A 72,089-nucleotide genomic window follows, 5' to 3' on the forward strand; every position below is an offset into this window, starting at 1 on the left:
GACTTTATCAAGCGAATACTACTTCGAATCCTGAAAGCATGTATAGTGCAGCTAACATAACTTAATACTTTAGAAATAAGATATTTAAGAAAAACACCTATGTTCCATTTGTTTTGTTCTAAGTAATAAAATAAATGATTATCATTTAGGTATCTTTTTTGATTTCCTTCCTCTTTATAACATTTCAAAGATTTGTATTTTTGTATGTATTGAAATAGCCCCAAAACTACTCGGCTGATTTCAAAATTTCACCATTAAAAAGCTGCATTATCTGTGTGTAACATAGAATATGGTTATTATTACATTTTAATTTTACGCGAAGGAAATCTCGACCATATTACATATGTTTAATAAATGTGGTGGGGTTTACATTTCCAAAGTTATTTAAATACGTAAATTAAAATAAAACGCATAAGTATTAAGATCACTCAGTCGTAGTATAAAATCAGTGGGATTGCCTTTGACTTTCATAGCAGGCTATAGATGAATGTGTCGCCCGAGAGTTTTATAGTTCGGCTCCGATAACTGGCGAACTAATCTCGTATCAAGCCCGGACGTGAGAAACACTCATAGATATCACTATCTAACTATTGAAATAACAAACTGGTATACATTTTACCAACAAAATAATAGTTTAACAGGCATTTTTATACTTACTCGTTAGTAAATGCTTAACAAACAAACGTATTATAGTTTTCAAACGCCTTTTTAGTTAGTAAGTTGTGTCGCTAGTAAATGACTAGTAGTTGGCGTTTTTAAAACGAATTCAAACAAAAAAAAACACGATGGTAATCTATTGTCTAAAGTACAGTACAAAATCTCGATGAAACAGTACACACTCTTGTCGATCACAAATGAAAAGTTAAGGATTTTTGTTTAATTTCCAATAGAAAGTAGCTTTGTATACTTTAAAATAAAATGACCTAATTTTGTCGTTCGATGTTTTTGCCGTATTCGAAGCAAAGTCTGTCCGGTCAGATGAACACTACTTCCCGCTTTATCCCGGCCGCAATCCCTAACTTAAGCGAATCGGATTTTGCGGTCGAGAGTTTGCGAAATGAAAACACTGCAAATTCTGATTGTGTATTGTAAAAACAATTCCAGTATTCGTAGCCTTATCACGTTTCCAACTAATACCAACAATGTAACAAAACTAACAAGATTATGTACGTTTAACGGAACTGAATGAAATTCTCTTTGAAATGGCGTTGAATTTTAATAAAACAATGTATTACTATACTTAATCCGTGATTTGGAGTTATGATATAGCTAAAACATTTATTTAATAATACTAAGGGCCTGTCTCACCACTGGCTGATAGAGACTCAGATAGTTTAAAAATAACGTCATTGTGATATAAGGTAACAAAACCTAACTTTTCCATCATATATTTTGTACGTTGGATTGTTACAGAAAATTTACCTAATCCATTCAAAATTGGTGAAGTTTCACTTTAATAAACGATAAGTACTTTACCTATCTACCAGATAGAGGTAATTGATACGGTATGGTAGTTAAAAAAGTGTAACGATTGTCTTTTATTTTACAGCTCCTTATATTGTTGAAAAATTAGTACCTGTGACGTCATAATGTAAACTTGTTACTAACGAGACTCTTAATGGGTCTAATTAGTGGACTCTGACCGTTCTCCTGAAGGGTCTCCGTGGCCGTTGTGTAAAATAACCGTACACAACATTACGTATACACAGCTCTCCCCTAAACTTTTTACATAATGATAATTTACTGTAAGAAGCGAGGAGGCAAAACCCTCGCGGGACTTTAAATTTCTCTCAACTGTGCACTGTCTAAAACTTATATGCGTAAAATAATAAATTATCAATTACATGAAATAAATACATGCAAGTTGCTTAGTTTAGGTAACGAATGAGTTTTCCAAACGATAAATATTAAAAATCGGCTCAATTTTACTTATATATTATACTAGTTTTCGCCCGCGACCTCGTCCGCGTGGAATTAAAAAAAAAACTAAGTAGCGTCCGTGTTCTTTCAGACTGTACTTCATATCTATTCAAAATTTCATCAAAGTCCGTTCAGCGGTTTAGGATACAAACTCTAACAAACATCCATTTTATTTATAATATTAGTAAGATTACTACTACCAAACGGTACTACTACATAGAGTATTTATCTATCGTCTACCCACATAATTTGAAACTGCAGCCAAGTTAATTTTTGATATGCTGTTTAAATGCAAATGTATCATTTTCAGTGCCAGTGTCACGGAAGCACTATAAATACTACACTAAGCTTTATTATAGGCTCCAACAATAGAGGGTCTTAGAACAATGGTATTGATAGAGAAAAATCAACCTTCATAAGAGACTTATTATACTTAAAATATCGTCCGACTTCCCATAGGTATTTACCAATGAAGTCAAAAATATAAATATTTTAATGCTAAGTAAATTAGACTAAATTATATACATGTCTATGTAGCTAAGAAAGGAACTGGCTGTCGCCCGAGAGTCCGTCTGCGTGAAATTAAAAAAAAAACTCTCTCTCTCTGTCCGGTTCGTTTCCTCATTCCTGAGGGTCGCGACCACTCTCCTTGGCACTCTCTCGAAGGGTGTTTCTCCATTCTGTGCGATTCTCTGCGACATGCATGGCGACGTCCTTTAGATCTCTTCCCCTCGATTTTGCCCGTAATAGTAAGTTTTTCTAGGTTTTCGGGAGATCGCCTAGCAACGTGACCGAAATATTCCAGCATATGGCTGAGACATACCGTGGATAGACGTTTAGTAATTTTGACTTCTTCTAATATTGAGTCGTTTCTCCTGTGTGCAGTCCACGGTATTCTCATCATTTTCCACCAGCACCACATTTCAAAAGAGTCTATGCGTCTTGAGGGTCCACGTCTCCGCTCCATAAAGAAAAATTGAGAAAACGAGCGTTTAGACCAGTTTAAAAAAAAAACTAAATTAGCCTAATTCTTCTACTAAATTATATTCTTCGCGTGTGTTCTAAATCAAAATTTCATTCTAAATTTCACCGAGATCCTCTGAGCGTTCTAGTAATATGTTGCAACAAATATCCATACATTTAACTTGTGCATTTATAAGTTTAGTAAGATTAAAATATAGTAAAAAACAAATTACTAATTTGTTAAGAATGGTCAAGTAGTGTCGGTAATACACTAGCGAGCAATATAATTGCAAAACTTCTAAACAATTTATTTTTTGAAAGATAGTATTAATATAGTATGAACGAAGAATAATCTATAGACGTGGATTATCTTATATCTAATCATTGTCTATTGTCGAAATGCGAAAGCTCTATTAATCTAAAAAAAAGAGTTTATCTATGCTTTTAATACTTGCATAGATCGCGAGTAATCTCATATCTGAAATGCCGCCAACGATTAAACTGTTAATTGGAATTTTAAGAGGATCTCCCTGATGAGATTCAATAGGATTACTGGGACGTATATTGTCTATAGTTGTAGAAAGGCAGATGTTATTTAAATACTTGGACCGGGAAGCTTGTTTACAGAGTAAAGTAATGGTGTATAATTGAATTACGGGTGACCAAACTAGTCGTCTAATTTATTTGACTAAAACTAGAAAAACATGGAATGAAATGACAAGAAGTATGAAACCTTTATCAGCTGTAGTAGAGAATTATAAAAAAAAATTATAACCCAATGTTTGTTGGTGAAACATTCTTTGGATCCTGATCAATCGAACAAATAGGTTTTAAGATTAGTCTAGATATTTATAAAACTGCTAGGATTTAAACTATAATTAATTTTGAAGCGATTCAAAACGGATCTTCGTAATATATGAAAATAGCTTTCGTCCGCGACTCCGTCCACGTGGAATTAAAAAAAACAAAAATGAATAGCTTGTGTTCTTCCACAATATCATTTATATCTATGCCGTTTATACTACATATTCTAATAAACATCCATACATCCATCCATCTAAACTTTCAGATTTATAGTATAAGTAAGAAGTAAGATGTAATAAGTAATGTAAAAATCATATATAAAACCAACCGTATACAAATTTGAGGGTATTAAATAAATCTCGCCGGCAAGTGTTGTAAGCTAAATGTTTGAACACTTGAAGTGAAGTCGCGTGGAAGGAGCGGGCACGCTGGCGTGTAGCTGCACTCGCTGCTAACAAAGTTAGTTTAGGTCCTCGGATAATATTAGCCCACACCATCCGTTTACATACTACCGGTTTTTATAGTAAGGCATTTCATAATTAGAACATGACCATGATTATGATAAAAACTTTGTACCCCGTTTTTTTAATGTAATTGTGCGAACACATAAAAGTGAAGTAAAAGCGAGCGCACTTGTTTGACTAAACTATCGCACAAATATTGTGCAATTGTTTCGTAGCCAATTCAACTGTTTAGTTGCACAACTAATAATATAATATTGTGGACATCTCTATATAAACTCATAGGAATCAAAGCAGACTAAACAGTTCTACCGTTGCAAGACCAGTTGTTATAAATAACCGAAGATTTTTAGTAATATTTCCTGTGCAGAAATAAAACGTATCTTATATAAGCCATATCATCATCATCACCTACGTCTACCACCACTATATGTTTCCACCGAGAGGCTCGAAGCTTACCCTAAGTTAGGGTGACTAGGCCATAGTCAACCACGCTGGCCCACTGCGGGTAGGTGGACAACATATCTTTGAATTGTTTCCTCGATATCTCCAGGTTGCATCACAATGTTTTTCTTCACCGTAAGAGCATCAGGTAAATTATGATCGTACGTAAAATTCGAAAAAATCGAAAATCACATTGGTACATGGCGGGATTTGAACCCAAGACCTGTAGATTACAAATCAAGTGCTTAAAACACTGAGCTACCGACGCTTTTCAACTAAAAACAAATGAAGTATAAGAACACACAAGATCTAAAGTTGATCTACTCTTTAACGTAGTAATTCCATTCCACTAGAATTTATTACGACTTACTCTTTTACATATTTCAACTTATCCCATAGTAAGCGGATCATCTAGATATTCTACTATCATTTCTTACATATCATTTTAAGAGACGATTCATGTTTGATAATAAAAAGGGAAAACTAAAAGAAAATATTTTAATGAACACATCTTTAAGGTCACCGAGTTTCAATGCGAACCAACAAAACCGTACAAAAAATTATGTATAGACCTGCTTTTATGAAAACAGTGAAGAGCTCTCTCTCTAAAATATGACTTGACACCTACATCGCAACTGGTCGACAAGTTTCATAAAATATGAGGCACATCATTATTCCTTTACTAAAATAAAGATAAAAATAAATTATGGACACTGGTATGACACTTGTTCTACATCATTTTTACGAATTATGTTATATTATAATCTTAACCCACAATTTATGTTAAGATATTCTGTAGAATCCTGACATTAGCTACATTCCTTATAAAACCAATCTTAAATATCTATTGGTAATCGATTACTTTAGTCGACAGAGATTACCTTTATCGTCTTACTTTATAACAATCATTCACGTACATTATCCTATATTTCATCATAAAACACTCGATGTCATCTTTCCAAAATCAAATCACTGCATTTTTATTGAATACTTTGGAGATTGTTATTATGCCAATATATACGAGGATAGATATAATGTCTATAATAGACTTTGAATCTTAACTATAATTGTTATTTAATATAATAAACACATAAACTTAGTAACATTTAAGTTAAAAATATATGTATATTAAGCTGCGGCTTTGTTAAGTCATGTTGAAATGGCTTACAGCTTCAATAATCTTTTAATTCTATTTAATACTGTCAACTGTGTGTACAACGTCATACTTAAAGCGATCACATCACGAACCTAACAGTAAATTTCCACTGCATAAACAGGTAGACACACATTACATCCCGCGTATTAACCTTAAAAAGTAGATAAAGCAATGTTACGGTGTTACAGTGGTCCGTCCAGGTGTTATGGCCGTGGAAACTTACGGTAAAGTCTACACACGTTTAATTTAACTATACAGTGGATCTGTAAAGTTGAACCTAAAGTGCGCAGGCAAAACAGAGAACTGTACAATTCGACCGAGAATTAAATTGTTGCTTACACATGTCAGTTTTAATTTTTCTGATTGACTGTTCAATTACCATTTTGCAATTATATTTGAATGTGTGTTGCGGGCTTTATATTATTCTGTCATCAAGGGCAGACTAGTTGAAAATTTACGTGACGTATAGACTAAATTGCTGCTCAATCATTTTTGAATATATAAAAATTTCACTAAATATAGCCCAACTGGCTAAAAACACTCTTTTTATGGTATTCGTTTCATTACATTAGCACTATTGAGATCATGTCAAAAATCATGAATATTATATTCCTTGTATTGCCATTAAGCGTGTTTTTCTAGAACTAACTGACACAGTTTAATTTGTAAAATTATACTAGATTGTCTATATCGTCCGAAGTGATCATCAGCATAATGATAAGGCGTAAGGCGAAATCTTTCTACCCCTTTTTGAGGAAGTAACGCGAACGAATGAACGATAGAGTATTAAAATTAATATGGAAAAGGCTTAAAAGCTATTATAAATAAAAAATCGAGACAGTAACCATTGAAAGTAACGTTAAAAATATAAAAGCCATTAACGTTTTTATCAAACACTTTATCACACACTTGTAAAATTGAAGAGTATTTAATTACTAAAATACAAAAAACAGTAATAAAAATAAATAAAATTGCGGCCGGAACGCTAAAAAAATGCGACTACGAAAACCGAATCTCGTTCAGGGGCTTAAAAAAATAGTCACGTAGTATTATTCGTTTAAAGGAATTACTATTTGGAAGTCTCAGGAGATAAACGAGAAAACGCTTGTAGGCCTAATGTAAACGAATTTTTAGAAAGCACGTGTTCGTAATTTAGTCCATATGATGTTAAAGTAGTAATAACATTTAAATAAATAAAAACAATACAACGTAATTACATTATAAGAATTGTGAGTAACATTTAACGAAACGGATGTTGGAGAAACAAAGACTTGAATACACCAAACAAAGGCACGACGCTTTCAGAGGTATCTTACGTAACAAGAAGCTCACTATCACAACGCTCCTTAAAAACATTAATCAGACGTAACGTTCCTAAAAGCCGAAAAAGATAGGAACTTTATCAGACCCTACGAAAGGTCTACGCGCTACGCATCATCGTAGCCGCAACCTGTTCCGAGACATTATCATTTGCTTCTGTCGTTACAGAAACGTTTCCCTTTGCGTTTTAATAAAATTTCACTTTTATTAAATAAGTAAAATTAAATTTATTTTAAGGTAAAAATATATATTCTGTTGTTAATCGCACAAAATTCTAAAATATTTTTAACGTAGTATTATTTTTGAATATTTTTAGTAACTTAATTCTTTACTATTATGTTTCACGTATCACAAAACCAAAATTACGAATAAAGATCACCTACGTAAATTACTTACAACTTATTATTTTTCATATAAAAGACAGTATTAATATATTTTCGACATTATTCTAATAAGGTAGTTATCCGGCGGTAGCAAAATGATTTATTCTGATTTCTTGTTAAAGAACAAGATTATTTTATCCATTTTATTTATAATTATTTTTTCGGATAAGAAATGTATTAACTATTCCACCATCGGAATTAATCAAGAAGAAAAGGGATGACGTTAATATAGTAAGAATATTTTTTAAAAGATATTACGCTGGCTGGCAGAAGTGAAGCAAAACTTTCAAAACATTTCCCATTTAAAATATAAGTGTCATTTCGTTGTTCATTAAAAAGTCTTCATCGCCCAGCACTTTGATGATAATGAAGTAAAGAAAGAAACAAAAAAAATATTATGTAACAAATAAATATAACGCATGATTGAAGAAATTATAAACATAAGCTTACCGCGCTCGTCGAGAAGAATTTGACAGTGAAGAAGTAAAGTTTGAAGACGGATAGAGTTGTTTAAGTAACGGTTCGCGGCGATTTTAAATTATGAAACGAAAGTCGCGAGTGAGCGCGACTGTTTGGAGTTGGTTCGGGCGATTGCTAACTGTTGCAAGCTCGTGCGATAGGAGGGACCGCGCGCCAGGGCGGCTCGAGTAGGAATCAGCTTCACCCTCCAGCGTTACATAACGCAGAGTAGCGCAGCGCGCTCCCCCTCCCACCAACACCCCGCTTTTAGGGAAAAGATGAATGAGTAAAGTTTCCTAACGGACGTTATTCCATGGATCACGCTGGTTTTCGGAACGACCATTGGTTATATAAAACTGTTTTTTTGGTTACGCTCGTTGAAGCTAACAAGGTACAACCACATTGCCCCAAGTCAACCATACCGGTATTTTGATGATTTTACTTCAGCCACGTCAACAACCATCAGGCAGTTATACCTTCCATATACCATTTTGGCAGATGGAAGGAGTATCCATCACTTTGGATCCATAGAAGCTTCATTTGGACGGCCACTATTTCGTTATCAATGAACTGAATTCTAGAAAGATTTCAGAATGCTTGGTTTGATGATATTAATCATTTGTTTTCTCCATTTGTCACGGCACTATTATGTATGACTGCAAAGACTAAATATCCAAAGGAAAATAAAAAATGTGAGAAGTTACATCAAGTTCAAAATAAAAATTTATTCAACGTCAAATTACACTTCAACTTATTTCGAATGTAACGTTGTACCTATCGAGTCGAATCGTTCCCGCTTCATAATCTCTTGCCACTGAAACAGCAGTAAAAGATAAACTTAATTGCCGAAACAATTAAACGGGACTGAAGAAACTCGGGGCCGGATCGGCAACCGTCTTATATCTCGTGTTACGACCGAATCGTAGACCAAGAGCTTACCCGAATTGAAATTTGCATTTTATGCTAAATATTTTTTTTGTTCTACACCGGATATACCTTGCATAAGATTAATTATACATCTTCGTATAGATGCCAATATTTAAATTAATATTTATTTTCGAAACCATCTGCAATCCAATTTGTATAATTTTTTAAAAGAGTAATTTATGTTTATACATATTAATGAAGACTACTAATCCAATAGTTTTATACTATGAGAATTAGGTTAGAAGTATTCGATTTTCACTGCGGTAAAATTAATGTATTAAAAACAGTCCAGTCTCAAAACTTTTGTTCTCGCAAAATGTTATCCATATCGATGATTCAATTTCTATCTTGCATAGAAACTTCGATCTTTTTACACTGATACGTTAGGCTAAGTTATAGAAAGGCCAATAAAAGGGCTAACATAAACGGCAATATATAAATGCTCTTAGACGCGAACTGCGAACCTTAGGGTTGTAAATTCTAATCTGGCATTCGATTAATATCGTGAGCTATTCACCTTGTGCTAGCGTTATCCCAGCCAACGCAGCGTAGTAAATACAATCACTCTATAAACAGCACAGCATGTTTGCATGTACATTTATACAGCAGCTCTTATATTAAAGATCTGTTAAAGTAAGTTTTAAGACTGAGTGCTGTAGTATACGAATTAAATAAGTAAAAAGTTACTCCGTTATTGGAGAACTCTCTCAGATGCGAGATGTAATACACATCTAAATCAAAAGTCATGCAAAGTTACATTACCAAAGTTCTCAAAATTATTTATAAAAGTTTACGTTATTTAAAAGGCCTTAATTACATTATTATCTATACACCGTCAGAAAAACATATAAATGTATTAATTTAACAGTTGGTGTTTACAGCTAAAACATTCGGTAGAAGCCCACGTTAAAAAATTGCTTAATAACATTTTTGGGCCAGTAATTTGTCCCGAGGCTGAATGGGTCGACGCAGATATTATAAAATTAATTACCTACTTTCAGATTTTTCATGTGACATCGTTACTTTGGGGTTGAATATGTGACGCTGAATAAATTAAGAATAAAATACGTACGCTCTTAAAAAATGTAACGAATTATCTGATGGCATCATATAATATTTAGGTCACACTAACTGAATGTCGAAAACACTTTATAAATACATCGGAGATAAAGACAGATGAGTTTTTTTTTAGAGTTTGTAGCCTAAACTGCTAAACAAATCTCGTTGAAATTTGGCATAACCCTAGAGGAGTCTGAAAAATACTTAGGCTACTCACTTTTGTTTTTTTCTAAATTCCACAAACTAGTATTTTATATTTCCGATAACTTGCAGCAATTTAATGCCACGTGACTTGTACTTATTTCCGATTTCCGCAACATTTGTGTGAGATAGCCGGATATTACGCCCAACGTGTACGGAGTTGAACACTTAATGCCTTCATATTGTTGCTGTCGCCAGCGGAATTAATATCACCGACACAAATTGATTCCATTCGCCTAATTTACTACCTGCCTACTTATTAACGTTTGCCAAAGTTAGATAAAAAAAGGCTTGTAACACATTGAAGCGACAGCGAAACAAAACCGAAACTATACATAAACCACACGATTTGGTTCCAGCAGAATATCTAGTATCTAAACTCACAATGTGAAACAGAACATTTAGAGGAGCCAACTTTGCATTTCTTTCAGTTTACTTTTATATTTCGCTTCGCTTTCGTGGTAGTGTGCCACCATTCTTAGCACATCAACACACTGATACTGTTTAAATTTTTAATATATCCTACGATATTTTTTTAACTAACTTCGAAAAGGAGTTGTCATATTCTTCTGTATTATATTTACATTATTTTAGTTGAATCTGTTGTACACCACAATGTAAAAACTAGTATAGTATTGTTTTATCTGTAGGAGAATTTATGTTGATGCAAAGTGATTTTCGATCCACTTTCATTCATAGAAGTAACGTAAATTTATTATATGTTTAACGCCATAATTATACTCCGTTTCGTACATGATTCAAAATTAACTAAACTAATTAGAATATGTGGTGTCTGCTCTTGACTGAGTGAGAATAATCTGTTAATTGCAACCTTGACGTGACCGCCAATTGGATATCTATTCTATAGGTAAACTATAGTCAAATTCAGATGCATTGCCTACCCTTAATTGACGAAGGGAGACGCATGTAAAGAAAACATTTCCCCTTCCTATGTCTCCTCTACCATCAAATTTTATTTCCCTTTCCATCTATCATTACGGGTCTATAACTAGGCCTCAGGCTTGCACTCATCAAACGAAACACGGAATTGCTTCCACTTCAGGCCTGTTTTCTGATTTAAAAACAAGACATTTTGTATATAACATTTTGATGCTAACAGAACTAACAAGCACACACGTAGGCAGTTAAAAGCCAGAAGCTACATAATGTTGCCATTTCTACCTATACTGGACCGTAATCAAAATAAAATATTTAATTACTAGCTTTCGCTCGCGACTCCGTCCGCGTGGAATAAAAAAAAACAAAAGTGAGTAGTCTATATGTTCTTCCAGACTATCCTCCACATCTATACCAAATTTCATCGAAATCCGTTCAGCCTTTAATGCTACAAACTCTAACAAACATCCATCCATCCATCTATACTTTCGCATTTATAATATTAGTGTGATTTATTCGTTCATGAACTCTTGATGATCTCTCGAACTGTTTTAGATTATTTATCCATTTCCAATTTAAGGTGTAAAAAAAAAACCAACAGCATTTTAATTAAATTTATTTATAACATAGACACATCTTACATTATTTGCATTTTTAAATGCCAGGTAATAGGTAATTACTAAAATAGTTCCTTGCAAACAACATAAAAATTAACCTAAACATAATGCTGAATATTATATAGGAGTGGGGATAAACTGCATACATTTAAAAATGCAATAAGAATTGGTCAATACATTATAATAGAAATAAAAACCCACTGGAATAAACGTTGCATTGTGTGTCTTTAACTGTAAACGGTGAATTTCTAAATGCATGCAACACATATGTAAGCCATTGGCACTGAAAATAAATTTAATAGAGCACTTAAAAAGAACGCCATCTATGTGCAAGTAACATAAACTAAATTCAAACATAGTTTAATGTTTTTATGTAAATTACAACAAAACAAGTCTGTTTAAAATTAAGTCATACTTATTTTTTAATTACCAGAAAAAAGAAACAAACCGTAAAATACAGTCATTTTATAATAATGATAAAGTAATTAACAAATATGTTACTACACACACTTCATACTAATATTATAAATGCAAAAGTTTAGATGGATGTTTGTTAGAGTTTGTAGCCTAAACGGCTGAACGGATTTCGATAAAATTTGGTATAGTAGGGGATAGTCTGGAAGAAAACATTGACTACTTACATTTGTTGTTTATAGTTCCGCGCGGATGGCGTCGCGGGCGAAAGATAGTTGTAAATAATACAGTAAAACGTTGCAACCGAACAATTCGTTTTTAAGAATGAGTTTTCGACATAAATTTACATATTTTGTATTTAAATATGATCAGTATTGACAATGGGTAAAGGTATATTGTCTGGTAATTAAAAAATAACCATGTAATAGAACTTATACATATATACTTAATACAAACATAATATTCTAACCATACAATAACATCAATACTTTAAAAATTAACGCATTAAAGCATGAAATCGTCCAACATTTAATACTTAAGTAATAACTTACTAATAAGAATGAATAATATAAGTTTAATTAATGTTAACGCCATGATACAGTCCATAAAATTGTATGTTAGCTTAATCGAAAAAAAACTTTTGACTAGGGGTATAGGCCATAGCTTTAAGCCTGTCCAAGTATTACCCGGTTTAATGAAAATGAATTTAGCAACGATACTTAACTTAACTGGCTTGAAAGATCCATTAATAGACAGCTAAAGGTTAATTGTAAATATCTTGACATAGAAAACGTTTTTTTAGGTTATATGCAATATTTAGCATGTGTAGATAAGAGTACTGGGCCAAAAATTGATCCTTGAGGAACCCCGGATAAAAATTACGAGTTGCGTGTTTTTAAGTGTTATTTGTTTGTGTTTAACCTAATATTGTGATAGATAAAGCTAGTGTTTACAATGTTTTTTGTAATAAATATACTTGATGATCTTAAACGATGTATATTCGGATAAGATTTCATGAAATAGCTTATCGAATGCTTCCGCAATATCGCATGACAAGAAATATTCGCATATTTCTGCATCCAAACCTACACGGATTGGTATATTTTATATCGTACGAAATACTGCATTCTAATACAACTTTAAATGCCTTATGTCAACTAACATATAATATATTGTTCACTTGTGCGTTGGAACGTTAAAAACTTTTTACTATTTCATTATACAATACTAACTCATAATTGTCTTAATTTCAATAAAAAAAAATATATATACCAATTTAATTTGCTTGATTTTATATGTGGATTGTAGCATTTCATAGCATTTTAAACTAACATTTAATAAATCAGTCAGATTGTTAGGCAGAGAGTTAAAAATTTCAATATACTTATAAAATGATAAACAGTTTTCAAAGATATCGCAATATTGGCAGCCGGGGTCATTCCAAGGAACTTTAAAATGGCAATTAAAACGGAACTCTATACATAAATAGTTCACGATAATAATGAATTTTTTGAGGCCATGTTTAAATCGTATTTAGTACAAGCTATTCTGAGTTACTACATCTATCTAATCTTAACTTTAATTTAAGTAAGCAGGCCTCAATTAATAGCCATTATATCTACTAACATACGTCATTTCTTTTTCATATTTGTTTAATAAGCAACGGAACTTTTACTTTCTCTAAAGAAACATCAAAATGAGCAAATTCAAAATTGCTTACAAGTTTTAAAATATTGCAGTTGTATTGTTTATTTTAAAATAACAAAAAAATCTAAACACAATAACAGAAGATAATCCAAAAGTTATACATAATGCAAATCTATATTAGAGTTCAGTCGATAGGTACAATCGGGGAAACTGGCGGTGTTCCAACTACGCATACTACCAATAAAACGCATCTAATAAATGTATCTGGACAAAAAAATCGATTAGTCCTACACGGCTAGTTTCTTTTTATTATTTTCCTTTCGTTTGCACTCACTGCAATCTAATTATCTATTTGTAGGAAAAGGTAGTTTGTTTCCTTGCAATGAACATGGCAATGCCTTTACAAATAACTAAATAGATAGCATTGAGTGCAAACAAAATGATAATAATAAAAAGATTATAATAATAAAGAGAAGAACCGTGCATCACTAACCGTTTTTTCATTTCGTCCAGATACATTAATAAACTGCGTTGTATTTTCGATCAGAGTATAATTTCAAAATGTTCATCACTAATCAGTAATCGACTTTTATTCATCCAGATACATTTATAGGATGCGATGTATCGGTTTTTGTTCCGAGTCCCATTACAAAATGTTCAAACGACTGTAGTAACCGAACATTTTAACCGAACATCGCTAGATTCCTGAACTGATCATATATTTATGTATCAAAAGTGTAAATTTATATATCCAATGTGTTAATTTTTTTAACAGATTCTACCGAGTGGTCTTTACAGATATATGTCATTTAACAGTGTGAATATTACTTAAAAATTGTTAAATTGTTTTTATACAAAAGATGAAACAAATAAAAAAGAAATGTATGTACTGGAAAAAAAAAGTTTTTTCATTTTTTTCCTACATTTTATATAAAAAAATTTACCATTCTAGATATTAATACTGATTTAAAATTATTCAATTTTGTTTACTACATAAATACACGACTAACATTTAGTTCATTATAAGCGAAAGGGAAAGCTTCTATAACATTAAATTTCCTACGGTAAAAATATTTAACAGCATCCAGAATATTTTTAATAAGGGAGCTCTTCAGTGTAGATTAAGTAAAATAATCTACACTAAGCAACTATTAAAGTTATCATTAAACATTGCGTGTTGTTTTAAGCATTGTTAGAAGTGTATATAAAGTATAACTACATATAGAAGTGTATATTTTCGTGTATTTTCAACTACTCTTTGGTCCAATAGAAATTATGAAGGCTTGATGAATCAATTGTTTACGAGATTAGTATGATAATTTCGTATCGGTGGCTCCTACGTAAACAATCGTATGTTTAAAATGCAACGTTTTTCTACATTTTAAACATTAACATAAACGCGGTATAAAAAACAATATTAGTACAAATATAAGTACTAATTTTGCTTATACACACTTTATTCCAAGTTTAACTTTTACCGCATTTATTTATAAATCTGTAATACGATAATTACAACCGATCAACAGACAACCATAATGTATACTTTCTAACGTTAGTTTTGAATTTACAGAAAAATTAGTACTCAGCAAGATAATAAAAAAAACAAGTAGTTAATCTCAAAATTGTGAATTACGGCTGTCTACGTAGGAGCCATCCATGTTATATGATAGCTATATAAACGTGTTCAGTCTTGTTAATAAATAATGTTATATTAAAAATCGGAATAAGTATGATTATTTCAATATTGTAAATGTTTTGAATATTACATTGTTATATATTTATATTTTAATTTATTTATTATAGATATTATTTATAAAAGTTAATTGTGAAATAGAGAAATTTTATCGGCACCATATTGAATTACATAATGAATATTATACATATATAGGTACTTATGTATATAAGGCATTTATTTTAAAGCGATAGTTTATTTTTAAAGCGAACCAGTTGTTTATAAAGCTCTATTATTAATTTTAATTGAACAAAATTTTTATTCACACATCAATGTATGAAAACGGTGACACATAATATTTTCTTTGTGTATATTTATTGATTTAAAATACATAGTTACCATTTATTCTTGAAAAACTACAATTAGAAATGTGTTTTTATACTTTTTCTTAGTATGGAAAGGATTTTTATTTAATTTTTAAAAACATTGATTTTAATATAATAAAGCTACAGTTTAATATGACTACATTTTTTTTGTTTTAAGTTTTTTTTTTAAAAAACGTTAATAATACGAAAGCTTAGTAAAATGTTTAAATATTTTAATACTTGTTATCTGTAAGTAAGAATGCTTAAGATTTTTCAATATAGTTGTAAAATATATATGTAAAAAGGAATGGTGTTAAAATAATTTTGTAGCAAGCAATATAATATTTAAAAAATAATTAAGGGCCTCATGTACTAAAAAATTGTCTTTCAAATCATCTTAATTATATTATTTAAGTCTTTGAAATATTGTAGCCGAGTTTTTTAATCTTTTTAAATAATTAATACTGGTACTTAAGAGAGGTTAGGTCGGTTAATTTTTTAATACTTTCTTTTAAAAAAAAATGTTATTTCTTAATTATTATTTTGGCTGAAATTAAGACTATTGCATGTCAAATACTAGAAATCATAATACGGTTATATTTCTTAATTTATAAGAAATTAGTGCACAATAACAAGATAAACTTACGTGTCTCTCCCACATGTAAACCAAGTTACATCAAGTTTAGTAACTTCGCGACTTACATCTCAGATAATGTTGAATAAATTGTATAAAGTGGTCAAGTTATTGTGCACTATAGATAATACTTAATATACTTACTGTTTTAAAGTTACTTATAAAATTGCCGATGTTTAATACTGGTTTAATTAAATTCGCACCAACTTAACATAAACTTAAACATCACCAAAGATTGTTAAATTAACTGGAAAAATATTAAAATAAGGCAGAAACACAATTGATTTTATCTGGAATCGGCAATATTATAAATAAAGCAACAGTTATAATAATTATTTAATTAATCTTAATAGTAAAAATTTTCTTATTCTATAAAAAGGTTTTTAAAACTATCAGTAAATCAGAGAGCTTCCATTAATATAGTTGGAAATGTAACACTTTATCTGCCGCAGTATTAAAAAGAGCTCGCAAATGACTCGGCGGCAGTGAAAGTGTTTAATACTGGCTGTTTCTAGAAGCTTCTGCGTCCTGTCGTGTTATATTGAAGGCTTCAGTCTTCAAGAAGTCGACAGTTTTGTAAGCAGAAGCCGCGTCGGCTGCGGACCAAGACTTCCCATGCACACCAGCAAACGTCTTACGCTGAAACAAATAAGGCCATAGTCACCAAAGTATAGTAAAAAGAATATTTTGCTGGCTATCTTACAAGAGAATGTACTAAATTTTTTTATATTACAAGGTAGCAAATGAGCCAGCGGCCACCTGAAACCGCCGAAATGGCGAAGCGACCGCTGCCCATAGACATCCGCAATTGCAGATGCATTGCCTACCCTTAATCAGCGTTGGAGAAGATGCACATAAAGAGGATATTTCCTCTTCCTATGCGTCTCCTCCACCGTCAAATCCACTTTTCCTTCCCATCCCTTCCTTTTAAGAAAGGTGGAAAGAGAAAGGGACTAAAATCAGGCCACCGGCACTAAACTCATCACTGTACGCGGAATTGCTCCCATTTGACGCGTGTCTTCTGTGTGGTCGTGGTATTACTGGGGGCGAGCCGGCCATTCGTGCGAAGATTTTAAAACGGGTTCTACCACTGATAAATAATTGAGTTGTACATATAACTAAAGGCTTAACAATTGAATTGAAGTCAACAAAATGGATGTTTAATGATTATTTCTAAGTTAATTATAACATTTATAATTAAAACTTTGAATTAAAACAAAAAAAGAATTAAAACAACAAAAATAAACATATAAATTTTAAAAAGTAGTAAGTACTTTGTTGTTCTTCCAGACTATCTTCTACATCTACGCTAAAATTTACGAAGATATATCGAGCTGTTTTTGAGTAACGTAGTATCATCCATCCGTCCATTAAAAATTTTGCATTCATATTAAGATATACAGATATATATACGAAACTCGATTGTAAAGGTTGGCTTCTACAGCGAAAACAAACCCTTTTAAGCCACGGTAAGTTACAATAACAATTTGCAAACACAAATCTGCACTTTACTATCTGCAGTAAGAATCCTAGAAGTTATTAATGGTACATATGAATACATAATGCAACATATGTATGTTTCATTGGATTCATCACATATTGATCACTCAAAATTGTGCGATACATTTTGTTTCTATTACACAGTACAACAGCTTCAATAATAAAAATATAAATGTTTAGATGGATGAATGGATGGACATTTGTTACTCCATCTCCAACACGACTTAATAGATTTCGATTAAATTTGGCATAGAACATGGGGAGACCTGTCTACTTAGTGTTCTTTTTATATCAGCACGGATTAAATCGCAGGCAATATGAAAAATAAGTATTCTTACCCCGCTTGGTGGCGTTGAAGTGTGCAAATCTAAATCCAAATACTGTAGCACATCAGACCGTGCTCTGTCCGCATTGAATTGCATAACTCGTTGCACCTAAAATATTTAAAAAATATAAAAATACAGTCATGATTATCTTTATTATAGCCTGACCAGGATTATAAAACCAAAAAATTCCATCCAACTTAAATACTAACTAACTTAAATCGTTCCATGTTCTTATTTTTATATTCTTGGCCAGACTATATTTTGATACATCCCCCGAAAGCATATTTTTTTTTTAATAATAAATTTTAATAATATCTCGAAAAATAATTTTAATCTAATATCGCACTAATTCTTATACTTCTGTAGTTCGCTCTAGTAAGTTAAAGAAGAAGAAATGAATGAGGTGAATGCATACTATCCGCCCAGAGCCACTACACGCCCACACAGATCTTACATTAATAATGGCCGAACCCAATAATCAATCTCAAATAATTTTCCAAATTTAAAATATTTGTAATTCAATTAAAAACGCCTAAATACTAACCGATCAGAGATACTAGCAATTGTGAAAGCAAAAAAAATTAACCGACTTCAAAAACGAGACGTTTCTCAATCGTTGTTTTCACTCACCCCCTCACTCCAAAACATTTATTATTCGGTTCGTCCGTTATTGTTATTGCGAACATCAGAAGGATAAAAATCATAGCGAATGCAAACTTTACCATAATAGTTGAATTCATATGGTAGAATATCCCCATGTAACAGATAAAAGCAACGATAAAAAATCGCTAAAAAATATGCAATACGCTCAGCTGAATAAATACATTTTGATAACAAAAATGAATAAAACCGCTTACATCGGAATACGTAATGTTCCATACGACTGCTTCATTTAAATAAAGGATAATTCATGAAACCCATTGCTTTAACATAAATTACACGTTTTGATAATCAACAAATATGAATATTCATGAATTATAGTTTTTTTAAATACATAATTAACATAATTTTATTAACCAACTAATATAATAAGACTAATTTCTTGTAACAATTTTTATTCTGAAGGCTATTTCTATGTACTTTTAGTAATGACAAGAAAATAATATCTTGTACTGTATAACGGTGGGTTTTCACTACCGAAACACATGTACAAAAACATATTGTCATCCAAAGGTTTGACGATAAGAAAACAAGAGATTTTTCTTTCAACAAAAGATATATTAAAGTAGAAAAAGTATGATTTTATAATAATGTAACCAAAAATATGTAAAAAATTTATTACCATTAAAACATTATCGTATATTTAAACAAACAAAAAAAAACGTAAAAAATCTATAATAAGAAACATAATAAAATTCGCAAAAAAAAACTGCGCTTCAACACATAAAGGTAAAATAATGAGGAAAAGGCGGTAAAAAGAACATTTATTTTTATAAGCCTGACCAGAAATATACCAACCCCAAGCGCATTGGGGCAAAATAATCAAATAAAAGCCAGTCATTTTAAATTTAACCAACTTTATTTCCTTATCTTTAAGCATGAAATAATTTTCAGCATTTTAACACATCAAATTATACATGCAATATATTACTAAACTGTTTTTTTTTTTGCCAACTCGACAGTCAATAAAGTTAGTGTTATGGCAACAAAATTATCATTTTAATAAAATTGGTGTTACCATTAGCAGAGATTACTTCCTAAGTTTTCTGCAACATAACGAGGCGTTTATTTTTCTGGTCACGCTATACAAAATAAACAATATTAATCTGAAAAAAGAAATAGCCCCAGAATATTTAATATTATAATCATAAAGGAAATCAGTCCTGGGGAATATGCATATGAATAGACAAAAACAAAAGTGATAAACAAAGGAACATAATGATTTATTACCGTGCGTTTCCACTGACGCAAAACTCATACAAACATTGTCATCCCTTTCATTCTCTTTGATAAGATAGAAACACCAATAGCTTTGGCATAAGCTTTACGTCAGTAGAATTTGAGTTACAATAACATGCAGCAACTAATTATGTTTGCACCATTCCTGGTTCAAATTGCAAAAGTGACATATTGTTTTGCAATATTTTAATTAAAAAATATAAATCATATTTTATTGTTAACTAATAAATAAAAATTAATAATAACGAAATTCAAATATTAATTCATGATCGAAAAAGCGTTAATTCAACTGCAAAAACTAATTATGTGAAAGGTTATGTCGTTTACTTTAAAAACAACAATTTTATTTTCTTAATGCTTGTACAAGTTAGTATTGAAACATTAGGTCAAAAGAAATTTAACATTAATTACTAACTCAAGTTAAAAACTACATTCTAAGAAAAGTTAAAATAATTTTAGTTAAGTAATTATTTGAACTACATTATAAACAGTAAAAAACATCTTTAGATTTCTATTTTAATGGGATGAATATTGTTAGGTATCAACTTGTTTCAATTTCTTAGAAAGCAATTATATTTTAATTTCAGCTTAATTTGTAAAATTCCCAGGTCTTAACAGTTAGGTTATAAAAAAAACTTAAGTAATTTTAGACATCTGTTATTTTGACCAATTTCTTTTTTGACTTTTTTATATCAGATTCCTTTGTTGCTTTTCCCTTCCAACGAACATGCTTGACTTGTTTCTGAACCGGTTCTGGTGGCAACGGCCTTGACATTGTCACGTTAATGCTCTCTGGCGAATTCCGCACAACACGCTGTAGATTGTCCATACAAAATTAAATATACCGTCGATAATGAAATCGGTTTCACGTACAAATCTAATATGCAAGTTTTTATAAATTAAAAAAAAGTGAAGTTAATATTATGTTACTAAATAAAAAAAATTGGCAGCTGGAATGCAGTATCACAATTGGTAAACTCTATGTTCTCTACTTTGTTTTAAATTTCAAATGAAATTTTACACATTTTCTAGTCTATCACAGTTTAATTCAATATTGTAAAGAAAAGTTAATTATCGACTGTCAAATTAAAACAATAATTCTCACAACGGATCCGCTATAACACTTATCAAAATTGATCTTTCAAAGAACATTTCAAATACAGATAGAAGCCTCGAAGTTACAAATTTGATAAAACGTAACAAAACTAATAACTAATAAGGCAAGAAAAAAAGAGGAAAGCGTCTCAAAAATTAGCAGAAATAAAGCGAAGGGCGAATATTAGTTCCCATGAAAATGAATATATGAAAACAGTTAACACAAATATCTTACTTTTACTAGAACTATGTTAAGCATTTCTACTAAACACAACATCTTATTACAAAAGGCGCGTGGCATTATTTTACACTTTAGTATGAGATATAAAAAATCATTACAACTCTGATCTGCTTTTAGCCAATGTGTTAATAAATTCATTATTTTATAACTTTTTAATTATGGGCTAGAATGATTTTAGACAATTTTGAAAACCCGAATTATCAGTTTATTCGTATTTTTATCTAGGGGAAAAAAATGCCACCCAACTATTATTATAGTTCACCTGTGGAGGTCGGGGAATGAAACCAAAGAGGTTCATGTAAATTGGTTCGCGTTGCTCTTCCTCTAGTTTCCTTTTCCCATGCACCCGGCAATCGCTATCTGGACTGGTCGACTACACCCAATACAGGTTGCATAGCAATTAGGGATAGAATATATCATCAAAAATAACTCGCTAGCAAGCATTTTGCACAACATTTTACCATAGTGTACATAGTACATAGCTTCGTTTCGTAGTCTCCCTTCACCTTATGCATTTGTGTTGCCTCTTTTACATCAAAGTATCGTACTATAATTTATGTGTCCTGTCTAAACATGAATATAACCACCACCAGAAAATTGTCTACAAACATACCACAACACAAGAGTACGGATACCTACATCTCTGTTCTTTTATAAACCTTATTTTGACCTAATTTTTACTGTCAGTATTATCCACAACGCTATTTGAGAGCTAAATCCTTATCAAAGATGATAATTTCACTTCAATTTTGTGCCATTTCTTGTTTGCTGCTCAGCGGTATTTTTAAAAGACATCGCGCGGTAACACCACATTTTAATGATTATGCAAAGATTGTATTCTAGGAAGGAACAAAGAATAGAAGAAATTCCTGAGAAAAGACGTCCTTGACGTACTTATCTTAGTCTAACCACTATAATAAATCGCTAAGTATCCATTAACAGACATTTATTAAAAATTGCGAATTCTATAGTGGGTCACGTTAAGTTATTATTTTCATATAAAACCCTAGTTTGTTTGAAGAAGTAGAGAATATGATAGACGCTAGATCAAGGTGTGGGCGGAGACAGTATTATACTAATCACCTGCGCTGGTGAGGGTTGTTGCACGAAGTAATTGGCATTGACGTAAGAGGCACCAACTGTTGTATGGTTCCTCCTATCCTCATTCCCATGCACTCGGCATTCAATCGCCGCAGCCATTGGCTACACTCGGATACATTTCGCTTTGTTAATTTAAAAAAATTCTGTTTCACTATCAATAACTCCCTCATAATACCGCTTTATAAGCTGTGTAAACGATGACGAGAACAAGTGAAAACTATCAAATATAATGGCCGTTTTCACTAAAAATACCTAATAAAAACACTACAAAGTTAAAACATCTAATATTAGTAAGCGTTATAGAGTAGTTTGCGCTCAGGCATCATAACAATTTTAGTGCAAATTGATTAATGGTAATATTTACACAAAACGTGACATTAGCGAAAACGGACATCAGTTGTAAAAATTTGTGTGCACTTTTGAGTATACAAGTGCAGTATTGTACAAGTGTTGTTGGATTATTCCCAATCGTCACCCTGCTCTGTCCTCTAATGAGAACAGATGAGAACAAAAAGTTTCATCCGTCCCACCTTTGTGTCGAGGGGACGGTTGGATAATTTATTTCTTAACAGTTACATCTGTCACGTTGTTGGTGTTTGGTGTTGGGACTAAAAGGTGGAACGGATGCAACTTTTCATTCTCATCTGTCCCCACGTGGGGACAACGCGGTGTGACGGTTAGGAATAATCCGTGTTGTTTGTAATAACTGAAGGAAAATCGACTTCAATTGTGTAACCTAAAATATAGTGTATAAGAGTGATATTTACCTGTATTCCAAGATTGTTCACGTTGCCGAAACTGTGGCTGGAGTGACGAGGCTTGAGCGCGCGGTCCACAGCCGGCGGCATCGCCAGCACAATGTTCGAATACTGCATTGCCTGGAACACATTAATGTAGACTTAAGGAGGTTTATAGATTCCTTTTCTATTTATTTATTTCGACATAAATTCTGACATTATTTTAAAATCATATCAGTATATAAAGATAAGATGAACGAGAAGTAAAGACTTTTTGTTTTTAATTTTATACATAACTAGCTTTCGCCCTTAACTCCGTCGGCGTGGAATTAAATAAAACAAAAATGATTGGCCTTTGTGTTTATCCAGATTATCCTCTACATCTATAGCCTATACCAAAATTTTATCCAAATCCGTGCAGCAGTTTAGGCTACAAACTCTAACATCCATCCATCTACACTTTCACATTTATAATATTAGTATGATGAAAAGGTGTTAAACATCGAGTTTATACTAACGGCTCTCCCTAACATTAATGATACCAGCTATTCCCGTACGGCTTAGTATACATGAAATTATAAAAAAACATTGTAAAAAAAAAGGTAATTAACCCATGTGTTCTTCCAGATTTTACTCTACACGTATGATTAATTTCGTCGAGATCCATTTATTAGCTTAGAGTACAAATTCTAATAAACATCTATCCATCTAAACTTTATATCATCGACATTTATAACATACTAACTTTCGCCCGCAACTCCATCCGCGTGGAATTTAAAAAAGTAAGTATTCTTTCAGACTACCTACATCTATGCCAAATATCATTTGGATCCGTTCAGCTATTTAAGCTACCAACTCTACCAAACATCCATCCATCAAAATGCACTTACGATTAGCAAGATAAAAATAAGAATATTTTCACTTACTTGATTATAACGTTCTTCCTCATCAAAGTCAGTTATCTTTATATTGGGCACAATTTGTGTCGGTCCAGGCGACGGCGGGGCTACAATTTTCACAGACTCTTGCTGCACAGGAGCTGGGGCTGGAGCTGGTGCTGGGGCTGGTGCTGGGGCAGGAGCTGGGGCAGGAGCAGGATCTTCAGGCTCAGGCACTTGCACGGCCGCATTAGAACTCTAATAAATACATTAACACATTTACAATTCGAACTCAAATTAAACAAAGATAATATATCGCTCTCTTTACTTTTAATTTCAATCCATTTCTAAGTAAAGGCCACTGATCACTCATATCTTTTTAATACGGGAATAAGTTATTTCCAAATATCTTAAATATTGTATTTCATAATATTGGATAATATAGCATTGTATCATATTTCAGTTATCATCAAGAAAAAATAATTATCGGCCATTAAATACCACATTTTTATATTTATATGAGGTTGAAGAAGAAATTTGTAGAAATTACAATTATTTGCACTAATTTACTGCACCCATTCCCAAAATTGATTGAATCTAGTCATAGTTTTGTACATCTACGACCAGAATCCATGCTCATTGCTCTCTATATGCATGCAAGAATACTAAATCAACTATCTAATTAATTAGTTATTTACATATTATACAATAATATTACTATATTATAAGCGAGTGCGTTAAGATATTTACATAGTTACTGTAATATGATCACATTTATATATTACTAGCTTTCGCCCGCGACTCCGTCCGCGTGGAATAAAAAAAACAAAAGTGAGTAGCCTATATGTTTTTCCAGACTATCCTCAACGTGAATGCCAAATTTCATTGAGATCCGTTCAACCGTTTAGACTACAAACTCTAAGAAACATTTATCCATACATCCATCTAAACTTTCGTATTTATAATATTAACATTGTTATTTATGAAAGGCAAGAATAGGGGAAATGAGTTACATATGCCTTTCTTACTTTCAATAGGCAGTACAGAGATCAAGAGCTCGGGCACAACTTTGACTGGATTATCACACAACTGTCTAGTCGCGCTTTGATTCCTATGAGATTTTATAGAGGTTACACTACTCGATTGAATTTGCCGCGAAATAATCGACAATCGCCACAACAGTAATGCGGTAGTTTACGCAAAGGTGTGCCCCACTCTTAATATAAATAAACAATTATAACTAAGTAAAAATGAAGCACAAAACTAGCCTCAACTATGCGGCGTCGTGGTTGATGACAAATCACCTCGACTTGATGTTGATGCCCGATCTGTATACAAAATAGATTTAAAGTAAAACCTATTCTATTTTCATACAACCAAAGTCTCAATCGCTTTAATCTTTTTTTTATAATTATCAATTTTGCATGTACACAGATGTTTAGCAGTGGACATTTTTATATAATATCGAAACATAATCTTAAATTACTCATAATAGAAGCCAAACTCTACTAATAAAAATATCTACTTTTTCTTTAGTAGCCGTACAGACGTCCTAATTATAAAAAATAAATATAATATAATATAACAATTAGAATCTCATACCGATGAGTAATCCTTACACGTAATGTGATAAAAAAACATATGATTGACCAGCCTTATCATTTCTTTAAAACCTGCAGGATGTTTATATATAAACTCACAAAGTCTCAAAACTTTAAATAATACCTTCCCCGAAATATTCTAATATAAATATTTAGAATAACACAAATGGAATGTATGGTTTTAAATAACTGTCACACAAATTAATTATTATGCAAAAACAATACTCGAATCTTAAAAACGGAAAAATACGTGCCAGTAAAACCGTATACTAGCTGGCTTGCCACCTTTCGGCACTTGTCACCTACTCGCACAAGACATTCACACACGCCAGTAAAAAGTCAACGAGATCGAATGACTATGAATTTCATAAACGCCCCTCCCCCTCTAACCCTCCCTCGACTTACACGTCGCTGTTACGAATTCACTACTGTCTTACTGTCATCTATCAGTCACATGCCAGTAGCTGACATGCATGCGCCAGGTACTTGTATGTGTATCCGCAGCCTAACAATTCATTTTTTCCGTTGTATTTTCAGTTACAAAAGTGATCCGTACCCCTAACTAAACAAAATATAAATACAGTAGAAGCTCGATAACTCAAACCTCGGTAACTTAAAAACCTCTTTAACTTCAAAAAATAATATGTTCCCTTCCCATCAGAGGCCAAAATCTCTACAACATAGACCCTTGATAACTTAAGACCTAACTTAAAGTATTTTGTATTTCCCTTGGATTTTAACTTATCGAGGTTCTACTGTATTACTCAAGATACGTGTGCGAAGTTATCCCTTTTCCTGTCAATATTAATATTTATCATGAATCTTTGTTTGTGAAAACAGTCGTTTTGTCATTGAAAGTAGATCTGCACAAACATGATCCAATGCAAGATACGTTAGTGTTAGCTTATTGAGTGCAGCTGTATTGACTCGCTGATCCAATCTGCACCAATCACCTCTATGTTATTGTTGCATGCAAAATCGAATATGTATTCATGCAAATTTTATACGAAAACATTACCGGTACGCTTTACGAGACAGTCACCAATACATAGGTTGTACAGTCGAGGATTTATATTTCCTACCCATTTAGAACATACATGCTTTATAACTCTTATTGTGAAATTCCGCTGTACACATTATATAACATTTAATTTGTACTCTATGTAAAATGCATGTGTCAGGTATTAATAGTATCTCGTTTAATATATGAAGCTACAGTTTCAATACTATATGTACAAAGTGTTTAAACATATTGCATTACCGTTACCCTACCCAAGTTAACTAATAAATATTTTATATTTACATAAAACGATTTCCCAATTTTTATTAATAAATTATTTAATTAAATATAATACAATTTTTTTAAATATTTTGTTTAAAGCTCTGATTTATTACAGCCAAATAAGATACAACAATATACTAAACTATAAACTTACCTCCGGCTGGTTCTGCCGTTCAGGGGCTCTATAGTCCCTCTGAAAAATACCTCTGCTCATTGCCAAAGTCTTTGGGGGTCTTGGTGGTACGGGAGGTCCTGTAACATTGGCGATATTAAAAAAAATAACCTAGCTTAATAAAAACACCTATCTTTTGAAATCATTAAATATTCATATTATGTTCTTAAACTTAATATAAAGTTAGTAAATAAATCTTACCGTGGTGATATTCGCGGTACTTGGAGCGAGGGTTAGTTTTGGTGAAACTCTTTGCAGCCGCCCATTCCCCTGAAAATATATATATACACCTCATACAACTTAAAAAATATGAAATATGAATGAAATTCGAAGACAGGCGTCAAGTAATGCGTTTAATGACATGAATGTGACATGACATGACAAATGACAATCGACTCCAATTCTATTTCACTTTTTATAAAGGAATAACAAGTAGTGGGGATAGAAAGAAAATAAAACTATACTATTGTTTATTCCCCCTTTTCTTCCCAAATTAATCTATTTGCATTAACCCCTTGTTACACAAGGCAATACAAATCTGGGGATTTTATTTTGAAAGACATGTGATATAACATTATAGAAGCATTATATTGCATTACATAACGTCAAGACTCAAAAGACAGATTCTCTTTGCCTAGCCTATAAGACTAGCTGTTGCTCGCGACTTCGCCCGCGTGAAATTAAAACAAAGAGTAAAATACAGCCTATGTTACTCAGTGATAACATAGCTTACAAATGGTGTAAGCATTATTGAAAACGGGCCAGTAGTTTTTGAGTTATATCTATACAAACAAATCCAAAATACAAATTTTCCTCTTTATAATATTAGTATAGAGAGTTGGGAATCTCAACAGATGAGCGCTGTTTACTGCTTCAATAAAAAAAATAAAAAAAAAATAGCTGGACGTACTTATATTAGATTGACTAGCATTTAAAGATTTGCACTCTTCATCACTGAGGTTTGAGTCATTTTCTGAAAACTCAGCATTGTTGAACCTGATATGTGGCTGACTCAAGTACATCTTATTACTCTTACTTGGAACGTTTTCTTGGCTCCTTCTTGATCTAATCACAATGTCCTTCGAATCAAATGTGAACGCCCTCTGAGAATTCTGAAAGAGAACATTTTTAATGACTTAATAGTGATTAATACAACTAAATGTTAAAAACTGGAAATATGAATCTTTATCAATGTTAATATTTTGAATCTTACTATTATTATAAATTTCGAAACTTTACATGGATGGATAGATGTTTATTAGAGTTTGCAACCTAAACTGCTGAATGGATCTCGATGAAATTTAACACAGATGTAGAACATATTCTGGAAGAACACATAGGCATTGCTTTTATCTACTTTATTTCCACGCGGACGGATGCTAGCATAGTTCTTACAATTTCTATCATTATAAACCTGCCCATTCAAGCTTTATAATTGTTAATAAAATATAAAAAACTAAAGACTATAGAACTACCTGTGCGCGAACTCCAGTAATGCATTCAGAAATTGGTATATAAGGACCAGTGGTGTCAGCATTTCGATATTGGTCACTAATTGTGCTCATTTCATAAGCATTTATATAGGGATCTAAAAAAGGTTTGCGGTTTTAGTAACTTTTACTTATTACAAAGAGAAATATGAAATAAAAACTATATATCAAAAAAAAAACAAAGACAAAATTGGTTATCAGCACCATTTTAAAATTATGACCAATCAAATAATCAAAAAACTCTAACATTTACAAAAGCCTCATACATGACGCTGTACTATCAAATGATTTATTTAAATACTAGCTGTTGCCCTCGACTTCGTCTACGAAATATTAAGATACAAAAAGTAACCTTAAACATGCCCGTCTATGTCAGTAAAAGTCTGTTTTTCGTTTTCAGCAACGTAAATATATCATCTTCCCAAAAACCGGAATTTTTCTTTTGATATTACAAACAAACATCCCATTTTCATTATATGTAGAGATAGATAAAAAATTATATAGTAATCGACTTCAAAACATCATGTTCATATTGTGCTATTATTATTATTTCAGAGTTGGTGAAGCACAAATGACATGCAAAAATTATCTAAATAATACAATCAGTGGTGGAGTTATGAAGTAACAAATAATCAATTAATTGGAAAATTTCTTGGTAAGAATATATTTTTATCACCAATCAAGTTCTCAGATTTGAAAGCTTACAAGTTACATTGTAATTTTATTTATAGTTACTTAAGTACTTGTTATAATCCCATGGGTGTTACTTAAACATCTCACAATTTGTTTATGTTCTGCTTAATCCCTATCAGAACAAAACAGTGCATTCTAAGTAGTAAATATTAAATAAACAAATCAATTGAATGTACACTAAAATACATTGAATCACAAATATATACAGATACTTGGTTATGTAAGATCTCAGCGATATCAGTATATATATTTTAATTCATACATCATACTTTAAAAAAGACGCCCTACACTTGCGCCACACTGCACTCTATTAAACCTAAGGTGTACAAAAAAAGGTAAATAAATGCAGGCAAGGGACCAAATCTATAATGAATCAATATTACCATGGTAATGGTAAGTGTTATCATGTCATTGTGCATCAGAATTATAAAAATTCCAATTGAAAGGTATCCTAATGTAAACAATATAATAAAGATTTTATGATTTAAAGCGGATGAAGCCACTTGAGAACAGAAAGTCTTATGTAAAATTTAAAAAAAAATCCTTTCCTTTTTCATATGTAAACATGTGATATAATATTTGTAATTCAGAAGTTATTAGTTTTGTCAAAATCTAGTGTTTTTAAAATTGATTTATTTTTTAAAAAATCTATAATAAATCTGAAACTGGGTAATCTAAAGTAGCTATAATCCTATCCATTTAGCATACATTGAGAAATTACTGCTACAAAAATATAAAGTGATTTTTAATTACTCCAGATTACACTATCGAAAGGTAAATTTTCTATTAATAAATGTAATATTGGCAGGTGAAAACAATTCCTCAATATTGTCAAAAATTTAGACAGTCAGTTAAAATTTTTTATGGTACAATTAAAACAAATGCAATAGAACCTCGATAACTCTAACCATGGTATCTTAAAAACCACTATAACTGCAAAAAATAACATGTTCCCTACACATCAGAGCCCAAAACCTCTACAACATAGACCCTTGATAACTTAAAACCTCTATAACATAAGGTTTCCCTTGGACTTTAACTTATTTTGGGTCTACTGTATATTAGAACTAGTCTGTGGGATTCCTATAGATTCAGTTTCTTGAAAAACAATACATGAACAAAAGAATTTAATACCTAATATAATGTTCATGTTAATTTAGCTTTAAAGACATTTCAATGTGGTAAAGGCAATACTTTTAAGTAATGTCAGCAAAATATTAATCATGCTTTATCTATAAAGGTTGCCGCCAGGAATGTTGGATACATGATATCTTACTATTATATTGCATTTGATGTTTATTCGTTACTAATATTATAAAGAGGAAAGTTTTGAATTTTTGTATTGGATTAAATAAAATAAATAAAGATAAAATTAAACTATTAAGTCAATGTCAAAAATTTTTCACCAATAAAAACCTGTATCAGTAACATATATTTACTATTATTTTATTTCAAGCAGGCGAAGTCGCGACCAACAGCTAGTCTTTTACACAAAAGCAGGAATAAGTTTTAAATTTCGAAATTTCCATAAAAAATATTTATTCAAGAACTAAGTTCACTTTTCTATCGTCATTCTTTAATATCTAAGTTACTGCTACTTTATACTGTAAAATGATATACTTATAGGGATTAAAATTACTTTAATGTTTAAGAAAATTCATGTTCCAGGTGTAAAATGCCTATGAAAAAAGTTTGTATGCATATAAAAATTGCCAAAAAAACTTTTCAATACCAAATATTATTAATAAAAATTGAAATCCTATTAATTTGAAAATGCATAGATCATGCAGTAAAAATAGAAGTCACCGGTCAGTGCAGTATTTAAAAAAAAAACTCAAAAACATCTAAATGACGGAGATTCATTTTATAATAAAAAAAACAAATGTAAATTATTTTATAATCTAGTATTAAAACTTGCCTGAATCAGTTGATGCATTGTCTTTGGGCTGCAGGCCGCAAACACTGCAGATAGCATCAACCCACTTAACCATGTCTGCTTCGCAGTCTGCCTCCAAGTGATATGTGCGAGACTGTGTCTGAATTGTAAAAACTGAGCCTCGAAGCTTCGGATCTAGAGTGACGTTATTACTGCGTTCCATATGCAATCCAGCGTCCACCTATCACAAGCGAGGTTGGGTTATGCTAATAATATGAATTAATGAAGGAGACCTACCCTTCCCAAGTCATAAATAATTTTTCCCATACCAGTAACACACAATGTTTTTCACAAAAAACAAATCTGATCTTGATTTAAATAAACATTTGAATTACACAAATATTATAAAAATGTTTTTTTCTCCACTGTAACACTAAATGCATAAAATAAAATATTTAACCGATATCGGTTTGCATAGTAGTATTTCCTTGCAATGTAAGTTCCATTCGGGTATTTAATTTTTATTAAAGAAGCAAACATTTACATCTAAGTTTTTTATTTTAATATCTAATAATTGCTCAAATTATTTTATTTAATGTTTAAATGTTTTTATTTTTATTTTTATTGTTATTTTTTAATAGTAATTTTGTTTATCATATTAATTTTTTAGACGTACCTGTTCACACAGGTCTAAGTTTATAGTCCCCTTTAGCCGTCTGCAGTTCCGATCGGCATAGTAGTCGAGGAAATACTGACCCGGGAGTTCGCCTGATTGACGCAAGGCAAACCACCTTCTTCGCCATTTCTAACAACAAATACTTATTTTGAAGATAGTCGTCTATATGTTTATATTAACCCAATAAAAGAATGTAATAAACACGACCTGGTGCCGTAGATTTCTTCCTAAATAAATGGTAAACATTCTAACCGAGGAAAGTGCAAGTTGTCAATAAATAAAGAAATTTGACGGTCAAAATTTTCTTACCGTTCTCCAGATTCGTTTAGTGGGGGGTGATTTAGTCAACCAACCCTCAAATACAATATTTTTCGACATTGTTTTATCAAAAGCCTATCCTATTAAATGAGTCACAAAATATTTTTTTATGTAAACCAATGATAAACCATACTTCATACTTCATAGGAAACGTCGATCAAATTGCTTTGCTTTTACTTGCCACAGATAACAAAATTTGTTTTTAATCATACAGATTATGTAAATCTGTAGCCTTGGGACGATATTATTTTTGGTAAATTCCTTTAGAATTAGCCCTTGTTTGCATGTTCCTGAACTAAAGAAAATTATTCTTACAATTGAATAAACGAAAAAATATACCTATTTCTAATAAATTTTAAACTCCTTAGAACTTTGCCGTAACAGGTCTCGGTGACTTTCGTGTTCCAAGATAAAAGATTTTATAAGTATCACTTTGTAACACCTTTTATCTTGGAACAGTGATAATATATGCATATATCGATTCCACCTAAAAACATTTTCATTATCTTTACGGTAACGCTCCGCTTCTAACCTTCCTTCAGTATACCAATCATACTTATGAACTCCTTGGTCAGTGGCTGTCGAATTTGTTTAATTTAAATGGTAACATTGGCTCATTGTCAAACCTACTGTGATTGCATTTCGTTACTTTCAAAATATTATTTTTGTCTTTTTATTTATTGGTGTAGTTTAGGTACTTATTTATATTTATTCGGAAACAAAGTCATTGCCATGATTAGCCACTTTTCTAAATAAATAACGAAATTCAAAATAATAATAGACATGCCTTCTCAAACTCATTATTTACAGATTTTTCGCAATTATTGAGAACCTAAATCTATTGACATGGATAATACTCATCCAAGCGAGCCTCATAGCAACGTGCACAAATTTAGTGGATATCATCCTGACAAGTAAGCACGACGGTCGTAAAACTATTGTACATTTTGTGACCAATGAGTAGCATTACACAAAGATCGACTATAAATTTTCCCCTTTAGTTTAAGTGGAATTTGAGAGTCGCATATTACTCCTGTAACCTGTCGCCATTTCATCCATCCTGCTTTTTGTCACGTCACGGTCAGTGTCGCCGTCGCTTTTTATTAATGAGCCGAGGTACCGGAAGTCGGAGCAATGGCGCTTATATCCCAGCCATCTAAGGCAATCTGGATAAAACTGGATAAGCCTCCGAAATCGCAGAACAATTGCTCCGTTTCACTCTGCTTATCTTCAGTCCGGCTTTCTCTATTTTTCCAGTTGTAATTCATATTCATACATTAATTCAAAATACTAATTTGCATACAATTCCTATAGGCCTAATATGTAAGCAAACTACTTGTCTGTTTATTTATATTAACTATATTGTTATATTTGTAGATATGATCTTAGTGGAATTTCTTTAACGGTGCGTACAGACGAAAGTCTAACACCGCAAAGACCGCCATGTCTAACACAAAGAACCATTGGAATGTACCTTCGGCCGCTTACAAGAGAGCTCGATGAAGTGCCACCGAAGTATTATAACACTACCTATATATTACTATTTATTGTCATCCATTATTAGATTTATTTTAATAGTTAGAAATGCTTCGGTAGTGTAATTTCTTAGTTACAATTATATATCTCATCGTGAATATAGTAATCTATGCCAATATTATAAAGAGGAAAGTTTGTATTTTTCATTTTTTGTATGTGTTTGATTCACGCACAAACTACTGGGCCGATTTTGAAAATTCTTTCACCATTGGAAAGGTAATTTGTCTGTGAGTAACATAGGCTATATTTTTTAATTATTTATAATATCACGCGAGCGAAGTCGCGAGCAATAGCGGAATACAGTGAAATACATTTTAAGTGGACCTTTATTATATTTTCATATTTTAACAGGCCTTATATTGATGACTTATCGAATATCGTCATCAATAAAATGCTGCAGAAGGACAAAGCATTTTGGGTTGACAAGCCTGGAGCGAATGCTTACACACTTCACGACGCTTATTACAACTACGAAATGATGACTGAAAAGATAAAACCACGTACGTTCTTAGAAACTCTGCACCTTGAATCAATAAAACATTTTTTTACACTTACAGCGATACCGATTCGCCCTGTGACCCTGTGAGTACACTTTAGCACCTACTTGAAAGTCGATGTGGCACTGAAGGAGTTAAATTATGATATAAAAGGTATCAGCGCCACATGGCTGAATGCGAAACTAAAATTCAACTACAGAACTAGTTTTATATTATCTGTAGATTATTTACACTAACAGTTGCAGGGATGCATAAGTGAAATAATCTATTAAATAGTTAAATTAATCGAAATACACGCCCTAGATATACTCCAGTAGTAATAAGTTGAATATTAAAACCGTTTTATTACAGACCACCAGGACGTTTTTCCTCGTGCTTACAGTTATGATCTCGATTGCGTAAAGTATCGACGCCTCCACGCTTGCGATGGATTGAAAGGAAGCGGTCAAGAAAATGCGGTTAATAAAATTTTTCATCACTAATTATTCCTAATAAACGGATTACGGTTATTCATATGGTTCAAGAGTTTCGTGTGATTATCGAGATTTAGTTTAATTTATATTTTAACATTTACCTATAGAAACCGATCGCTCCGTACTGTAGAGACTGCAAGGGTAGTGAAACAAAAAGACATCAATCTAGAATTGATATTGACGATACAGCTTTAGGTAGATGGAGACAATATCCAAGTCTAAACACCAAGCTGCCTGCCGAACAAATTCATAAACTAATGGATGAGTACGATTTTATTCAATAAAGTAGGGACAGCTTTATAGATTTTGAAGTAGACAGAATTTTTTTCATTTAAATCATTTCAAAGTAGTAAAGTAATGTATCCCTTCGGTTTAAATTTTTTCATAAACTATAGAATAGATTGTAATGAAGGTTCTATTCTTCAGGGTGTATTCCAAGCACGCCAGAAAAGGTTCTGTTGTAATTTTTTTTTTACCCTACGTTGTTTGCATCACATCTCATTCCATTTTTCTTTGCTTAGCAATAAAACAATAAGGATAATATTTAGATAAAGTGGTAAACGAAGTAATAGTATAAAAAAATTTAACCGAATTCTTTCGGTTGTTTTAAATTCGTCTATTTTTCAGAGTCGGGAGACCGTTCAAACATGAGGCTTGCAATTGGTACTACAGAAAGTACCCAACTCGAAAATTCGATGGAATTCTACGGAAATTTTCGAAATGATTCTTTTATACTTAGCACCAATCACCCAGAATTCCTACAATTTCTGTCGACAAGTCTGTTATGAACGCAAAAATAATAAACTCATCACAAAAGTGACTTTGTGTTTGTTTGGTTTAGATTAATTTTCCATATATATTTAGAAATACTCCATATTTACTACGTAAACACCTCCACCAGTTAATTAATAGTTAGTTACATTTCTAATGGTCTAACTGGTTATACCAAGGGTTATAATTTTACATTTCGCAATATTTATCATCATCATCATCCTCATCCTACTCCTGTAGGGTCGGCACGACAGGTTTTTGTCGTCCAAATAACTCTATCATACGTCATCTCAGTCATCACTCCCGTTTTGATCATGTCACTTTTCACGCAATCCATCCATCTATATTTAGGTCTACCTCTACTGATGTACTCTTCCGCACTCATAACTAACGTTCTCTTTGTAACATGCGAATCATCCCTCCTCATAACATGCCCATACCATGCTCACCTTTTACTCCTTACTTTCGCAATATTTATATTTTGTGAAATAATTAACCGCGATTACAACACCATTCTTACCAGGTTGAAGAAGTTTCTATAAGCTTTGTGTTTATAAAAAAATACGTCAAAAGATCTTATGTCAACCATACGCCAATTCTTCTTTTGTTAAATATTATTTTTGTCAAAATTTTAAGTATGCTTGGAAAATCTTAAAAAAATAATTAAAATAAACTTCCCATCCCCTGTATAAGATGGCACAAAAAGACGATAGCCTCTTCCTCCTCGAGGTATTGATAGACAAAATTGTTTTATCAAAAGTTCCATGTTTCACCGATAAGGATTTCAGAACTTGTGTAAGCATCGAATGTCCATCGGTACAGACTCTCGAAATTTGCGACGATGAGACAGGAAGCAATGTGGCGAGAAGTGATGGACCTTTCACGAAAACTTTCAATAGCGGAAAATCATGTTTGTTCTCTCTTAAAGAAGATCTGATCAGTAAAGCCATGTCTAAATTTCCGATTCATGTAACAGTTTATCAATCTCTGCCTTGTGGTTGTCTACCCTCTAAAGTTATATTAGGAGAATGTGAAATTGATATGACCAAAGAATTTGTTGAAGCTCGTAATAAATATCTAGAAGATCCCAATAACGTTAGTTACCAAGCTTTGAAGGACTCGTTTAAGATAGTCAGTAAAGATCAAGGAGAATCAGGAGAAATTATAATGTTTTTACGCATATCTTGTTTTGGGAAATTAATTGTGACAAAGTTCCAAGGCACGGGTGCAACTAACGCTAGATCAAGTGGAGCATCAGCATCAGTAGATCGTTCATGTTTGCCTCCAAGAGAATTTCAATCCGCTCAAGATCCTTGTGTTTGCGGAAACAAAAGAATTCTAGGAGGCACAAGTGGACATTCTTGCACTGTAAGCGGACCTGCTACCGGTGGAGTGTGCCCACCTGGTAATGTGTTTGATACTTACACATAAAAATTATGAAGTAGAGTTTATATAATAAATTTAATTGTAAAATGACATGTTACAGCGCGGGACCCATTTAATAGTATGCCATGTGAAGAACCAGACGACCCCTGCTTTTGTACCGGGCCAAAATCTCAAGCAAAGCAAAAAATGATATGCAGAAATACTGACCAATACTGTTTACACGTACCTAAAGGTGAGCATGCTTATGTAAACTCCTTACTCGTTATTATAAATTATGTCGATAAGCGCATTATTACAATTTAGTTTCGTGTGATATACCTTTAAGCAACTATGTTAAGAGTACTCCTAGTTGCTTTAGTTATAATTTCTTGGTGACCAGGTCGCAGTAAACAATTTGAAGAAATCGGAACTAATTTGGGTGGTAACGAACTAAAAATTAAAGTGCCCGCTACCTCTGCTATTATAAAGAAGATAAGTCAAACACATTGCTCAATGCAAAGCCCATATACCGAAAACAAAAATGAAGGACCATGCCAAGCCCCATGTGGAAAAAATCAAATTAGTTTAACTATGCCCAGTGAGGCGATATGCTGTAATGGGGCTCAGCCCGCTAACACACAATTCACGTGCACTACTGAAGGGTGCGTCCAGGCCTCCAAACACGGCCAGGCTGCATTAGCTCGCGGCGATACCAAACATCCAAACGTATTAACAAGCCAAAATAAGAACACTTTTGTTTTAAAAGTGGCCAAAACTGCTAATTTAGGAGACAGAAAATGCAAATTGGAATTTGAAGTAGTAACACCCAAAGGACTTGACAAAAAGCCACCTGTATTAAAAGCAAATGCGCGAATACAATCCGATCCAGACTGTGACTGTTGTATAGGTCGATTAAAAAAGACTAAGGGAAAAAAGAAGTTAACTTAAAAAGTTTTATAAAAATTGTATTATTGTTATTGACTTAAAGCAATTAGTTTAAATTTTTTTAGGTTATAGAAATCTGTTCGCTTTTCTGATATCGTCTTTGTGCCTCTATTACTGTAACATTGTCAGTTATTAAATTGTGCAGATTGCTGCCCCCCGGGTAACAAGATAGTTTTTCAATTGCCAATGGATTCCTGCAGCACGGGACACAAACAACGGGCTCACTTCAACTTCACATCAGATGGAGTCGGAGATCTCGCTAGGGAAGAACCGGGTCAACTAGTATCTCACACTGCACCAGATTACCACGGTGTTGTCTACGATTTCCCTAATCAAGTGATTAAAATGCGTGTTGCCAAAATTGTAGAAATGCAGGGACGTAAATCAAAACTAGAGTATCAGTTTGTAACACCTATCGTGAATCAAGAAACTGTAATACCGGTGAACGATACTCGCACCACTCAGTGCGTCCCGCGCACATGTACCGGTTGTTGTTATTCGAAGTGTATTTAATATAATATTAACTTGTGTCTCCGTGCTTTAAATATAAAGAAATTAAAATGTCATTGATGTTTTGATTGTAGCTACGCTCTTTAACCAACACAGGTCTTCACTTGCGGTATATAATATTATTATTAAAGTATTTAGCTTTCTTCGCATAACATAAATGTCTTTAAAAATTTAGTTTATACTTATTATATGTACACATATTTTCTACATATACTTCGAATCAGACAAACACTGTCCGACAAATTAATTTAAATTTTTCCCTATTCAGACACAGATGTATCAAAAAATTTAATTCGCAATTAAGTTTTAAGGGAATAATAATTTAAGTTCACCGTAAATTAAAATCTCGTCTCAGGTACTTCGCTGCATGTGCCGTACGATGAAGAAAATATAGGGATAAATAACCCTAATCTTCGAAGCGAGATAGAATTAGCAATTCTAAACTTATATGAAAATGGTATGAAGACTGATCTGAAAAGTGAATACACGTCAAATAGTGAAAGTTCCCAATGGCTAACGGATACAAGTATCTCGGAGGAAGGGAAAAAATCAAATTCAGGTACAGCTGATTTATTTTCGAATAGTTCCATCTGTACTGTCAGCGCTATAAGATCAAAAAATAGAAGCGTTACTTTTGCAAAAACCGTCGACTATTTCTGGAACTCACAAAATCAAGCCATTCACCTGACTACAAAAAAATCTAATATGATCAATAAGGCAGAGAATGCTTTATTCGGGAAAAACGAGACCACGGTCTATATGACTTTGTTTGAAGATTACACTCGTCGACAAAGTACTGGGACGCAAGCTACTGGCTCTATTAACAAGTGTCTACAGTTTAACGGCAGCAAAATTATCCCTACAATTAACTGTTCAAATTACAACGCTAAACGTTCCAGTACAAATTTGTTGTACCTTAACAACAAAAATCCTATTCCAAGTCATTTCCGCAACCAAAGCATATATTTCTTTGGTAAGAAAAAAGATGGAGTTAAATTGAATAAGGGGATGGGAAGTCAAGATTCAATGAAAAGCAGTCAGCATAAGTGTACACCGACAGCAGTTTCCACACAGGCCTGTGCTTCTAAAAGTTGCGTATCAATGCAAACAAAAAAAATTACAGAAAATAATTCAAGCACAGGTCCAAAATCAGTCACAATTAAAACGACTCCGTTAAAACCATGTCCAGCACTCGGTACGGTCAAGGGCGAAATGATGGCGACTGTATCCCATATTAAAATAGCGCCGACGCAGCCGTGTCCGGTACATGGGAAAGATCCGTGTCAGGGTCCCAGTTGTATTGCTGCTACAACACAAGAAGAACAAGGTCCTGTAAAAGTATCTACAGTGAACAATCCACGCCGCGGTGTATTCGAATTGGTAATTCGTAAAATGACTGGCGCTCCACTGGCGAGAAATGAATTGATGCTAGAATGGACACCCCCACCGTGTCGGACACCATCGTGCACGGTCCCCGGCTCTTGTCTCGGATCTCAGCACAAGCCATCATGCCGACAATCGAAGTATAAAATCATATCTTGTAGACCATCATCTTGCAGACCATCATCGTGTAGACCGAAGCATACCAGTAAAATATACAAACGACCTTGCAGCCCAACACCTGTCCCGTTATGCCCAGGATTGCCTTGCAAAAGATGTTGTAGGTCATCGTGTTGCGGAAAGTCATGCCGCTCCATTCCAACATGCTTACCAGTAATCACCTGTTCACCAAATCCATCTCCATGTGTAAGCCCATGCCCTCCGTCGCCCCCTTGCAAAAATCCGTGTAGGTCACCGTGCAGTTCTCCCTGTCTACGACCTTGTCCTGTAGGACGTAAGCGTCCGAAACGTGCTCGAAGTCATCCTCGAATTAAAGCACACCCAAAACGAACTTCACCATGCCTTAATAAAACTAAAGTCTGCCCAGTCCTGCGCTGCAAAAGTATATTTATGCCTTGCGTTAGATGCTGTAATGTCGTAGCTTGCTATCCGCGTAGGATTTGCTCTATGACGCCATGCAAACCTTTGATGACATGCAGAAGCGACTGTTCTACTAAATGCTTAGAATGATTATAACATTACACCTAGTTGCGAATAAAGATAATTTAAACTGAAAGTTAAAAATTATAATCAAATTAATTTTAAAGTCAATAAAAATGGTTTATCTATGTTTGTTTTAATGTGGATGTTAGGAAGTATGTATTCTGTACTATACTATAAATTATCAATTAATTATTATTCTATAATATTAAGACATTACAATAAGGGAGACATTCTTATAATCAAGGAAAAAAATCTTTAGGTAAGTAAAAAATAGTGAAGCAACCAACATTTTCTCGACGACTGAAAATTGACCAAGACCTAACTAATCATACAGAAAATCATCTAGATGTTGCTCGTAACTTTCAACGTGGAGTTGAAAACAAATCTATGGAAATCTCTTATTTACAGTCCCGTACAAGTCGTTGCCGCCAATTTAGAGTTTACCCGGAACGAACGTGGACATACAAACAAAAACATCAAGTGCACGAAATATGAAGTTACATCATTATCAGCCTTTGTCTGCCCACTGTTGGACATAGGCCTCTCCCAATTCCTTCCACAGTCAAAAAGTTACACATCAGAATAAACACTCTATTTTTATAAACTAAATCTAGACGATTCTTCTAATCCCATTATTTCACTGATAGGCTATAAACCGTGGTATTATGTGTTTATTTGATTTTCGCTATTTTGGCGCTGATGGTTGCGGTTGGTAGGGGTGAAGATTTCTGGAACTAATAACAGGGATATAAATCTGCTGCCACGTTCATAAGTCTAAAAGAAGCAAGAGCTGTCATATTTAAATCACCTATCTACAATATTTGTAAACTTATACTCTAGAATAGAGCATCTTGATGGTTCTCTTTGCGTCTTAATTTGACAAGTGTGTTTGACAATACAATTTCTAAATCATCAGTATTTTAAATATAAGCATTAATGGCAGCCAATACTGAGAAGAAGGAAGCGAAAGGGACCCAAATGAAGGGAAAACTCAAGTTTGAAAAAAAGCCTTGCCCCTGGCTATGTGACATGGTGCCAGTGAACGTGCCACCGCCAGGGCAGGCACAAGCTGTACTACATCCTAGAAAAGATGTGTTTGTCTTGAAGGTCTACAATATATTTAATATTTTTCATATTACCGCATTATTTAGTCTACCGTGGAATGATACTAGAATGTGTTAGCATCAAAAAAATAAAACATGTATTTTTATAGGTAGCTAAAATTGGAGCAAACGGAGACCGCCGTTGTAAATTGGAACTTGAATTGGTGACCCCTAAAGGACCTCAAAAAAAAGCGCCGTGCCGAATAGAGACGCGGGAAACTCAATGCGAACCCGAATGCGAACCATGTGGTTGCATGAAAACAACTAAGAGAAAGAAATAAAATCTAACCTTATTGGATCCTACATTTTAAACCATTGACGCTTATCATATAAAATACGTATTGGATTTAGAAAATTAAGTACAAATTTATTATATTTCATTTATCACACAAAGAATATCAAAAACGAAATAAACAACCAAAAAATTTGAAATCTATAATTTCAATGCGCGTTCCTCTCTATACCGCTATAAGTTACTCTAAACCAAAACCTTAAAAGCAGAAAGTTAAACAAATCCAGAAATTATATGATGGCTATTTATTACATTTTATTTCTTCTGTAAGTAACTATAAAAAAGAACGTCCGCTAAAATTACTGCTCAGTATACTAAAAAAAAGATTAACCAAACGCTGTTTCATATTACATTTATTTTAACAATAGGATCCGTCTAATAGTGGTAGGGATTTCCGAATTGCTCGTCGTAAGTTCGAAGCCTGTCATTCGAATTCGAATTTTGTACTGAACCGTAAAGTTAACACAAACTTCGACTTTATTTGAACTAGGAATATTAGTAAAGTAACTAGGTTACTTTCAATCATTGATTCTATGAAAATTCTATGGGATAATTACTCTATTTTATCTTTACCGTTTATGTGACGCATATGAGCACCTTAGAGGAGCACCTACGTCATTACACGACTGAATAAACCGATGTGCTTTTGCATGTAGTCATCTACATAAATTATGAATCTTTAGCCCACGTTATAAGAAAGCTCTTGTCAGATTAATTATGTACAGACACATGCACACCGAAGCGGACACAAGAACGCCCTCAATATGAAATAAATTTTAATTTCTTTGATAAAGCTATAGTTAAAAACATGCTTATTTTGTTAGATATGAAATTGTGATTCAAAATGAAATTGTGTAGATATGAAGCCTAAAGGAGTTGTGACATCATCGAGACATAAAAAGTAACTCGTATACCTGAAATGTTGTTTTTACAATTTTTATTCCGGAATAAATTTGTATATTGAAAGCGCCTCACCTGATTTATAATGCGCCGTGCACTGGCAAGGGCACCTTGGCCCGACAATGACACGGCTCAGTAAGAAATGTTCAATAACGTTCCCGGCTCCCGACGGGAAAGGGATGGGATCGGGTAAAATCTTGTTCGATTCATTGAAATGAAGCTGAAAATGTACTGTAACTTTTTATGTATTCAGAAGATTAGAATTAAATTTCGGAAAGGTGTTCTGTGTACGTGTTGGTTTCCTGGTAAATTAAGGGTTTACCGAAATTAGACCATAATTTATTATTAATTATGTTCTATTTTTAAAATTAGTTTTATGCATCTTTCGCTTCACTTACACATACATATTTAAAATAAAATTTCCTTTTTATTGCTCCTATTATTTGTATAGGTGCAATATAGGTTGTTTTAAACAAATGGTACTTCACTAAAACAGCGACGAAAGGGAAAATTAAAAGCAAACATTGGCGTAGGTCATGGTTTATTTATTGAGAAAAACGCGTCGAACAAAAAAGCTATTTGAAATGCAACAGGATTTGCGCACTTCAGGTAAAGCGATTTATGTATGTACATATTTACATGAGACTTCAGTTTTGTAGCAATATACAGCATCACTCAATAATAATCGTGATTTTTCACTGTTTTAATTCATAGAAAATCGTATTTTAATCATCCCTCTGTTTTCTAAGCCTGAAAAAAACAATCTATATTGCGACTGAGTAGCTTGTTATCTTAATTACAACGCGAACATCGATTCCTAGGTAATTAATTGCAAGAGACTTTTTCGCTCTTTCTGAATACAACTATAATTTCAGCGTAATTGACAGTGATCGCACCAGACACATCAAATAAAGAATGAATATTAAAGAACTATATACTTCAACTGCTCAGCTATAGCTTAGACACACAGAGTTATAGATAACTAACTTTCGCCCGCGACTTCTTTCGCGTGGAATTAAAAAAAAAACTAAGTAGCCTATGTTTACTTCCAGACCATACTCTACGTCTATACCAGATTACATCAAGATCCGTTCAGCCGTTTAGGCTACAACCTCTAACAAACATCCATCCATCCATCTAAACTTTCGCTTTTATAACATTAGTAAGATTAAGATGTTATATTGCGCAAAAAGAAACATACACTGGACAAAATCAAAATCATTTTTATAGTTATCGTAATGGTTTTTAAAACAAAAATTATGAATTTCGCACCAAGCTATCTAATAACTAAGTAAACAAATTCGCGAACGTTTAAATAAAAATGAATGTTTAAATTCGACCATTAATGTTTAACATCTTAGAAAGCGAGATAACAATTGATTTGTTCGGTTGCAAACAGACATCTGAGCCAATGATATTGTTGCAGATTTTCCAATAATGCTTCTGTGTCAATGATGACGACACGTTTAACGGTTTCGTTTATTTTTTTCTGTTTCAGCGCATTTTGTACTCATATTATACAGACTAAGTACTTACGCGCTTATTGTTAGTTTACTTCCGTTACAAATAGTGGCGGCATCTTGTGTAATTAGATATTTAGGTATCAAGAAAACAACTTTGTCAATTAATGTATCAAAACTTTATAAAACGAAGTGCAACTGTTTATAGTGTATCAATAATAGAAAAACAATTATCTTACAATTAACTAATTCAGTGCTTTCCGTGATGGAATCCCCAATGCTTGTGGCCCTCGTGTCCACCCTTCTTGCCGTGATCGTCGTGATGATGATGGTGTTCTTCATGTCCAGAATGTCCCTTGTGGCCTTTGTGATCTTCATCATGATGGTGCTTATCGTGATGACCACCCTTGCCGTGATGGTGCTCGTGATGGCCGGAGTGATGATGACCACCTTTCTTGTGATGACCGCCATGTTCGCCGTGGTGTCCATGATGATGTCCGTGCTTGTGATGCTTGCCTCCTTTGTGATGGTCGTCGTAGAAGTGGTGATCCTTGTGGAATTCGTCCTTATGATACTTCTTATGGTATCCTTCGGTTTCCTCGCCTTTGTCGTGATGTTTCTTGTGGTGATGCTTGCCTCCCTTGTGATGATGTCCATGCTCATGGTGATGACCGTGGTGTTCGTCTTCATCCCAGTGCTTCTTATGACCACCTCCATGTTCATGATGATGTCCGGCATGATGATGCTTGTGATGATCGCCATGTTCACCTTTATGGTGATGGTGATGCCCTTTATGTCCCTTAGATTCTTTATGGCCGTGTTCATGATGGTGGTGGCCGTGGTGTTCCTTGCCCCCGCCTTCCTCATGATGATGGCCGCCTTTGTGCCCCGTCGCCGCGACGGCTAAGTCACCTTCTTGTTGATCAGATTCATGTCCTGAACACACAGCTAGTAAGCAACCCAGTAGGGCAAGCACGACCAGTGTTCTCATCGTGGTCGTCTTGGAATCCTTGATGATTGATGTTTGGATAGTGAGTCTGTACTGATTGTACATCGGATCTTGAGGCCACTTTATACCTAACATTTTGACTGATTGCAGCCGGTGAAATTGGCGGACAAGGACGTCGCGTCACGTCGCGGCGAATGTAACGTCAATAGATCTTAACCATTGCACCATAGGGTACAACAAGAAAAGTGATATTATATTAAAATAATGTCTACTTCTATTGAGCTCGAGAAGAATCCTAAGTTCTTTTTTAAAAAACATAATTAAGTATTAACTTAATTATGTTTTTTAAAAAAATGAATCTGTATACTACAAACATCATTTGAAAGTAAAAATGACCTTTTTTTTTATAACATAAGGTGGCAAACGAGCAAGCGGCCCCTTGAATCCATCGAAAGCGACCACTGCACATAAACTTCTGCAATTGCAGATGCGTTGCCGGAAGAGGAGACGCACTTAAAGAGGACATTTCCCGTTGCTTTGTGTCTCCTCCACCGTCAAATCCAATTTTCCTCCCCATCCTTCCCTCTTAAGAAAAGGGTGGAAAGGGAAAGGGACTAAAATTAGGCCTCCGGCACCACACTCATCAGCCGAAACGCGGAATTGCTTCCACTTCACGCCTGTTTTCTGTGAGGACTACTAATTCTGTACCTAATAACATTATGTAATTCTAACCAACATGTTTTATTTTTAAGTGTACTCATTTCCCTCAGCATATTTGCACATTAAGTTTTAATAAAATCGATACAGAGTGTCTGAGTAAAGAATATGTTTCAGAATTGTTTCGCCAAGTATTTTTTTCAACGCTATAAAGATAATAAAACGGTATAACTTAACTACATTTATATGAAATAATTAGAAATATCAGCAGTATAAACATTTATAACTCCGTAGGTTTCTAAGAAAAGCGGATTCTTATATGTCGGGCTCAGTAGACAAGAAATCCTGATCGAACCGTGGGTGTCCATTACTGATATATTTACTAAACTATAACATATGTGGGGGTGGGGTAGTTGCTCCCCCCCTCTCCCCAAAGAATCGATAAGTGTAAAATATGTTTCAAAAATACCAAGAATTAGACCATATTAATGGGTGTTCCCCCATAAACCTAGTCAGATCATCGGCTGGCGACGCCTGCTTCTGGATACTGGTTATCTACCTTTTCCAAGAGTACTTAAATGACGATAGCTACGTAAACCAAGCGTAAAATACGGAAAATATTTGAAAATCGCCATTAAAGTTAAAATGAAGAATTTAATATGGTTCTAATAACGAGGAAAAAAAACTAAAAACCCTTTCTCCTCGTTTTGATAGAAATGATCAAGTTGTCTTGAAGCTGTTTGGTTGTCAAACTTAAATTGAAAGAAAAAAGCATGTAACTAATTTGATATTTATTCTGTGAGTTTTATGTCAAAATAATCAAAAACAATTTAATTGTAAATTACAGTGCCGTTTATCTTTTTTATTATATTTTATCTTACCTTTATTATAATAAATTAGAAAATTGTGTTTAGAATGGAAAAGCCTAAAGAAGCTAAAAAAGTTAGAAAACCTTACGAAGAAATAGGCGCTATATTCAATGGAAATGAGGTAAGTTTATGTTTTATTTTGTACAGTTAAAAATAGCACAATGCATTACTTTTTTAACATAACTAGACTAAAAAAGTGTCGTCTATCAAGTAAGGATGCATGTTCTTTGTAACTATTAATTTGGCCAAACACGCGAAGGTATCGTCTTACTGTTGTGATGTTACTGTTTTATTTAAGAACATGAACACGAATAAAAAAAATCCTATCTAAATCTATTAGTTATAATAAAAAATAAAACAAGGCGAAAAACTACGAGTAAAACTAAAAATTACAGTTCCACGGCACCGATTATAGCTTGATAATAATGTACATGATTGTAAATGTTAATAAAATTCACTAGTTCGTATTCTATGTATTAAAAAAAAAACAAAAACGCACTAACTCAGGTAATTCATAAACTTCAGACTATAGATGCTTAAAAGTTTTTTCCCTTTAAGAAACGCATAGCACTTAAATAAGATAAATTGCTAAATTATTTTGGAAGGCGCAGTTAAATATATTTTTTTTGCATTTAAAGTTACATTGGAGAAATGTAAGAAAAGTTTTCTTATCATAGTAATTAAACAGTTTAAAAGTTACAGAATTTTTTTTTTATAAAATAGAATACTTACATTGCAAACACTTCCAAAAAATATTCAGCGCCTAAATACCACTATCACTCACAAAGTAAGATAAAAAAGTCACAGGCGACTATCACCCCCAGACACTTGTAGCACAAGACCGTTAAGACATAATTATAACATTACACTGCGTCCGCCAAGGGAGGCGAACATATTATCAATGCCGGCGCACTAGTACGCAGGTTCACCCCTTCTAACAATAGAAATGTTGTCGCAATTTCTTTACCTTGCGCCCACTCGATTTTATATTGGAAAATTTAATTTGTTCATGCTAACTAAGATTTACAAAATACTTCAGATTTATACACCTCTCAATCCAAAATTATTTCGCAAATAATCTTTTTAATATTATCACATCTAATCATAACAAATAATATTAAACAATCCTTAATTTAATTTAAAGGAGCACCACGTTTAAAGTCCCGATTCCGATTCCGTAATGGCGAAATTCATATTTGAGATCGTCCGTTGAACACGTGAGCTACGAAAAAGAGGAGGGGTTTGGAAAAGTCACCAAATATCACAAGGACAGGGAGGGGGTATATAATGAGCCTTCACGTGTACATAACGACTTTAACAACCTAATTATTTTTGTAACGATCCAATTCTTTATATACCTATATTTAAATATAGTTATTGTTAAAATTTCAATATACTTTATAACATATATTAATAATTAATGTGATTTTGGGTATTACAAATAATTACTTAGCATAACAAATAACTTTAAGCTTGACTGAGTGTAATATATAAAAATCAAGCATTTTAAAACAAGAAAAGCTACATTATTTACGTTTCAGTGTTACAAGCCGCGCGTAAATGGAAGTGTCTGGTAGGCTGTTTGCCCCATCAGAAACGTCAATCCTCTTGCAGGGGGTATTGTTATAGGCCTCTGAATATAATATATAAAAATCAAGCATTTGAAAATAAGAAAAGTTCTAATATTTACGTTTTAGTGTTACCAGCCACGCGCAAATGGAAGTGTCTGGCAGGCCGTTTGCCCCATCGGAAACGTCTGTCTTCTTGCGGGGGGTATTGTTATAGACCACAGAGTGCAAAATTTAAAAATGGAAGTAAAGTTTAGTCTAATTTTTGGCAGTTTTAAATTGACTGTTTTTGAAAAAGTAAGACTGAAATTGTCTGCCAGTATTTATTTAGTAATACTTACAATATTCTGCAACACTTATGTGAAAATGAGCTTTGTGGAAATAAGTGAACTTGGTGTATTTTTTACCAACTGCAGTACGTGATAGTGCGTAACTGTCTCATTAGACATCAAAAGTAAAGGCCATTCGGTAAAAGCACAAACGAGTAACGTAAATGCACCTAATAACGACACCTCAAAATCTACACCTATTCAGAAAATTATAATTTTCATGCGATGTGTTAAAAATACACGAGTGGTTGCTTTAGAAAAATTGTAGATTTATGTATATTGGAAAAGTTCATCCCTTGTTTGCGTGTGTGAACCTCGGCTATAGTACATTTTCCATGCTGTGGCGTTCTTGATCACGTAAGCACTCTCGTTTCTTTGTTAGCAGAATATTATATGGTCAAGCATTTTAATTTAACTTCTAGTTGTTTTAATGCACATTTATTTGTTTGTTCCATAATAACCACACAAATATCATAAGCTTTTTTTATTATATAAGGTGGCAAACGAGCAAGCGGCCACCTGAATCCACCGAAATGGAAAGCGACCGCTGCCCATAAACATCCGCAATTGCAGATGCGTTGCCTACCCTTCATTGACGTAGCAGACGCACATAAAGAGTCATTTTCCCTTCCTATGATCCTTATCCTATCCTTAAGAGCTCGAGCTCTTAAGGCTCGAGCCTTTAAGGCTCAGAGTCTTAAATTTAGGACTCGAGTCGAAGCTCGAGCTTTATTCGTATACCTGATAATATTAATATGAAATATTTTTATTTAATTGTCTGAAGTACGTATAAAATGATATAAAAAGTCAAAAATAAGAAAACTCTATTATGTAATGACTAATTATTCGATTATTGACCATGACGATGAGCGCATTAATGCCTGGATATTTTTGTTGGTCAGCCTGTAACTTTTTTTGTTTATTACCCGACTTCTAAAAGGGTGTTCACTAGGAATACTTGTCGCTGGTATACAAAAACTTCAGATACTTTTTGAGCCAAGATTGACAAGACAATTTTTTTCACCATATTAGTACATTTGTGTTTTCAGGCTCAATAGGCATATTTATGTATCTGTCCATTTCATCAGCGATATTTATATTCTCCGGTTACTTCTACGGTTTAACGGATGAAAACAAACTTTTTTAACTTTCGACCGGACTTTCACTGAAGGGTAGCATGTCATAGACGGGCATATTATAGGCTATTTTTTATGTCATGAGGTGGAAAACACGCAAGCGACCACCTGAATCCACCAAAACGGCGAAGCAACCGCTGCCCATAGACATTCGCAATAGGGGATGCGTTGCCTACCCTAAATCGACGGAGGAAACGCACATATGGTAAAGAGGATATTTTCCCTTCTTATGCTTCTCCTCCAACGTCAAATGCACATTCCCTTCCCATCTTTAAAGAAAGAGGGTAGGAAGGAAAATGAACTAAAGTTGGGCCTCCGGCACCATACTCATCAGTCTAAAAGCAGAATTGCTCCCACTTCACGCCTGTCTTCTGTGTGGTCGTGGTATTGCATCGGGCGAGTCGACCCATTCACGCGAAGACGTTTAAGCGGGCTCTACCACTGTTTACTTTTTTATCTTAATTTCGCGTGGAAGAAGTCACGGACAACAGCTAGTTGTTACAAAAAAGTTAATAGTAATGTGGGTAATTCTAATAACTAGGGATAACACTGGTTGTACTGTTATTTTCTTCTATTGGAGGAGGTATAAAATTGTAATAAAAGTATGTTATAAGCATTTAGTTAATAAAAATGCATTATTTAAATAACATATTTAGTAGATTTATTTTAGAGAAAAACGTTGTGTAGTGAGCCTTCAAAACAGAGCTCGAGTCGCGACTCGAGCCTCGCAACAAGGGCTCGACTCGAAGCTCGAACCTCGCAATAAGGCTCGAGCCCCGACTCGAGCCTTTATAAGAGACTCGAGCTTTGAATGAGTCGAAGACTCGGAAGACTCACGCCTTTTAACAATTCTAGACATGGCCCCCTTTTTGTTATATTTATTTTTAATCTTTTAAGCCATTATCTGTATAACTGTTTCTATATATGACTAAAAAGATAGATGAATTCACTATTGAAAAAAATATTTTCATTGGACATCAATTAAACTACGTGCTTATTTTTGGATATCAATCTGAACAACGCTTAAACTGGCGGTAACAGGTTCGTTTACCTATCTAATCGTATAAAAAGCATGTAAATTTAAGTGTCGGAGTGGATTCAGATATGACAGCTAATAGAGTTGTATGGGAAATCAGCACATACTGGGCCGACCCTCCAAAAACGATAAGGGCAAGTTGATGATGATGGTGGTGATGATGATGATGATGGTGGTGGTGGTGGTGGTGGTGATGATGATGATGATGGTGGTGGTGGTGGTGGTGGTGGTGGTGGTGGTGGTGATGATGATCCTAGTCTGTGACCTAGATCTATTACCATTTCGGCGAAAAAAGATAAAAAACATGATTTTTTAACTTTATGTGTCCATTTTTTTACCAAATGCATAATCGATAAGGGCATTCAGAATTCACATGCAGTATTCCAAACATACCTAATTTTCAGCTCTATGCGAATTATTGTGGTTTCAATAACTTCAGTTGACGAGTATTAATTTTTTGTGCCCTTTATTCATTTCGCCAAACGGGCACGTGTAGTCGTACACGTGACATAATTTGAGCTCCCAATCATTGCTATCTTTTATACTGTTCGAGGTTATATTATTTCGTCTTGTCATATGGCTTTAGAAATAAGCATGGAAATAAAATAAATTACCCGATCTGGCAAACCAACAAAATGAATGTACATTTTATTTACTCTCCGGTGGAAATTTGGTTAAAACTATTTCCAGCCTGGACAATGGATAAAGCCAAACTCTATATCTTGACATTTAAATAATATACTTACTTTTAAATGAAAAAAAAAATATGTTCAAACTCAGTTTCGTTTTTTAACTTCATTTGTGCTAAAAAATTTGATCAAAAGACGTAGAAAATAAAAGATATTTAGTCATGAACTTTTTAATCCTTTGTTTTATATTGTACTAGCTTTCGCCCGCGACACCGTCCTGGTGGAATTAAAAAATGTGAGTAGTTAGCATATATGTTTTTCTGGACGTTCATCTACATCTGTGCCAAATTTTATCGAAATCCGTACAGCAGTTTAGGCTATAAACTCTAACAAGCACCCACCCATCCATCTAAACTTTCGCATTAATCTCTATCGTGGAAATTCAAAGAACATAAGTAATTAAAACAATTTCTTTCCTATATAACTCATTTTAAGATGCTAAAATTTACGTCTGAGAAGAGTTTACCATTGTTATTTGATCTACCATCCCAAATAAGCACGAAGCTTCGGCTAGGATAAATCCAAAATGGCCACCACTACAAAACATTTTTTTTTTAATTAAAAATAGTTAGTATTAAGGTGCTTGTAGTCGCAAATACTATTTCCAATGTCAAGACCGTTCTCGGTTAGCCGCAATTGGAAATAGAAACTTAATTAACAAGCGATCTCGATAATTTTGCATTCACGGCAATTGCAGTTACCTTAACAAAATTAAAATAGAAATAGTAAGACCATTTTAAATAAATTCCAAACTATGGTTAACTAAGTCAAACTAAGGTCACAGGTGTGTCATGTAGTGGGTTCGAATCCCGTTTTTCAACCGACCGCGTAATAGGAAGTCCGTAGACCCTAACTATTAAGATATCTGCACATTATAAAAACTTATCTTGCAGGTAAAAATAAGAGTGCCTAAAAGTACAACAAAGCCCCCTAAACTCACGTCATCTCAGCTGAAACTGCAACAGCACTGCACCTGCGATGATGACCGATCTGTCTGTTCCGAGACTTGTGGATTACCAGGACAGTCTGTAGGGGATGGTCGAGCGGCCAATCTGTTTAATATACAGGTATATGTACAACAACAACAAGAAACAACAACAACGAAGTAGCCCCAGAATACATACTTTAAGCTGATCAACTTTTTTTGCCTTTTCACCATTTTGAATATACTTATAACATATACGTAGATGTATACATCATACTCGGTTGTTGCATTTAATACCTTTCTTAACACATATTATAAGTAGCTTTCTCCCGCGACTCCGTCCCCGTGTTATTAAAAAAAGTAAGTAACCTATGTGTTCTTCTAGACTATGCTCTACATCTATGCCAAATTTTATCCAGAACTAGGGTTGTCTGAAGGGTAAACCTGAAATACGATTATGTCAAAGAAAAACAAAATAATCACCTTTATAAAAATCTAACAGAATATTGACAAAAGCTCCATAAATATAGAGAATAGACCGTTGATTGAAAGCCTTACCTTAACAGCACTTACGGCCATCTCACATTACATTTTCATCTGAGGACGTTGTTTTGTCACAATTTTATAAAGAAATCGTTACTTCTATTCATGAGCTCAGCCTTTAAACATATATCCATGTTTTATATTGAAGAAATACAATTAAGCCACTGTTATGTCGTGGTTTATTTGAATTTCATCAAGAAGTTTGAATTTCACCAACAGTAAAAGAAAACCATTGTTTATCAGCCAGCAAGGCCGGAAGTTATTCTTATTTGTCTTTCTTAAGCGAAACTAAAACCTATTGCGAAGGTCATACTTACTTTCTTACTCTATTTTAATATTGAGAACGCGAATGTTTGGATGGATGTATGTTTTCAGTAACTATCTACATCTAAACTGATCTGGACGAAAATTGGCACTAAGTTGCAAAGATATTAAAATCTCCTTTGTACAGATTCCTGATGACATCTGCGAGTCGCTCACACATAGGACTGCTATGAATTCTGAGGTAGTGTATAGTACCGCAGAGAAACACGACACGCTTTGCGACGTATGCAACGTGACCCCCAAAGACGCCCCCAAAGGTGTCCAAGCGCAGAAGGTTCTCCATCCAGACAAAGACGTTTTCATCCTGCAGATTGGCAAACAGACAGATGAACCCAACCGTACTGGAAATATAGAGGTACAAAATTTATATAATTAAGTAAGGATGTTCAACCCACGATATTATTTGTTTAGTTATAAATAGCAATTCCAAAAACCCTTCCTAATTTTTGTTTTTCATCCATTGACGTCATTAGTCTAAAGAATTCATTCGTCGTTCGTCGTTCAAAATAAAGTAGCACGTCAGAAATAGAGGTCAGGATCACAAGGAACAGAAGGGAGAGGGGGAGGGGGTTAAGGTGGGACTTCGATTATTTGGGCTGCCTTTCGCGAGTTGACAACCCTTCCTGACCATAGAAGTTGTATTTCATATTAGCCGTTAAGAGTAGTTTCAGGAATTTCTATTTCTTCAAGGTATTGTAGTTATTGTAGCTACGTTATTAGATTATAGTGCCATAAAATGTAAATCATACGAAAACATTTATGAACGTTATTACAGTTTAAAAACAGCTTCATATGAATCTTTAAGATTTTAAATGAAGAAATTATCTTCTCACTTTGTTGCTCTCTATTATTCTGAACCTTTCAATTGACTGTCTAATCATCAAAGTCGAGCTAAGGTTACATGGGCTAATCAAATTTCATTGTGATCATGATCTATTTGGGTTGACTGATATTTATCATTTGTCTATCAGGTTGAATTGATAACTCCTAGAGCGCCGGCAAAAATAAAGCCGGCTACACACGCCTGTAAGCAGATACAGTGCGAAGACGAAGATATACCGTACTGCGTACCATGTAGGACTTGTAGAGTGCCCGCTCCCAGGAAAAAGAGGAAGCGTGCGAGATGTTGCAAAAAATAGCTTCAAATTCTCTTTACATTTTTTAAAATTAATAGTAAAATATTCGTCATGTTATTTCGAAATTTAGATTAAATTAAATTGTGCAAGTTAAAGTCCTTGGCAACATTATCATCAGACTAAATTTACTGTTTACATTCTCAGTTTTAAGAAATGGCTGATATTAAACAATTTTTCTACACATAAGCAACAAATTTAAAAAAGAATTAAATGAGTTAGACCAGAGTTACGTTACGCAGATTTATAACTATTCATCGATGTGTATGTGAAAAATGTAACATTCTGTATAGTGTCAATTCAATGTCATGAGTACTATCAGAAACAAAAGTGTTATAATAAACTTATTATTTTTAAACTTAAATTCTTTTTTTATTAAATGTATACATAATTAAAATACAAAAAATGTAATATCCTACATGAACAACAAAACACAAATATATGTACATGTAATACATTTAAACATTGCTCGGAGTCTGTACAAAAAAATTTAAGATAAAAAATTACATAAACAAGATTACACTAGTAAACAATGTTGCTTTTTTTGTCTATTTGTCGGAACGTATATTTTCATAAGTCCTAATAATAAATTATTTTCTGCGCGATTGTACAAAACTATAAAGGGTGTTAGTATTTTCACAAGGGGAATAATTGAACATAATTCCTTGGTTATAGTTTAGGCGAACCAGATGAACCAAATAAAAAATATTAATATGCGGAAACACCATAGTAAAGTTAAATTGGATAGCATAATGCACTCGATTCGTTTGTTTTCCATGTTTTTTTTAATTGTTTCAAAAATATTTGTACTAACTTATTTATGTATTAAAAAGTCTATATTATCTATTAGTTTTTTATTTACTCAAAGTTACAGTATAGTTTGGAGTGAATACTGAATACTCGTCGCGTACATCTATGATATTATCTATACCTGCTAATATTATAAAGAGGAAAGATTTGAACATTTGTATTTTTGTATGTATTGAAATAACTCAAGAACTACTGGGTCGAGTTAAAAAATTCTTTCATCAGTGAGTACATATATATATACATTGGCTATGTTTTTTTTTAATTTAACGCATGCGAAGTCGTGAGCAACAGTTAGTACCTATGAAGCATGGAAATTTAGAGCAAGATGATCAATTGGCTGATATTAAAACATTCACTGAGCAGCTGTCCGGCAAGAACGTTATTAAGTGGCGATGTATGTACATTGACTAAGTACATGGTAGTCGGTTACTAGCTACATAACATTAGGTTGACCGCGACTACGTCCACGCGAAAGAATTGTTTCAATACATACAAAAATACATTTTTCCCTTTTTATAATATTGCAATTGATTAAATTAATTTAAGATTAAAGTAAATAAGTACTTCATAGTCTAAGTACAATAAACTAGGGTTGTAACGGAGGCCAATTTTAACGAAAGCGGATGCGGATGCGCAGGCAAAGGGCTTCACCTCTGCACAAGCGGAGGTTAACGGAAGTAGAAGCGGAGGTCAATAAAAATATTAATTGCGATTTATTAAAGAAATACAAACTAAAACTACGTTAATTCAAAATGGTAAATGGTACATAATTACAAGATACAGTTTATTATGCAAATATAATGTATAACACATAAACAATTATAGTTAGTTGACACATCACGCCCGTGCGGGCCGCATAAACGATACATAATCGCCCATTCGAGTTAAAGACATAAATTAACCTCCGTTTTAACTCCACATAAGAAATAACGGAAGCGGAAGCGGATACGGAGTTATCATTTCTTACAGAAGTTCCGCACTTGCGGATGCAGAAGCGAAGTTCCGTTATAGCCCTACAATAAACCATGTTTCCACAGTAACAATAAGAGCGCGCACACCTTTGACTAAACTATCGTACAACTTTTTAGTAGGGGTTTGATTTCTATGCGCTTATAGGGACGTGCGCACACTACTCGATTTTTATTTGTGCAACTAAATACTTGAATGTTCTGCGAAACAATCGAGAATCGATTTGTTCGACAATTGTGCGATACTTTAGTTGATAGTTAGTTAGCGGTCGGTCCGTGACACTTTTATTTTACTAAGACTTATCATCTTTGGTTACGATTTGTGCTTGCGACATATTATCCAATTTAATTATTTTAATATTTTATATCTTCTCATTCCCCTCGTAAAGCTCTCGTTACGAAATGATCAAAGCGTCTCGAGGGCATTGTTAATGTTTTCGAGAGGAGGATGATTGCCGAAGATTACAATTGCCATGTAGGGAATATACCTTTGATCGATCATAACGAAGACCATTCATACACGATCCTACCTAATTATTTGTCACCAAGCAACAAGTATATCACCCTTATTTTTGTTCATTGAAGGCGATATATCGTCAGACTAAATAGTCAGTGATGTATATGACTACTAGCTGATACACGCGACTTCGCCCAAGTGTAATTAAAATAAGAAAAAATGAAATCTATGTTACTCAGTGATAACGTAACTTTTTAATGGTAAGGGAATTTTTAAAATCGGCCCATTGAGATATTACTTTATATTATTAGTATAGATTATATTGCCTAGACTAAATTTAAAGCCTATAATAGATGCACATTTAATAAAAAACTATACTAATAGTAGTTAGGTCAAAAGATAATCTATTCAGGTCGACCAAAAGCTAAGTTCTGTTCACTAAATATTTATGTGGTAAAACTTCCACGTGTATTCATATAAAAGATTCAGAAAAAAAGACGGAAGGTGAAGCTAAATGTATTCAATCGATGGAATATGTAGAGTAGCTTATCCGTGATCTGTTTATGATTGTAATGTAGACGAACATTCGTATCTCGTGTAAGAGCGTCACATCGCAGTCACTTTTTGACCTCTATGTACTCAAGTACAATCAGGGAATCTCGCGGTGTTCCAGAAAAAAAATATAGTAGTTTAAACGTTTTGTTCGCATTACCTCGACACGGAACGATTACTAATAAGACGCTTTTAAATGTGTCTGTACGAAATAAGATCGGTTAATAGTACATGGCTTATTACTTTTTTTTTATTATCCTGTCGTTTGCCCAACTCACTGTTCTCAATTGATTATTTGTGAGAAGAGGTGGAGTTTTTTTTATAATAAAAGGGGGCAAACGAGCGGCGTGAACACCAAGGTCATCAACGCCCATGGACATCCGCAACACCAGAGGAACTACAGATGCGTTGCCGGGCTTCGAGGAAATGATAGGCTCGCTTCTTGAAGGACCCTAAGTCGTATTGGTTTGGAAATACCGCCGAGGACAGACCGTTCCACAACGTGGCTGTGCGGGGCAGAAAGTTCCGTGAAAACCGCACGGTTGTGGAATGCCAGTCATCGGGATGGTGTGGATGGTACCTGGCGGTCTGTCATGTCGTCCGATGACGAAACTCGGCGGCAGGAATGGTTTCGAACAACTTCTCTGAACACTCTCCGTGGTAAATGCGGTAAAAATGCATAGGGAACTGACGACCCTCCGTAAGGCCAGAGGATCTATCCGATCGGTAAGAGCTTGTTGACGATCGAGCTCTTCCGATTCGAGCCGCTCTCCGTTGTATGCGCTCAAATGGAAGAAGCTGGTATTGGGGTGCTCCCGCCCAGAGGTGCGAGCAGTGTGTGGAGTGTGTCTGGTTATAAAGTATAAGGCATATTCTGTAACTGGAGTACCACAGATTTTCGCGATTGTACTAACGTGTTTGCGTGTAATATAAAGACGTGTTATCTTTTTAAAGATCATCGGATCATATCACATTGCTTCTTTTGCGTAATGCGATACAACTACAATACTCGTGCGCTTAAAAAATAAATAAGATGATTCAAAACATGATGTATTATTCGACTAGTTACAATAGTTTAAGTAAATTTAGCTGACTAAAACTAAATCGGGAGAAATATGTATGGTTTCAGCTTTGGTTTAAGAATTCTTGTACAACTAACAAGGTTTGTTTGTTGGTACCAGACATTTTGCAGATCATCAAAAGTTGATTAGTTATTCAATGATTTGGTTGGACATTGATGGAATGCCTTTAATTCGAATCCCGATTTCTGGCTACGATCTAATAACATAAAAATAGACGTGTTCCTTGCAGTGAGGTAACCTCCGCCTCCTTCTTATAGGTAATTATTAAATTAACCCCGAATTTTGCATAGTTCTGAATGTACTTGTACGAGTACATGAGTTTGTTATTCGATAAGTAATAGGCATTAGTTACCGATGGGCTCTATTTCAAGTTTTCGTTTCCAACACCCATATATATTTATTTAGAGGAGTCTAAGTGCGCATTCTGCCTCGGGCATCAAGAGACTAAGGTTGTATGCACGAAATTAGCGTTGAGCAGAGCGGCGCGACAGCGGAGCGGGGCTATGTAAACAGAAGTACTACTCCGCTACCGCTTGTATTGTGCTGTATTTTGCTATAACTACTTTGATAACATTGCCCGCTTCGCTTATCAAGCCGCCCCGTTCGTCGCAAATTTCGTCCCCGTGGCCTAAGAGCACCTAGACTATTGATAAAAACAAAGAAAAGAAAATACTTGTTTGTTTACATTAATTAAAAAATAGCTTTTCTTTTTAACTGAAAAAAATGAAGTAAACAAGTCAACAAGTTTTTTCGATGAGAATGGATTTTAATTAATGAAGTCTCTATTTTATTAGCTTCCAAGACGGAGAAACAAATGTTACGCTGAGTTTCCACTACTGAAACATGCCTTCAAAAACATGTATTGATAGTGGGAACTCGCACTCCGTGCTTGTGACAAGCGTGACGAAGCAGAGTGGCGTTTTACGCCGGACGCATAAGCCCTGAAGCACATTTAACAATTTATTTGCCAAATCAACAATACACTCTACTGCACCACTTTATAACAGCTTAATTCTTTCTTCAAGTATCCGTTACATTGTCATTTAGTTTGCTATTTAGCGAACTTTTTGTAAATTCTAGAAGGAATTCATGGGAGAAATTGACTCGTGACTATAATATCGCGTCGGCAGTGAATGTATTAAGTAATTTTAGAAAATATCACACATACTTTGTGCTGAGTTTGTAGGAGAATAGGTAATCACGAATAAAAGTGTTTCATAAGTTATTGGAAAACAATGAAACTATTTGCTGTTTTAGTGTTTTTAATAATTTGATCTAATACTAGTGGGAGCGTCAGCAAAATGATGCAATATGTTTGTGCACCGACTGTACCGTTTTCTTTCTCCACACGATTGTATGCAAACGAAGGTCGTCTGATGTAATAGACATTTGAGCTTACGCGAGGAAATCCCTACTGAAGCTTACTTTAGAGACTAATTGTTTTTATAATTAGAGTTCACATATTCAAAAATATTTGAACATCATGACCTTGTCCCAATAATTTATTTTAAGTTAGTTATCTTATCTTACTACTATTATAAACGCGAAATTTTTGATGGATGGGTTAATGGATGTTACCAGATAATTCGATTATCGCTGATCGGGTATGAATAAAATTTAAAACAATTTTTTTTATATCATAAGGTGACAAACAAGCAAGACCACCTGAATCCGCCAAAATGGCGAAGCAATCTGCCTTAAGCATTCGTAATAGCAGATGCGTTGCCCACCCTTAATCGACTGAGGAGGAGACGCACATAAAAAGGATATTTCCCCTTCCTATACGCCTCCTCCACCGTCAAATCCACGTTCTCATACCATTCCATGCTCAATAAGAGAATAAGGGTAGGGAGAAAAAGGGCCTAAAGAAGACGAAGTCATTACGAAGGAAGTATAGGGCTTTTTATTAAAAAAATAATTATTTAAAAATATGCTGTAATTGCTGACATCTTAGGCAACAAAGAAGTATGTGTTTACGCTTTATTATAATAGTATAGATACAACATTTGATATGGTTAATAATGTAGAATTATTAAATTAGAAACATCCTTTTTTGTGGATCTGTAATAAAACACGTATCAGCGTTAAGTAGGTCGTTCGTTCACCGATCTCATAGAATTCCTTATGTGGCACGCGTTACACTATCATTTATTATTATTTTGGTACATAATACAAAAAAGGAAGGTGTCATACATCATTGTGAATCATTACTAAAAATCAATCATGATATTGTTGATGTCAGAGGAGAAGGCTAGGAAGTCCAATGAAACTTCGTGTGGTTTTTATTATTTATTTACCTTGTAAGCAATACTCGAAAGTGAAAACTAATTCAAAATGTTCGATCCAAGTCTGTATTCCAAAATAAAATCCATAACTAAAACTACGAACTAAAAGTTATAACTAGAAATGTAAATAAATAATTATTTAATCTACTAAAACTACACCTTGATTGTTATCCGAACATTTTCTATAACTGATATCAAAACCTATTAGGGTGCTGGTGTACCCCTTGAGGTATTAATAAATCAGCTTATCTTGAGCCTAAAAAGCTTAACCTATAAACTGTGCAACATTAGCGAGAAAGTGGAATAAAGGCTCCAAGATTCCTAGCCGCCGCGCCTATCAATACTTCTATCATGATGCAGCTCCACCTTAAAAATGCTGTAGTTGACGCCATCCTTACTTAAAACGCGAATAGCTCAGGGCCTGGAATATGTTCCATATCACAGAATTGGGAGCAATAAAAATTTACAATAATCTTACTCTTACTATTATTATAAAGTTTAGATGGATGGATGGATGACGAATGTTTGTTACAGTTTGTAGCCTAAACGGATGAACCGATTTCGATGAAATTTAGTACAGATGTGGAGGATAGTCTGGAAGAACACATAGACTACACACTTTTGTTTTTTTTAATTCCATGTGGAAGGAGCCGCAGGCGAAACCTTGTAAACTATCGTTACAGCATAAACAAATTTAATGTCACTAGGACAGAAACCATGAAAAGCTCCAAGAAAATTTTATTATTCAATTACATTAAGATGCAAACAACTGATCCTTTTAAAGTCTGCTTTAAAAATCTGCGGGCCTTTAAAACCCAAGAGAGGATAAACATGGTATAAAACAAAGTTGACCAGACCTATATTGAAATTAGATAGCGCGAATATTGTAAAGATCTACAGAAAAGAACGTCAGATGATTTTAAAAAGTAAAATTTGTGACTGTCTTTTTTTACCTAAAAACAAAGAGATTTAATTTCGGTTGAGAATGTCAGAGATGTATTTAAAGAACTTACGAGAAGAGACACAGCAGTAAACATGGTATAAATTATCTGCTATAAATTATGGCGAGTAGGGGTGTGACTCCATAACTTGATGTAGTTACCTGAACATAAAAAGCATCCACATAGAAGTAAGAAAATTACTCTCTTAGCTCTTACGTCTCATGCCAGTAACGTGTCACAGGCTACAAATCGACTGAAAACCAGTACAACATACCGCTACAGAAAAAAAACAAAGAAAAAAGAATCGCCAAAAAATATCCACCGCTTTTTAGACCGAGACCAAAATACATGACGGCATCAATATCTCTCAGAAGCTCAAAGAATGGAGAAAGAATCTAAGAGGAATGGTTAAGAAAAAAGATCGCAATAATCATTACCATGTTTTTGTTTATACCTGATATTACTAAAAACAATAAAATATTAAGTATACTAAGCTTTGTGGAGGACAACTTCGCCTTAAGTAAACGGCCATGGGACCGATCGCCGGTCGATGTCTCAATGCCAAGGATAAAGATGAAACAACAGATTTATTGAGTTTTTTTTTCGAATGGTGTTGACTGTAATTAAAATTTACTTGTATACACAAATCTTCAAATTATTAAAATTCACTCGACGTTTGCAATTTCCATGTTTTGTCATCCACCAGGTAGGTATAGATATTTCTATTTTAGTTAACCCAGTTTTATTTGTGCCAACTAAGAGCGTTCATTAAAATATGATTCATACTAACCAAAAACTATGTTATTACTGTACATTTTTCGAATTACTTATGCATTGATTTTAAATTGTACAACTGCTGACTTTTTAGTACTTATCAATAACTATTTTTAATTTGTATGTTCGTAGACGTGACAAAAACATCATTGCAAAATACGTATTTCATAACCAGCTGTATACACTGAACCTATAGCCTATAGCGTAATATTTTTCGTGGTAGGAATTAGGAATTAAATTAAAGATGGTATTATTTGTATGAAATATGATTCGATATAGTGTGAATCAAAATTTGTCGGTTTATAACGTTTAACGTTTTTACACCGTCGGACGTCTAATATCGACGTTACAGTAATAACCCCTTCTCTTCTTTTATGACGCAACAATCGTTTTTCCTTGCTATGCACGTTGTGCGTACAGTACAATACTGTAAACTTGTTTCGTGGTTCGTCGTTCGTTCATTCCGTTTTTAACGTACGCGCCGGGTGGTCGTCCGCGGTTGCATATTTTTAACAACACGTGGCGGGCCGAATCGTGAATATAACCTATTCGTCGTATCAACAGCTGCTACAAATTGAACGGATTGGTAAGTTTTTATAATAAGATTTTATTTAATTTCGCTAAATTTAAGTTATTATAAACAGCTGCATGTTTGTGTATCAAGTAGTTACTGTTTCGCCGAACCGAAAGAACGTCGGCATTGGTTTATCATTTGCATATTATAATTTATTTTTTCATGTTATAATACTGTTCTTTTTTATTTTCGTTTAAACATAAGTAAATTAATTATTGTCAATGTAGAATATATATAGGTTTAGCTCGCACTTTCGAAATCTAGGTCATCTTCGTTATCTTATCTTTCATTATTTCTAACATAATTTATCTTCATTAACAAAAAACATTCATCTAACATAATATTTATTAATTTCGCTTCCCTACTTTTATTATATAATGTGACCCAATTTTCGGGATAATTACTAGATAGAACATGAAGTAGGTAACATGTGTTGTATATAGTACTACGATAATTGTACGGTACACTTTGAACGTATAATAAAAAACTATAACACTAGCGGTCGATGACTTCCGTAATCCGTTAAATTAATCGCACACTGCATACAGTACAGTACCCACTAACCAATGAACCAATGACCTACTAATATCTGACACCGCTACGATATATTAATACGTACTTGTACCTATTATATATTTTTTTTAATCATTATTGAGAGGATTTTTATCTTTAAAAAGATAGAGTGCTACTCTTAGAAAAGAGAAAAAAATTAGGAAAGATTTGCTATAATCGTACATATGCGTCGGTAGTAGGTTTTTATTGTAGGTTCAGTATTGTAAATAATTACATTTGGCAATATTAAATGCCAAAATCTTCTTCGTTGAGATTCAACTCTTACCTATATAATTAAAAAATTATATACCCTAATAATATTGTAAATGTGAAAGTATAGATGGATGGATGTTTGTTACAGTTTACAGCCTAAACGGCTGATCTCTATGAAATTTAGCATAGATGTAGAACAGTTTGGAAGAACACATAGACAACTAATTAAATTTTTGCTGTCGGAGTCGAAGCGAAAGCTAGTATATTTATTGAAACTTTTAGGGCGTTTTTAATTTCATATGAACGTAACTAGCGTTACTCAGGTTGCTTCGCTGCATCCATTTTGAATAATGTATTATAAGATCCTATATTTTTGTTTGTAATAACAAATCTACAAAATGTTTAGTGGTAAAGTAACTTACATTATTTACACTCACACTATATTAAATAATAAATTCATGAGGTACTTAAAAGAGTATAAGTTACGACTACACTAACGGGCTTGTCCCACCAAAGGCTGATAGAGGCTGAGATAGCTTAAAAATGACGGCACTGTCCGATAAGGGAACAAAATTATATTTCCATCACATATCTTACACGTTGAATTGTTATCAGACAATTTACAATTTGGTGGGTCAGGCCCTTAGTATTTAATATTGTTAGTGGACATATAAATAAGGTATAGAGAGTTTTAATGTATTTAGTAGCTAATCCGTACCCTGCCCCCGCCGCATCCATGTTCGCCCGGCTACACCTATAACCGTCCCGCGCAAGCGACTTTTCGTGCGTCCGATACGCTAAAGTATTCGAAAAATATTATACCCATAAGCTAAATTATCATTTTGTAACGAAATCTTTGTTCACCTTCCCTTTAACTGCAAAGTAAAAATATTTCATTTATTAAAGTCTTTACATGACTGCTTTGGGTCAAGTATGATTGACTTCGTATTTAAAGGAAATAAATAAAATGACTGTTAACCTAGTCAATTAACTAGGCATCTAACTTTCACAGATATTAATAACTAAAAGATCAAGTTTACAAAAAAGTATTTGACGGATATAACAGCGATGTCGGTAACAAGCAGTGTTGCTAACTGTACTAATATAACAAACAAAGGGTGGTTTTAAGAGGGAGAGAATTCAAAGGCAAACATTTAACCGGGGGATTATTATGAGGGGATTTTTTAAAAGGAAGAAATTTCTTTTTAAAATTGTCTGCATTCACTATGAGTAAACTAGTTCTACGTGATATAATGGGCTTAAATAAAGAGGTATAAACTAGTAATATATTAAAATAATAAGTCTGATTGTTCTTATAACACTGGAGAAGAAACTTCCACAACGTACGTCAGACAATTGTTTTAGTTGCTCTTACTATTTTGGGGCAAAACTTGTAGGAGTTTGTTAACTATGCTCATATAGTGTTACTGAGGATTTCCTTCGATTTTTTAAATTATTACTTTAATATATATGGTTTCATTATATACCTTTGAAAAACATACAGAATTGCTCAGCAATATACAATGCTTCTTCTACATGGCAATGCTGTATGTTTTTTCAGCACATAATATCGGTTTTATTTTTATGTAAAATCGTCATGTTAAGTAATTTACGTTCCACCGGTACTTTATCGTTTATTGTGAACTTTTAACTAAAGTGGAGTGAAACACACGCGTACGCATGTTATTAAATGTTTTAAACATGACAATATTGCTTTCGATTTTCCTCATGTAACTGTCCTATCACGTCGTAATGAGTTTAAATATATTTAACATTTTCTATGTTTTTCCGTGTGTTTCAAAAAGAACATACTAACTGTTTACCTTATATACTCATTCCCGTAATAACGTTGAAATGAATTGAATGTTCCATAATGTTAAGAAAAGAAATAGTACCGCGCCGTAGAAGTAGCGCAACACTAGATTATTGACATAAACGTCACATCTCTAACTGACAGCTGTCAATGTCATTAGAAGGATGGATATATTGGCGCGCATTTCTGGCGGGACGGCTTGTTCACTGTGGTTCATTGTTTAAATTAATATCGCTAAGAACAATTACAATAATTTATTAAATATAATACAATAAGTATAAAAAAAATCATGTTATTAGTATGTATGAAAATCCAGTAAAGTGCTGAAGTAATTATAGTCGGGGTTTGATTCTCACCTAACAGTACAGTTCACTAAAAACAATTGAAATCATAACTTTAAATAAAAACAAATCTATAACTAAAATAATAAAATCATAAATAATTTATTTTTGCCATAAATCAATTATAATTAGAAATTACTAATACAAGAAAATAAAAATATGACGTTCAAATTCCTATTCTGCACCCAAACTTTTTATTTTGGCCTATATATCCATCACCAGCTCACCGAAGTCCCCACCGACGGGCTCGAAGCCTACCCTAATAAGGGGTGACTAGGCCATAGTCAACCACGCTGGCCATGTGCGGGTTGGTTGACTTCACACATATCTTTAAATTTCTCCGCCGATATGTGCAGGTTGCATCACGATGTTTTCCTTCATCGTATAAACGTCGGGTAAGTTATGTACATAATAATAATAATAATAATAATAAAGCTATTATTTCCCATTACACACATATGTACATACATAACATTTACATTATAACTTAGAAGTAGGTATTAACTATTGTATACTATTACATTAAAAAGAATCTGAAAGGATTGCAATTAAGGACATCTAGCGTTAATCTATATTTATGTTGATAACAATACAAAAATAATAATTAGTAACTATGTTATTGTTATTTTTCTTCCTCTTGTTATGTGTAAGGGCCGCCAAGAGCGGTAAAAAGCCTCCTCCGGATTATTCAAAGTATCGTTTTACAAATGTAATCACCAAAGTATCCTCATTTTTAAACCGGAGGGTTGTAGTCTACTAGCTACTACTAGCTACTACTAGCCCCTAGCGAACTAGTTATGTACATATGAAAATTAAAAAAAATTCAAAATCACATTGCTACATGGCGGGATTCGAACCCAAAACCTGTAGATTACAAGTCACGTGCTTAAACCACTGAGCCACCGACGCTCTTGGCCTTTATATATATTTTTTATAATTATAACTCGAGGAGTAAAATCAGTTCATCAGAAATTATAGAAAATATCAATAGTTATAAATAACTCGTACAAAATTTTCAGTAGGTCGTAAATCGAATCGCTCGGCGTTATATTTAGAAGGTCACCAGGGCAGCCATCAATTAACTACTATGAAGGACCTTTCTACGACGGTTATTGGCCCTTTGAATGATATCCCGTTCTGACACAGCCCACAGGCCATTGTTAACCTTTGTTCTCACACTGATTTGATCTAATATTCTAATTGTAATTCACTTTATTATTAGTTAATATAATTTTCACTGGCCTCGTAGGTCGTAGGTGAAACATACAATTTTTCTAAAGAGAATTTTTTGTGTACTATGCCTTTATGTTTTATTTTTAACTCAATGATTTAAATAAGACCTTTATTGTCAGATTCTGATGTTATTTTATGGAGTTTGAATGAATGTGTTGTGACTTACCCTAGTAGTAGGTATTACGACGAAATATAAAACATCTTTCGTCGTAATATCTACGAAACCACCGACATTTGGACGCGAAATAATCTATTTTTAGAACATTAGTAATTTTATCTCATTGCACAATATTTTAGAATGAAGTAGTAATATAAATGTACAGATTATATATACCTATATCCTATGTGTTTACATAGGGCACGGGCGGAAACGCAAAACTTCATATTCATTAAGGCCAAGCCGTCGATACATAAGAAAAGTATTATGCATATTATTCAAATATGTAGATATTTAAATTTATACAGATGTCTGCGAAATAAATGTCTACGTTTTATTTATACCGGCAAGCTAGTAATGTAAGCTAGAGCTTATATATTACATATAGTGTTTCGAGCTGTAGATACTAGTGTTTAAACTTTGAAAGAGTCACTTGTATTTTTTCATAATATCTATATACTAAACTTAAAATCAAAACTTACATTCGTATACATATTTTTACTAATAACTGTTTGAAAACAAAGTTTTTTATCAGCAAAATTTCGTAGACATCTTATCGTTCTTCTTAAAGTTATTAATATCTATTATCAGGTGAATATGACAACGCAGCATTTTCTTAAAAAAAGACTTGTGCAATATTTAAATAATTCTTATGTAATAAATTGTATACATTGCTAATTCTTAACATTACATCACTATTTATATTTATCGAATTTGGCAAATCATGCCCATCACTACAAATACAAACTCGGTTGAAGATCTCGACTGGTGTCCACAAACTGAAAGGAAAAACCAAAAGTAAAAAAAACACTGCAAATGTAACGTTTTTGTACATCAATACGACTTATAACCGGTTTTCCAGCTATATTAATAAATTAATGAATAAATAACGGTCAACCTAACACTAATGAATCACTAGGTAACAATAAAATGGAAACTTCAGAAACTCAGTGTTAGGAAGATATCAATAATTATTTATAAAGTGTATTGGTGGAGATCCACAATATTTTTAAATTTTTAAATTTCAACAAATCATTAAAATGTAGGTGAACCATTAAAAAGTAGAATAATTTAAGGAGTTGTAAAGGAATTGTACAATAATATGCCATGTTTGAATTGTTTTTATAAAGAATTTGAAAAATTGTAATTCCAAATAAGACGTTCGGTGGCGCCTCAATCTAGTAAAAGGTTAAAAGTTAACAATCCTTGCGATTATAAAACATTTACCGGCTATCATACAGTCTTTTTTATCGAAACCGTGCTAATATTTTGATTAAGTTCTCATAATATTTGTTATAACGGACCAATTCAATGCCATATACAAGGTGATAGCCTAAAAGAATGCATTTACTGTATACCTTCCGGTTCATTAACCTATTTTATCACATCAGAAGTCCGGCATCAAAGTAATAAGAAACAATTGCTTACAGTGAGATGCCAATTTCTTAACACATCTTCGTAAAGCATCCCTCTCACTCTCGTTTAAAAAAACAGAGATAAACATATCATTACTTGCTTTGATAGCATACAAATGCGAATGAATGAATTCATAAGAATGTAATTAATTCCCAATAAATCCCAGTCCTAGAAATTCTTTTTTGCGCCAAAAACAGGGAAATATTTTTTTGCGTACAATAAGTACACACTTAGATACCTAAGCAAGTAACATTGTTAACTGTAGTCTAAACAATCCGATTTTGAATAGAGGTGTCATCGGGTATACATTGCCGGGCTTGGTTATGTAAATGACTATTACTTTAGCTGTTGTACTGAAATGTATCGGTACAATAGCAAAGGTCGGGTCTGACACGTTTCAGTCGAAACTTACGTCAACCTCGGCGCGATTTTTTGACAAATTAAACGCGCAGACTTGGGTAATGCGATCTTGAATATAAATATAACTACACCACCGTAAGCAGTGTAGACATCAGACTAATATTATAAATGAGTTTAGATGGACGGATGGATGGATGGATGTTTGTTAGAGTTTGTAGCCTAAACGGCTCAACGGATTTCGATGAAATTTGTTATGGATGCCGAGGATAGTCTAGAAGAACACGTAGACTACTCGTTTTTGTTTTTTTTAATCCCACACGATCGTAGTCGCAGGCGAAAGCTAGTACATATATATGGTTAACCGTATAACTACGGTGATATTCGTATCAATTCGGTCAGAGTTAAAACATGTGTTTAACAGTGACTGACTTCTTTGAGATAATACAGACGTAATATAGATATTGTTTTAAGTACTCGTAGATGTGAAATTAGTATGTACAATATTACTTTAAGCAACGGTTACTTAAAATTAAATGTTGGTTTTCTAAAAAAATCTATTAACCCAATTAGTTGATTTTTCTGTCGTGTTACAATTTATTTAGAGGATTATTTAATAGTTCTAAGAATCTAGTTACTACTATAAAGAAACAAGTATGATATGGCTTATAGAGTATTTGATGTAGTAGATTTGGCCACGCGCCTAGATTGTGTCGTATTTTAAAATTTCTTTGTCTCACGTATGCTCCGCTACTTCAATGTTTAGGTACATACTTATAGTCACTCGAGTGTTATCACAAATCTCTTTATTGAAGTACGTAGTCCTTTGTTGCAGTTCACAATTAAGAAAATATTTGTTTATTTTATTTGATTAGTGTACCTACATTATATATGGAAGAACTAAAATCTCTATGTTTTGGTAGTTGCCACTGAAGAAATAATCGTAAGTTAATTCATTTACTATATCATTTTTAAAAGATTGCAATCCATAATGTAAGTAAACATATTTTTGTGTGATAAGACATCATATGTGATGTAGTAATTTATTTACTTAACGACAATGTTTACGATAACAAATCAATATTTAAAGTGTTCTACAATTTTATAATCACAGACAGTGTGTAAACAAAATAAACTTAACCAAGAAAATAGCTTAAGCATAATAGCTATTGTAAAAGAAACTGAAAGAAAAACTCATTTTTTTCTCAGAGACTAATAGATATTCTATAAGTGGTAAATAAATGAAAATCCGCTGTAAATAAAACATTATTCAGATACAGATATACATTGGGACTACATTTAAATATTTAGTCAATTTTGCCACCATTTTATTTTGACACTGATATAGTGTTCCAGACATTTGAAATCTGAAATTGATTTCGTCTGAATTGTTATTCGACTTTAGACATATCTCTTCCTATTGTTTTATAAATAAGAATGTTACATTTGGTAAGGTCGTATATATTATTTTTACATGGTTCTGTTATGTGTGCGTGTAATCTTTATTTAACTAGAAAGCTTTACTAAAAACATTAAAAAAGAGTAAATTGTCCTATCCCATAGTTGTCTTAAAATATTGCCAGTTATAAGAAAAATGCGGTGACTAATAAAAACAATTAATTTCTACCGTTTTTATTATCACCTCTGTCAGATTAATTGTATCTGTAATATTCCGATTAATCATGTCACAGCTAATTATTTTAATAACATCATAAAATATATAATAAATCAGGTAATCAATATTTCGATAAGTACGATGTCTCGTTTTGCACGACATTGAATGCACGTGATCATTCACTTAGGACTTGGTCGCGAAGTGAACCCAATACTGTAACTGTCCATAAACCACGCAAACATAATTAGAGATTTCTCGCTTCGATAACGCCTGTATAGACTTCGTTTATTGGCGCCACAATCTATAATGACGCCAACTAGTGACGTACATTTTACGATTAGCAAAAATGTCGATAATTTTTTTTATTAGGCGAAACACTATTATCGTCACAAATAAGTCCAATAAGAAAGTCTTAAATGAGACGTGACAGTAAACAAAAAATCCTGTCTCATTTCCTAATAAATTTCGGGTAACGATTATCACTCAAAGTTTAAAGTAAACGCACTCTGACACGCTTTGTCTTACTTTCTAGTCAAGTACCAATTTATTGAATCGCATTCTACGAAATTCCCACAATAACATATCGCTAAAATAACCACAAACCGCAGTGTAGGTGTAACCAAAATAGAGAATTTACGTTGGTACTATGTGCAACTGTTCTAATTATTACTGAGTGACTGTCAGTAGTCGATATTAATAAGAGAACCTACAATCAACTAATTATAAAAAACATTTTAATACAAAACAAATGTAATGTTCCGCTTTTTCTGAACACCATAAATTAATGTTTAGAACATGCTTAAAAAGGTTTCTTGTAATAATAAACAATCGCCTTTAGAAATTAGATACTAAAACATGTACTTCAAAGAATTCACTAGAATTGTATCGTTGTTTCAAAGGGAGTGAGACAGATAGCAATGTATTTTCAACACAAGTGTCTCGATAGAAATAAACCACAGAGTATCAAACATTTTCACCAGAAACTTATTGTTCTTAACTTACACAATGCAATCGGTTATTCTTGTTTATACAAACATGAATACTTCATAATTATCGCTACTGACACAAATTAAGATAGCAGGGATAATCAAGAGTACTGCTCTGTTTGTTTCAAACAAATAAATAATATTTATTCTCTATTATTCTCGAAGACAACACACCACTTGTATGCCACACCACTTCAATTATATTGAAGTGTACAAAGAGCACATACTCGTATTGAAAATATATTTTTAATTATTATTTCTAGTCGTATGTAAATTACACACATACCAATTGTAAAGGTCAATTTATATACTTTTATTTCATTTCACTAAACAGCGAGATTTACAGGTAGGGCTGCAGGTAGAGAAAACTGCACTATATCGATATATTTATGAGTGTGGAAGGGTAAATTTGTCGAGGTATACCTAGAAAGTGATTGCGTGAAAGTTGACATGATCAAAAAGGGGGTGATGACTGAGATGACGTATGATAGAGTTATGTGGAGGACAAAAAACTGTTGCGCCGAATCTACGGGAGCAGGATAAGGAGAAAGATGAAGAAGAAGACCCGCTATCCAAACTACTAACCTTCACATGTAAAGTAACTTTAAATGTTTTATGATCTTGTGGAATTTTGACAAAGGGAATGTCAATTTTTTGTCATCATCAGCTATAAGTGCCCCCT

At 33.3% G+C, this 72,089-nt stretch overlaps 7 protein-coding genes across 15 annotated transcripts in view; 5 read left to right on the forward strand and 2 right to left on the reverse strand.

Moving 5' to 3' along the window:
- Positions 1 to 15,920: 15,920 nt before the first annotated feature.
- On the reverse strand, positions 15,921 to 32,378 carry LOC106103180 (protein daughter of sevenless). 7 transcript variants are annotated; one of them, XM_013282898.1, is made up of 14 exons: positions 32,220 to 32,378; positions 31,911 to 32,039; positions 31,277 to 31,475; positions 28,651 to 28,763; positions 28,212 to 28,287; positions 27,377 to 27,445; positions 27,158 to 27,255; positions 25,389 to 25,448; positions 24,169 to 24,378; positions 23,273 to 23,383; positions 22,488 to 22,607; positions 21,667 to 21,777; positions 18,182 to 18,277; positions 15,921 to 16,982 (listed from the first exon to the last, which is right to left on the reverse strand). In XM_013282898.1, the coding sequence occupies exons 1-14, from the start codon at positions 32,286 to 32,288 to the stop codon at positions 16,839 to 16,841; spliced, it is 1,605 nt and encodes a 534-aa protein (XP_013138352.1). In that variant the 5' UTR covers positions 32,289 to 32,378; the 3' UTR covers positions 15,921 to 16,838. The 7 variants fall into 7 exon arrangements, with proteins under 7 accessions (XP_013138352.1, XP_013138322.1, XP_013138330.1 ...); XM_013282868.1 differs by having other exon boundaries at positions 28,086 to 28,287; XM_013282876.1 differs by lacking the exon at positions 25,389 to 25,448 and having other exon boundaries at positions 28,086 to 28,287.
- Positions 32,379 to 32,839: 461 nt separating this feature from the next.
- Positions 32,840 to 35,554, forward strand: LOC106102729. Of its 2 annotated transcripts, XM_013282287.1 has the most exons (7): positions 32,840 to 32,922; positions 33,039 to 33,142; positions 33,606 to 33,743; positions 34,116 to 34,264; positions 34,613 to 34,719; positions 34,842 to 34,999; positions 35,362 to 35,554. In XM_013282287.1, exons 2-7 carry the CDS (start codon positions 33,075 to 33,077, stop codon positions 35,456 to 35,458), a joined length of 717 nt encoding a protein of 238 aa, XP_013137741.1. In that variant the 5' UTR covers positions 32,840 to 32,922; positions 33,039 to 33,074; the 3' UTR covers positions 35,459 to 35,554. The 2 variants fall into 2 exon arrangements, with proteins under 2 accessions (XP_013137741.1, XP_013137749.1); XM_013282295.1 differs by lacking the exon at positions 32,840 to 32,922 and having other exon boundaries at positions 32,932 to 33,142.
- Positions 35,555 to 36,101: 547 nt separating this feature from the next.
- On the forward strand, positions 36,102 to 40,449 carry LOC106103454. Of its 2 annotated transcripts, none has more exons than XM_013283237.1 (3): positions 36,102 to 36,910; positions 36,992 to 37,123; positions 38,681 to 40,449. In XM_013283237.1, the coding sequence occupies exons 1-3, from the start codon at positions 36,199 to 36,201 to the stop codon at positions 40,393 to 40,395; spliced, it is 2,559 nt and encodes an 852-aa protein (XP_013138691.1). In that variant the 5' UTR covers positions 36,102 to 36,198; the 3' UTR covers positions 40,396 to 40,449. The 2 variants fall into 2 exon arrangements, with proteins under 2 accessions (XP_013138691.1, XP_013138698.1); XM_013283244.1 differs by lacking the exon at positions 38,681 to 40,449 and adding an exon at positions 37,271 to 38,054 and having other exon boundaries at positions 36,105 to 36,910.
- A 753-nt stretch (positions 40,450 to 41,202) lies between these two features.
- Positions 41,203 to 41,886, forward strand: LOC106102749. Its single transcript, XM_013282320.1, has 2 exons — positions 41,203 to 41,475; positions 41,582 to 41,886. Exons 1-2 carry the CDS (start codon positions 41,305 to 41,307, stop codon positions 41,750 to 41,752), a joined length of 342 nt encoding a protein of 113 aa, XP_013137774.1. The 5' UTR covers positions 41,203 to 41,304; the 3' UTR covers positions 41,753 to 41,886.
- A 2,487-nt stretch (positions 41,887 to 44,373) lies between these two features.
- LOC106102518 (histidine-rich glycoprotein-like) lies at positions 44,374 to 45,207 on the reverse strand. Its single transcript, XM_013282032.1, has one exon. The coding sequence runs from the start codon at positions 45,205 to 45,207 to the stop codon at positions 44,374 to 44,376; it is 834 nt and encodes a 277-aa protein (XP_013137486.1).
- Positions 45,208 to 46,558: 1,351 nt separating this feature from the next.
- LOC106102681 lies at positions 46,559 to 54,645 on the forward strand. Its single transcript, XM_013282232.1, has 4 exons — positions 46,559 to 46,719; positions 52,250 to 52,423; positions 53,276 to 53,503; positions 54,120 to 54,645. Exons 1-4 carry the CDS (start codon positions 46,645 to 46,647, stop codon positions 54,285 to 54,287), a joined length of 645 nt encoding a protein of 214 aa, XP_013137686.1. The 5' UTR covers positions 46,559 to 46,644; the 3' UTR covers positions 54,288 to 54,645.
- A 7,955-nt stretch (positions 54,646 to 62,600) lies between these two features.
- Positions 62,601 to 72,089, forward strand: part of LOC106102899 (proton-coupled amino acid transporter 4-like) — a 20,597-nt gene continuing 11,108 nt past the window's right edge. Inside the window, exon 1 of the mRNA XM_013282519.1 lies at positions 62,601 to 62,736. The gene's annotated coding sequence lies outside the window, so the exon portion shown is untranslated. The remainder of the gene's footprint in view (positions 62,737 to 72,089) is intronic.

This window comes from Papilio polytes, unplaced genomic scaffold, assembly GCF_000836215.1.
Source record: "Papilio polytes unplaced genomic scaffold, Ppol_1.0 DF824292.1, whole genome shotgun sequence".
NCBI classification, from domain to species: domain Eukaryota; kingdom Metazoa; phylum Arthropoda; class Insecta; order Lepidoptera; family Papilionidae; genus Papilio; species Papilio polytes.

Coding starts and splice junctions, on each gene's coding strand:
- LOC106103180 (XM_013282868.1), bottom strand. CDS start 32,288: ATGTCGAAAAATATTGTATTTGAGGGTTGGTTGACTAAATCACCCCCC. Junction 28,764..31,276: donor CAATGCATCAACTGATTCAG/GCAAGTTTTAAT, acceptor AACCTTTTTTAG/ATCCCTATATAAATGCTTAT. Junction 24,379..25,388: donor CACGACGCCGCATAGTTGAG/GCTAGTTTTGTG, acceptor TGTATTTATTAG/AGTTCTAATGCGGCCGTGCA.
- LOC106102729 (XM_013282287.1), top strand. CDS start 33,075: ATGGATAATACTCATCCAAGCGAGCCTCATAGCAACGTGCACAAATTT. Junction 33,143..33,605: donor AGTGGATATCATCCTGACAA/GTAAGCACGACG, acceptor TTATATTTGTAG/ATATGATCTTAGTGGAATTT. Junction 33,744..34,115: donor CTCGATGAAGTGCCACCGAA/GTATTATAACAC, acceptor ATATTTTAACAG/GCCTTATATTGATGACTTAT.
- LOC106103454 (XM_013283237.1), top strand. CDS start 36,199: ATGGCACAAAAAGACGATAGCCTCTTCCTCCTCGAGGTATTGATAGAC. Junction 36,911..36,991: donor CGGTGGAGTGTGCCCACCTG/GTAATGTGTTTG, acceptor GACATGTTACAG/CGCGGGACCCATTTAATAGT. Junction 37,124..38,680: donor CTGTTTACACGTACCTAAAG/GTGAGCATGCTT, acceptor ATCTCGTCTCAG/GTACTTCGCTGCATGTGCCG.
- LOC106102749 (XM_013282320.1), top strand. CDS start 41,305: ATGGCAGCCAATACTGAGAAGAAGGAAGCGAAAGGGACCCAAATGAAG. Junction 41,476..41,581: donor AAGATGTGTTTGTCTTGAAG/GTCTACAATATA, acceptor GTATTTTTATAG/GTAGCTAAAATTGGAGCAAA.
- LOC106102518 (XM_013282032.1), bottom strand. CDS start 45,207: ATGTTAGGTATAAAGTGGCCTCAAGATCCGATGTACAATCAGTACAGA.
- LOC106102681 (XM_013282232.1), top strand. CDS start 46,645: ATGGAAAAGCCTAAAGAAGCTAAAAAAGTTAGAAAACCTTACGAAGAA. Junction 46,720..52,249: donor CTATATTCAATGGAAATGAG/GTAAGTTTATGT, acceptor CTTATCTTGCAG/GTAAAAATAAGAGTGCCTAA. Junction 52,424..53,275: donor CCAATCTGTTTAATATACAG/GTATATGTACAA, acceptor TCCTTTGTACAG/ATTCCTGATGACATCTGCGA.